The sequence below is a fragment of the Hylaeus anthracinus genome, unplaced genomic scaffold (genome assembly GCF_026225885.1).
Source record: "Hylaeus anthracinus isolate JK02 unplaced genomic scaffold, UHH_iyHylAnth1.0_haploid 0, whole genome shotgun sequence".
NCBI lineage: Eukaryota > Metazoa > Arthropoda > Insecta > Hymenoptera > Colletidae > Hylaeus > Hylaeus anthracinus.
In genome coordinates this window covers 11,130,229-11,191,176 of record NW_026533254.1, presented here as the reverse complement: position 1 = coordinate 11,191,176, position 60,948 = coordinate 11,130,229, and the positions used below count along the sequence as shown (strand labels likewise).

The window sequence follows — 60,948 nt, the reverse complement described above, 5'->3', positions numbered from 1 at the left end:
GCGCGCGTGTGGAGGAGAAAAACATTAATCATCCACCGGTGGGGTCATCATTTTGGACTTTTTCTTCCCATGCGGTAAATTAAATTACGGAGACGTCGGTTGGTTTCGTCCAGTTTCGCGAAGCTTTGATTATTTACGGAATATCGTCTGGCGTCGGCTTCAAAGATATCTGAAGGTCTTAAATGGATAATTTTACTCAATTATGATAGGGACAGGAGTGCATAATTATTCAATCATGCAACACGGTAATCGGGAATTCTATTTTGCACTCTGATCTGATTTTTCGTTTAGCAATTTAATTATACTGTACATTTGGATTCTAGATTTTTAGAGGCTGTGAATTCTATACTTTATGCAAGGTGGTCTATCAGAATATACATTAATAGCTCGACTTTAATGTTGCGCCTTTTACTTGTTTTTTTTTCTATTTTGTTAACGTGCCAAGCTAGTGGAAAATTTGTCTTGCAACAGTGTGTTGTTAAATGCAATAAAATAAACTTGCTCTACTAAATAACAAACAATACATTTCAAACACAAATCCACCCATAAATTCTAATCTCACAAAGAAGAGCTCCTTCGATAATAATTAAGATGAATCGTAGAAGTGAAAAGTATCGCAAAATCTTAAACCTCTCCACAGTTTCGTCAGACAATACTAACGATCGAAATCACGAATAGCGACTCCTCGGTAAAAGTGGTGGTTACTTCTCCGTTATGAAGTAAGTTCTGAAAAGTATTTTTCAGCACAATAGGCTGCTTGAGGATATCTTTAAAGGCGGATAGTTAAAAAGTGCGCCTCGTAGATAAGATGGAAATAGTAATGTGTGCCGCCATAACGGAACTACCCCCAGCCAACTTTACGTATTGATACTGCAACACCGAGGAAAGTAGGGTGTAACCCTTGGGTTCCTCTGCTGGCTTGGTGTCTCTCCTGCTACCCCATCCTTCTTCCTTCCTTGCGGAGGCTCGACTGCTTCCACTCGCGGCCCTTCCCTTCCTCTCACCCTCGATACCCACCCTCTAGACGGCCTTGTGCTCGGTGTTTACGAGGGTCGAAGATTCGCGATGTAACACCTGGGGCTTATGATTCCGGGCATTATTGCCCGAGTAAATTAACGGTGCGATATTGTTCGCCTCACTCGATGTCTTTGGTTATATCTGACAAATTCCTCTTACCCAGCTTTTCGATTTCAGCCACTCCGTCCGCGCTGCATTTTAACGAAGCGTTCGCCTCTCGGGGTTGCGTCGTCTTCCCTGTTCAACTTGCTACTTAAGCTTCGGTGCTTGAAACGTACGGCTGCCTCGGCTCTCCTGGAACAGAATTTTTAGAACGTAACTTGGAAATATGAATTTTTGATGTATGGATACGTTTACTTTGAAAGATGTATTTAGTAAAATTTCCGTTGAAAAATATTGGGAGAATGGCGAATGACATCAAATTTTTAATTTTCGTTCGCATATACCTTTCGCAACAGGATTTTGCATATTATCTCGAACAATACGCACTGCAATTATTAGTTTCTTTTAAATTAATTGCTCGCGGTGATTTCATGTTGACGTTTGCTTTCTGTTGTTTTTCTTTTTTCACGAGTAACTTTTGTGAAACTGAATTCGAATATACATACATCCACGTCATTTACATAGTGATACGAAGGCATGCTGAGTTATTGCGTTTCGAGGTAGGTACGCAGCAGAAAGTAAATGTTGCGTAATCAGTTTTAAACAAAAGAATAAATAAAAACGGCGAAATATCGCCTGCCGTGGGCGATCCGTATCCATAAAACCGTCAACCGAAACAATGTTTCCCAAACAAAACGTGCAAAACTGTTTACGATCTCGGTTCCCTTGCTTTTCTTTCAAACGGAACCCTCGGTTATAATTACGGTAGGATTGAAATATTAACATCTAACAAATACAACCAATTTAACCCTTAAATGACTCAAGTTTCAAATTTTATACCGGACTTCTAAATCGAATTGTACATTTGCAATTGGTTACCATGTTACCATTGCAAATGTACAATTCCAACCTTCATTCCAACAAAAGTTAAAAAAAAAACACAAAAATCAGCTGTTAAAATTGTTCAAATAATAAATACATTGATATTTTTCTAAATTTAATTTTGAAAAATCAGACATCTAAGGGTTAAGGTCTAAAATCTTCTTTTTCCCATGTCTGACACCCATTCGTATCGAAAGACAATTCCTGCTTCAAAATTGTCTTAAAATTCATAATTCTATTACAGAAGTAATCAATTCTTAAACACCGTTGAAGATCACAAACCATATTGTTCCGAACGACTCTAAATTAAACTGTTTGGAAGACTCCCACGCATTAATTACTTTTTCACCGAGCCACCGCTGCAACTATTAATACAAAAATTGACACTAATTACAACACTTCGCAAATTACGTAATCTGCGCGCGCATAGTGTGCACGGACATATAGAAATGGTTCGAACGTAGTCGAAAGCGTTGGCTAGAGAGCGTATCGGTTGTCGTTTCCATGAAATTAATTTCCTGCTCCGAGGATGTTCCTGCTCTCTGGAGGACTGTATATATATATATATACATATATATATGTAGGTAGGTAGGTACCGCAGCGAGCTCTGCAAGCACTCAAGATCGCCGTCTAGTTCGCGGTTGAACCGGTAAAGTCAGTGTCTTACGACTCCAACTTGAACTCCCGGATAAAGGGAGGTAAAAGGTGAAGCATGGAAAGAGAGAAGTACTATAATTGAGTACACTTTATTCGTTTGTAATGCACAGTGGTTGGTCGCCAACTCGGACGCGATATGAAAAGAGACCACGAAACAGGGATTTCTACGAACTCGTTTTATTTCCGAACAAAGAAACTCCCAGTACCTTTGCAATCGCGCCTTGCTGTTCCCCGCAGAAATGACGGAATCTGTTATCCGATTGTGTCGCGCCGTCCTTCTCAAAGGGACTATCGTCGTAACCGTGGCGATATAAAAATGTCAGAATGAGGAAACGTTTCGTTTAGAACAGTTTACTTGGTTTTGATCATCCTTTGTTCTCGAGACTGAGTCTTGATTGACCGAATAAGAACAAATTTTTTAACGGCGCTCACGATTCTCGCGAAAAAATGAACAATGTATTTTCTAAGCTAAGACTGATGTAATATGCTTCGATGAATATCTATGGGATTGACTCTATGTAGTGTATAAAATAAAAAGATTTTCATTATTTTTTCATAATCACGAATAGAATTCGATTGTATTCAGACAAAAAGACTAAAATATCCTTAAAAATAATGTATAAATAATATCCTTAAAAGTAATGTACCAATACTTATTAGCCTATAACTTTCAATCCCCGGAATGTTTTCAAACGCGTTATCCTACGGACTTCAACATTTTCAATGTTCCAGCCCAAAGACTTCACGCTCCCGCCACATTTGCTCCATCGGTTAGTTGGAATATCAAACTTTGACAGAAAGAATTTATCGACGACCCGAATAACTTAATTCTGAGCTGCCGAACATAAGCCCCGCAGCTTAGGAAGATTCCCCTACTCCGCTTCTATTACCGCAGTACAACACCGGCTGATGTTCTGTTGTGTGTACGCTTCTCACACAAACATAATAGGGGAGAACAAAGCCGCGTAAATGGCTTCACTCGTAAACAGTGCTGTCAGTGGTAACTGATTAAGCAGGTTAAGGCAGTTGTCCGGTAAACAGAAGCTTCAACCTTCCATACCTCAGTTCGGACAACAAACTCCTCTTCCTAAAATTGCCAACATTTTTGCGGTGTTGATCTTTGTAAAGCACACGATGGGCGTGCCTTCGAATAAAATAGATAAAAGCCTTGAGAATAAAATATCGACCACTCTAGCAGCTCACATGTCTACATCGGTTATCTGATCAGCGAAAGTCCCGCTTCCGAGGGTCCAAATCCAGTAAATCGATCGATTATCTTCCCAACGGAATTAACATCCCGCTTCCCGTCGAATCTAGGAGCGGTTCCAATAATTTCCACGGATGAAGAAGCGGGTGTTAAGGTGGGAACAGATTCGACGTTATCCAGCAAAGCCGCCATTACGAAGTGCTAGGGGAACCCGTAGGTCTGAGGCTGCTCGATCATTGCTAAAAGAAACTTGGCAGACGGGAGCAGCGTCTTCCTCCTCATTTCATTAAATGCTTCTCGAGCGATTTAGCACAACGAGTATCCGAGGCATTTCTGGATTATTCTGGCGGGGGTGGCTACACTCTCTTAAACTTAAGTGGCTCACTTTTCTCGACTTCCCCGCGAACGTGGCACCTCGGATCCTTCTTCTCTCTGTAAACCATCCGAATCCCTGGCGAACCTCATAGGCTGCCTTCGGTGGGTCTCCTTCGTTCATTAGAAATATTGCGTCGCCATCGCTCACCTGGATGGACGCAATCCTTTCCACTTAATCTTCTGTTACAAGCAACCCCTTTGGATCCTGGACCAAATGAAACGAAAGAATATCGTCCACTGGCCAAGCTTCAGCTGAAGATGAAAGTGAGCCATCTTATTTAAACTTGAAATAATTTTTAATAAGTTTAGGACGTGTATTTTGGTGTTTACTGGCTTCTTCAAGTTGAAGCGAGTGAAGATCGATATGGAGTCTTGGATGCTAATTGAAATTTAGTTAGAAAAGCAGAAATGAAAGTGTCGTTTCTGATAGTTTCGAAGAGCACTAGTTTTTATGGCTATACCAAGAGAATTTTCACCAAATAATAATTCGTTAATTAATAACAAAGACATGAATTAATACTCTCCCCCTATATTTCACATTCAAGACGTCGTTTGAACTTTTAACAAAGACACTGAACCATGAAAAACTTTACCAGTATTCAACGTAACTCCACTCTATTGTTAATACTATTTCACGATAATCTCGCTTCGGTATTGTCTAACTTTCGCGACTCGGAATTGTAGAGTTTTGCGCTGCGCTTCGAATGCTCAATTACCGAAGTTAATAAGATTCCGAGTTTAAAGTTCCTTAGCTTTTCGTCGGACATCTGCTATTTGACGCAAATACTAACACAAGGGCATCGAGTGGGGAAACGTCTGACTAGAAATTCGCGCGAACAGTCGTTACATCTTGCTCGTTGAAAGACGTAAATTTATGCTTCCGGTCCGCGAGGTGCTTAGAGGAGTTCGGAAACTTAAGCAATTTTAACTTCGGTAACGCCATCCCGCTCTGTTATCCTCCCGAGCTAATATTGCCCGCTAACTGACCACGAGTATTTTTCGTTGGTGGAAGTGTTACTGCCAGCCTCTCGGATTTATTTCGGCGCCAACTCAGGAAATTGAAATTAATGCACGTCAGAAAAAAGTGTATTCAGAAATTTCTCTGAATTAAATGATAGATTTCGTGTTTCCAAATAAATGTTCTTTTTTTTTTTATTAATATATACATGAATAAACTTTACGCTTGCATGTATCCATAATGAAAAATTTATTTGGAAACATCAAAACTATTGTTTAATTTACCAAAACATAGAGGGTATGAATACTTATGGGACTGATTGTAGATCGACTTTAATTTAAAAGTAGAATTCTGAACAACGATGATATCGTAATTTATTAAAAGATATTCAAACCTACTCCTCGTATCCGTTCCAAAATTATCCCAGACACTGAAGTTCCAGGACGATTCGAACTCGAAGCTTTAGAATTCATTTGCATTGCTCTTTGGTACGTTGCTAACGAAGTCATCCATCATGATTAGAGGAAGCCCGCAATCAAAACTGGATCTGTAAGCCCCAGCGACTGTTGTCATGGATACACGCTGGTGTCTATCAAAACCTGAGAATTAAAACCCGAGACCCGTACCTTCCCATCGCTGTTCCAGAATCGATATGGACACAGGTGATCCATGTCTAGGATTCAGCTGATTTAACGTTGAAATTAGAGGACGATTGGAATTCGAAGACCTGAAACTCATTTGCAATACTCTTTGGTACGACGTTAACAAAATCATCCGTCATAATTCGAGGAAGCCCGCAATCAAAACTGGATTTGTAAGCCGTGGCAACCGTTGTCGTGAACGTACATCACAATCAACGGAGTCCTATCGCCTCAAGCTCATTACGTCCCGCAGATCGCATCTACAGACTGGAAAAGCACAACCCATTAGGCCTACTAAATAGACACTTCACGAGCAATCTCCCGTCATAGCGGGGCCATTCATGTCGCATTGCATACTCGGCGCAGATATATCGTTGTGCCACTACAGATACGCGCAAATGGGTCCCTGAAGAATGAATGGTGTGAATTACAAGCCCAGGATGGACCTCATCGTAGACGTCCCGTGGGCATCTATAAAGAATTTATATTATTGCGCTGACTGGATTGTTGGGAACTGAGAAGAGTGCAGAAGAAATACGGGATAGAACTTCCTCTATGGAAGCACTGTTAAAATGTAACTTGTAACTGAACTCGATTTGCAACTTTGTTGATTTTTACGTTTTTGAGAATTGTGGTCGGATATTCGGGCCAAAACTGATTATCACGAGCCTGGCCCGTGGTGTACCGTTTGGTTCACTGAGACGTCGAGGCCTCTGGCGAGACCTCGATCATCATAGATTATTCATCAGATCACGACCAAGGGGGATTTCCATTTCCCGTTCTTTAATAGTGATAAAATGTTCTCCATGTGAGTGGACAATGTACGCGCTCCTAACTCAACAAACCTATTCGGCGGCGATATCACGAGGATTAACAGTCAGTCCCATTCTAACTTCGTTTAGTAGCAAATAGCCTCGTCTCAACTTCGCGTAATAATAGTAATCCCACTTAAAACTTGGTTTGATAGCATTAGACCCCGCAGTAACATGATTCTTCATACAGAGTCGTTACCACCGAGCACGCAGAATGCTTCCCTTCGAAGAATCAACGTTTAATCCTCTATGAATAATCGAGGTCTAGGGCACTCGAGCAATTCGAAGGATCGCTCAAAATAATTAGAAAACTCGCGATCAGTGGACGCCTGTGTTTTATCGGTTTAGTGATCAGGATTATGCGAATGGGCCAGGTGTTGACTGAAAGACCGATTAGTTGGCCTCGGGTAGCCTAAGCTCTTTCTGAGATGTTAAGTGAGAACTGATTAACTTAGGGGAATCTGATTGCTCGCGATGGCTTCGGTGATCGACTGCTAATTTAAATCGCACTCCTGGAAACCTAATTGCTTCCAGAGGTTCCGGATTAACGACTGGTTAGAGACTGATTAAAGGCTCGTTACTTTCCAAGTTTCTAACTGATGACTGCTACGTCTGAACGCCAATGATACTTCGATTCTAATTCTATCTATGCTAGCCACGAATTCTCCAGTCTTCGATAGAAGTTTGCACTATGAATTTCATTCAGATCCATTCCTGAAGATTGTTCATAATTAATTCCTTCTTTATGTTTTTGGAAACTCGGCGAACAAAAACGTAGAAAAGATAAATCTTGTTAATTAAAGATAAACCTCACCAGCAACAGCTTCTGTAAAGAACAGTCATGTATTACACTTTATTAGTAGAGTTTTAGAGATTGAGGTATATCAATAAGTAATATCCCTTTCAGACCTGAATTATTCTCTTTTCTCCTACTAATGTAATTTCATTTTTAGGATTAACTTGGACTGAAATCAGTATAGACAAAATTAAAAATAAAATCTTCTTCATCTCCACAAGTGGCATTAGCACTAAACGATAGTGTCGGTAATTGTTCAATTTTGTTTCCTCAATTGTGGACGCCAGGCCTGAAAGGGATATTAACCCGTGTATCCTTTTGATCCAAACGTGAGAGGAATGATAGCTGAACATCTTCGAAGAGTTATCCCCGAGGAGGGTCTTTTACTTTCAGTGAGTGTATCAGACGCCAAGACCCTTAAAAAATGAACCCACGGTTAGTAACTCGATACTCGATGACATGGACCAACCTAGACTGATCCCCTTAACGCGCTCAGGCTCTTAACGTACTGGTGTACAAAAAATATACAGAACCATCTCCGGTTTCTTGGTTCCCGCCATCAGGTCTTGGTTTCGTGGTGTGTGTCAGCAGGTATCAAAATCGCAAGGTCCTAGGCTTAGTTTTGGGGATCTTTTCACCTGAAGATCAGGTGAAATTAGATTGTCCATTCCCTTCATTCAGCCGTAATCGCCAAAGGAGCAGCATGGTCAGCGACTGCGGACACGTTAAAGCAGTAAGATCAAAGGTTTCGTGCATCAGCCCCAAGCGCGAACAATCCTTAAGTCTCAGTCAGGTTTCCCAGAATGGGAGAATTAAACAGTTTGCGAGTACATTCGACGCTGAATTAGATCCCAGCCACGCTTACAAACGACGTCCTCGAATTTCGAATGGATTTTTTGCCGGTACCTCGTGCCGTTGGAAATTAGACTGTTTATTCCCTTATGGCTGTAATTGTCAAAGGAGTAACGCGACGTCTGGATTGAAATAGACCTCGAACCGTCTTCGTATCAAATGCGTACAGTAACTACATGGTTTTGCTGGAGATTGTGTCAAGTAAACAAGAACAATACAGAGTAATACCGACATACTGTTATTAATTATAAACAGCTTGCATTGCTGAATAAGGAGGGTTGGAGAAAGCGGATAAAATTGAAATCGTGTTGAAATGCAGTCGCTGCATGTTCTGGATGTATTATAATACTGCTTTCAGTTGAAGGAAGGAATCGATTATTTATATACAGTACATGTACTATTATAATCTTATACAGTAACATTTATTCTTATTTCTAAAAATTTTATTACTATTTCACAACCGGTTACTCGCGACGAAGGATTCATCGAAGATGAGCGAGTTCCTTTCAAATATGATACAATCGATCACGGAAGGCTTACAAAAGAAATCACGAATCAATTTTAAGCGGCAACCAGAACTTTCATTTCACCAGCGGAAACTGATTTGAAAATTTAATTTTATCTCGAAATGTTTACCCCAGGTCGCGCAACACTCGCGTGCAAAATTATGCGCTGTTGATTTCCGGGGCTCGTTACTGGTTTTATGCGCCATCATTAATCCCTCTGCGGATAATTAACGTTACGCGGCAGATTCGCGTGTGGTGAACCGAAAAAAATAGTAAACTCTATGGAATTCTCAGCGTTTTGCGGTATTTTCATAGAGTGATCAAGAATTACAAACGATTCAATTTACATCGACAGCGGGGGCTTAAGGGGACTTAATTAAATAGAGAATGATTCCGTGATGCCTCGATTGTCAGATACGTTATTATTCAACATTTCCATTAATCGATTCATCAAAAATATATTTAATGACAACGAACTCCGACAGAATGCAATTATGATTTTCGTTTGACTGTTTATAAATACAAGATAAATCGCATAACTCATGGCATACGAATATTTTTGAAGTTAATGTAATAGCATTACTTAAATGAAACAGTTTAAATATTATTAAGACTGCAACCGTTGCATTTTTAAATTTTATATGTAAATATAAGTAGATACAAGAAATAAGTTTATATATACAAGATAAATCGTATAATTCATGATGCGTCAATTTTCTTGAAATTAATGTAATTATATCGCTTAAATTATAAAGTTTAAATGTCATTAAAACTGCAACCGTTACATTTGAAAATATATAGAACCGCCTAACATACACAGAAGCAATTGAAACCATACCAATACCCTCAAAAACAGTCTAAAAACATATCCAGATTAATAACAATTTATTCCTTTGGTAAGGTGTTCTCCAAGAGATTTATTTATAGAGGGACTCCGCGAAAGGGTGAAGTTCAAGAACCGCAGCGCCTACAGCATCAAAGGTTTCGCGCAACAGCCCCGAGCGCGAACAATCCTTAAGTTTCCGGCGCAGTCAGTGCTCGCAGAATGGTAGAATTGAACAGTTCGCAAGTAGATTTGACACTGAATTACATTCCAAACTTCGGGTGCAAACGATTCGCCGCGATTCCGAAGTTTTCCACTGTTTTCGTTTAGAATTCTACGTAGTAACGATACCCCCCACCGGTCGGAAAAGTTGTCATAAATTGCAGACAATTTCCTCCGAGCCTGTGACCATCTCCCCTATCGCTACCCGTGTTACCATTGCGCCACGGTGCTAGGAAAAGAGGCGAGAAGAGAACAGCGAGGAAGATAAACGCCGAGACAAAGACGAACAGAGAAACAACAGCGTTGGTAAACAGAGAGGGACGGAATAAAAATATGAGAGAGAATAATACCGAGTCGGGGGAAGTGGTCACAGCGTAAGAGAAAATTGTCTGCGACTTATGACCCTTCCCGCGACGCCATAACTACGCGGCGTAACTGTACAGTGTTACGCAAGAATGATATCCAGGAAGACTGTCATAAGTTATACACCGTTGTCCCGCGGTTCTTCGATAAATCCTCCTATCCGTGTCTTTTAATGGGGAGATAAATAGAATTCCAGGAATCGGCCGCGAGACAAAGACGAAGCGAAAAGAACCCGCGGTAATCTGACGAGTGATTGTTCGTGTAAGTGATAATGATGATTCCGCGCGATACCATAACTCTCTTCAGGTTGGCTGAGTACTTTATATGGGAGGGTGACATCGATACGCTTTGTGTTTTCTTGCGTCTTTCAGAGAGATGAGTTGTCAGGGATTAATCTTTCAAGGATTAACTGTAGATATTTATGGATGGAAGAGAATAATGCTGATCGTGCCGAGCACGTTTTCTAACAAATACGAGGTATCATTCATGAAGTCTAGCAACTTCTTGTGAATGAAGGCTTGCAAATGCTTGCCTTTGTAGGGATGCGGTCTTGCAGAGTCTGCAAAGGTGTTGCTCAGGTACGCTAGAGGTCTGTTTAAGATGAACACTTTCTGTAACCACCTCGCTTAAGGCTTTCATTGGCGGTTTTCTTTGGAACAGGGACTGAGCACTATAGTTTCTGTGTCCCCTACAAATCCTTCTAACACTTGCCTCATTCCACCACTTCTTCTATTAAAATCACAACCCTTCAAAGCTACTGCATGCACTTCTACACACCGTTGGAGAAATTTTGTAGGATCTTAATCTTAAGTCTGATCTAGCGAATAATTAGGCATTCCTCCTAGTTAGCAACATCACTTTACAGGAACAGCATATAGCTCAAACCTCAAGAGAGTTACCCCTACATCATATTACTTGGACCTAAAACTCGAAGATGGAACGTGGTTAGTTTAACGAGAGGATTCCTCCAGCGATGCTGGCGATATTTAAATAAGCTTGTCGATAATAACAGAGTTTGAAGCGCTAAAGATAATACTCGACATTAGAATTTCTACCTGATTAACCTCTGTGTTTCTGAGCCAGTATTAGTTGGTCGCGAGTATAAGCTGATAAAATCGTCAAAGTTGCTGGAGTGATCGCCCGGCAAGTCTTTTCTCAAGAAGAGGACGTTTCATCGACGAAGTAGAGAACCCGCAAGAGAAGACTGCAAGAAAGAGATTCTCAAGACACAGGAATGAAATCAGGCGGAAGAGCGACGGTTTGTCATGGCCAACTCTATTTCTATGATGGAAAAGGCGACGGTCTTTCCAAATGGGTGAACATCGCGGTGGCGTGACGATTAATACCTGGGACAGATGTCATGAAGATAAACGTGTACGGTTACTTTGAAGGATCATTCTTCGGGACCCTCTCCTTGGAACCCTACCTTTTATAGATTTTTCTTCAGTACCGATTTTTAAACCTGGAGCCTGCAAAATTTCATGTTCCTACAGAAAAGTATATATAGTAGAAATCGTTACATCACACTGGTCATTACGTAATGAACCGGAATGAGGGGTAGCGAGTCTGAACCACAATTTCCTTTGCAGAAATGTCGAATGGTGCTTCGTTTTTGCAAAGGAAATTGTGGTTCAGAATCGTCTCGGCTATCTGTCGGCTAATTCTGGGACACCCTCTATACATATACCGTGCGGTTACTCGCCTCGAGACGAAAGGAGGAAACATAAGATCAAACTCGTGTCGACTGAACGATGCAAGAATACAAATTCTATATATGGAGAACGAAAAGAAGACGAATAGAGTCCGTGACGTTTTATTTTTTCGATGTTGTCCGATTCACGTACACGCTGTTGTAGATTGTGTGCTCTACCTCTAACTCGAAGCTTAACCGCGATAGAGAGTTCCTCCACCTAACTGGGCAAATATGCTAATAGAAATCTGAACAGTCTCCGTAATGAGGAAAATTCAAATCTAGGCCAGAAGGCCATAATTTAGCACGTCCTCGCACCCAACAGAACTCTGCTGGAATCAACAAACTCGCCAATTTGAATACAGTCTATATCCAGCGCGATATGTCTCAATCCTTCACCCCCTGCGACCCATTATTCTGCAATACTAATAGCGTTCGACCGATACAGTGGACGTCTGGCGGAATTACGTCGGAGTCCATACGTTAACTGATGAAAAAGTTTTAATACCCGTCCCGACTCCCGACGGCGCACTATATTTCCATGAACTTATTGTCGAGCCGCGAAACTCCGCTTTTTGCGGGACACGTGTTGCCTGATGTATTCCAGGAGCTCGGAAACTTATTTGCCCCGGAGACTACGCGCCACATTTCATAATGCGTCGGTATATTCCCGGCGGATCCGTAACGTCGCCGGAGAATCAAAATAAAGGCGGTCGCCGGGTTCCCGACCTCGCCAGCCCCATCCACCCACTTTGCATCCCTTGTTCTTTGAGCTTTCCAACGATTCGGTATACATAAATCTGCCATTTCGTTGGCGGGTTCGAATATCCTCCATCTTTGCCAGCCTTTTACTTGAAGCTGGAACTCGAAGATGGAACGTGGTTAGCCTAACGAGAGGATTCGTCTAACGATGCAGGCGATATTTAAATAAGCTTGTGGATAATGATGAAGTTCGAAGTGGCGAAGATGATAAATAGGTTTCAGTGAATGTCTATCCTCTCTTCCTTTAGGTTAGCCGTACATTGATTTTGTTTATAAAAATTCACCTTTCCTAGGAGCTCTCCGTGTTGTGAATCGGTTCGTCCATGACTCTCGACTTTATATAGTAGCTCTTGATGTCAGCAATACTCCACTTCGTCAACGAAACTCTAATAACAAAATATTCTGTGCTTCGTATCCGCTCAGAACCCCCCCTTGGGACATCGTTCTCGCGTACTCTATTCCCAGTATCCTTTCCCCTTGTTTACAGTTCGGTCCATCAATGACGGAGGCTGATCCAAGCCTGAAGGCGGAAAGGGATGGTGGATAGTCTGGATCTGGAACAGCATTATTAAAACTTCAGAAAAAAACCTCCTACCTAACGCGTAAGGGTTAGAACGACGTTATATTAAACTCGGACGGTAGAGAAAATTTTGTTTTTATACATATTTAATTTTCCTTTATTATTTTGTTTTTTTTTACTTTCATTTATAACAGCACTATAATCTGGCCCAGTTACAAGGATCGTCCTGTATAGCGTTTCGCCATGAATATTTCTATTCAGCTCGTAGCGTGCTTGGGTTGCAAATTAGTATTCCTAAATTTGCCACTTCGATGGGAACGGGAAACAAGGGATGACAGTGGATAGTTTGTTTCAGAGAGAGCGTAATCAAAAGCTACGGAAAGTCGTTTCTACCTTAATATTGACGTGTGGTTAGAAATCCATATTGGATTGTGATGTTTCTGCCAGATGCCCCCTCTCATTTCCTGTCCCTTTGATAAGAATTGTTTAATGGTCGTCGCCAGTTTGCATTGGAGCTGGGTCTGCGTTACGATATTGATTAAAATTGTATTGACAGTGCTAAATAAATGTGTCGTTTCGTTCTACGTTATCGGTCGTAATGTAGATTTCAAATGGAAAATGATTTACGAGCGATGGTGGAAGTTCTGTGATTTTCACCGTTTGCGTTTGAGTATACAGGAATGATTACTTCGACGTCGTATTGGTAAAAAAAATGTATGATTTACATATTATTGCTGGAGTAACATTGAGCAATGTATATTTTAATAATTTTTAGGAATATCTGCCTGCCTTTCAAGTTTCGACAGTTTGGGTTCGACAAGCAACTTCAAGAGTCCAAAAGAATTACTTTAAGAGAAACTGAATGAAAATGTACACAAACAAAAACTTGCCACAGTATGTATATGTGTCATTGTACAACTGAATTCTATGAAAATGGATGGATACAGCTGAGGAAATATTTAAAACTTCGAGCACAATAAAATGTATTTTCTTGCAATTCCATTGAAAACTAGAGCAGTATATTTAATTACCGTGAAAAGGATCAGTCAGGTCAAAACGACCTAGTTGTAATTTCGGAGAAATGAGTGAATTATTTACATTTCGGGGGCTTTAGCGGAAATGAAGAATAGTAACCTTCCATTACTCGAGTTCATTCTGAATGATTGGAAGCTTTAGAACGAAAATAATACGTTTTCAGTTACACAGTTGCAAATGGGTCAGTTCGCCCCCTCTAGGCTTCTAGAATTAAAGAGTCATTAGTAAAGGGAAATGATGAAAGTGCGCCTGAGAAAATTAAGTGGGCGAGTAGAAATGAGGCAAGAGAGATGCTAAGAGACACAAAGAGTACTTGGAACTTTTTAAGAGAAAGTAAACGTAATCGCAATCTTTCCAGATGATGTATAGAAATTTTTAAATAATTCAGTTAACTGAATATTAATGCTAACAAAAAAATATTAAAAACATTTTGATAAAATACTAAAATGTTATTTTTTAATATATCGGAGTTTATTTTGTTTTTGAATTTATTTAATTTGAGGGACTGTAATGGATTAACATAATAAATATGAAATTAATTAACATTCAAAATATTATTATTAATTATTACCATTATTATAATTAGACAATTATGAAATAATATAATAAAGATAGACCTGAAAATGATTATTTTAGAATATCAATTTTTCCGATGGTATAATTTACCGACGTTAAACTAACAATTTGTTTGGTCGGCGCAGTTCCGGCTCCGCGTTCCGCGTCCCTAGCAAATCATCGGTTAGTTGCGTTTGGGAAGATGGAAGCGACCATGGTTATTTCGCTTTGTGCCTCTTATTAATCACATTTGCCACGGATCTCACGGTACTGTGCATAAATGTACGATTTAGCACGCGTGTATATTTCCCACAATGTGATACCACATCGGTTCGCGGTTACTCCATATTCACGCACCTAGTGTCGAAATTTGAGTAAAGTTAGCGCTCGCGCGCGCAAGTTCCTCTGCCTACGTATACGTACATGTATGAAGAGAGAACGGAAAGTAATGAAAGTAATTTTATGCTGTGAGTGGACAACTCATTATTAAAATTAACAAACCGTACGTATCGATGATTAATTCGTAACCAGACTGCACGCTTCACGGATTCATGTTTTCTGAAGTATTCATATTTATGGAGTAAATACGTATTGTTAGATGTAATTCGAAAAATGAAAATTTGTATTTTATCATACGTTCTTTCATTTAAATTTATCTTCTTTCTTTGGTGTTCTGTGTAACATGAATAAATGTCTGAATAGTATTCTTTGGTGATATTATGCAATCCTTGAGTACAAACAGATATTTAAAAGGCTAAAATTAATTTTCTAAAAAAGACTTTTGAATACATTTCACACGCATGCATTTATTAGGCAAGAAAATTGCATAAAACAGTAATAAGAATAATTTGAAAGAATGATACGAGAGAAAATAATATTTCGTTTTTGTGTTAATTCCAACAACTGTATCAAAGGGTTGAACGTTACGAGAGGAAGACTCGCAGGTATACTCTGCTCTGTGACTAATTTAATTTTAAATACGTCGAATCGATACGATTTATATTTTTCCTCTATATAAGTACAAAGCGTACTTCCTACAAATTCTGTCTCCATTTAAAACACACGGCCATTCAAATAAATTGAATTAAATGTACGAATTCAATCTAACTCCATTGAGAGAGTATTAGGGTTCTATTATTATTATTGAAAAGTTGGTAGATTAATTACGAACGTTCAAATATGTGGCTGAATTGTTTCAGAATGTAAAAATAAAGAATGCAATAACAGTCTCCATTATAAGCTACCACGCAGTTTCAATACAATACAAAACAATACAAACAAATGACATTATCCTTTGTATAAAAATATAAATTATATATTCGAAGGTAGCATTACGGTTGAAATTAAATTACCGTAAACATCGATAAAATTCAACTCTATAGGAATCTTGCGAAGCACAAAATTAATACATCACATTCCAGTCGTCATTAAAACCTCATTAACGTAAAATAATAAACACAAATAAATCCCCCTGTGTCTGGAAGCTTGATAAAATACTTCTGAGATACATTACGTATACACGAATATTCGTGTCCCTTGAAAATGTTGCTCCGAAAGGAAAACTGCGTTCAAAACTTATTAAAATTTAGATGACGCGTCATTTCTGTTTTTAGCATCCTCGTTACGCGACCCTTTCGATTTTTCAGGTACGCGCGACACTTTTCGCTAATGCACGCATCAACCCTTGGCGTCGAACGCTTTCGTCGCGACTCGCGTTGCCATTTTCGTCGATCGATTAATCGTCGTTGACACGAATCGGTTCGTAATCGACGTAAATCTGCAGCTACGAATAAATAAATCGGCCGTTCCCTCGACGTGGATTTCCCAGCTATCGATTTACGACGACTTCGGCAGCGAAACGTTGCGTCGCGGTTTAAAAGTGATAACGACGGGGAAATTGCATCGATTGCAATTAATTATGATCTAAATTATTTGAACGGAACGTTTACTCCGTGGATTGTGCGTCGCACAGGCGTGTAACCCGACTAAATTCGATTCGGAGCCCGGCGTCCCGTTATAACATCCAATGATATCCGTGCCCAGCTCTTTATTACATCGGACATTAACGATCATTATCGAGTGGCTTTTTTATTCCCGTGTCCACGTTTGATAACACGTGTACGTCGCGATGAAAATTGTATCGAATGAAGCTGGCCAATTAAAATGGGGTCTACGGGAGCGAGGATTCATATCGTGGACAATTTGATGGGGTCCTCTGGTCTACAGACATCGCGAGTAATTTAGTAATATTTTTTAAGAGAATTGAAATGAATATAAAATAAAGGAACTGTTGAATAGAAAATTGATTTCCTGAAAGCAATGAGACTAATTTTGGCAGTGAATATATCTATACATTTAATTTTGTTAAAAGAGATAGAAGAAACAGTTAGCGAGCTTTTTTCGAAAATCAATTGCGTTAAAACATTATGCCAATGATTGATGAAATTCTTCCATTTTATTGATCTGTCTGGAAATCTAGCATTCCTTCACAACGATGATATTATGTCAAGTGACAGCAAGCGGTATAATCGTTAACCGTCGTTAAACTTGGTCTGAAGCTAGGGGAATGAAGTTTCTTAAGTGCAATAAGCACGACAGGCGTGAGAAGCTTTGAACAGGTAACTGGATTTTGACGCTGTGCGTATTAACCATAGATGGCATCTGCTTTATAGCGGAATCCCTCAATTGTTCAACCGTCAACGAGGCTGACGAACTAGACAGGGAATATAAACCTGATCACATCCAGACTTAATAATATTTCAATGCTTCTCCCACGTATTCAGCTATTTATAAGTAACCAGGGAACGATCAATTGAAAAACAAATATAATTCGTGCAACAAATAATTGTAAAATAAAATCGGTTTCATTGCTTGCAAGAAACAATTTCAAATTTCAAAACAATTTCACAATCGGAAGTAATTGGTATAATAAATAATATAATACACGATCGACTATTCGATTCAATTATAAAGATATCTATACACAATATATTGGAAGAAGCCTGCTAAATGGATGGCCTTTTCACCGATACCACCGCCCCTATTAACACAATAAATCAACCCATTCAACTCGTCGTTCAAACTGAAAATCCATTACAATCAAACGGTCTAATCGATGAGTTTATAAACTCCTAGTCGAGATCGGTCCCGTTGTTCCAGCCCATTCAAATGGTTGTCGATTCAAATCCAGTAAACAGCATACATACACTCGCTTAACAAATTTCGTGCAAACAATAACTAGTATTCCGAGTTCCAGGGATGGGGAAAATTGTATTCGAGTAATAGATAACGAGTACAATCGACGTCATAGCAATTTACTTGTGACGTTCGTTCAATTGAACAGTCAAATTTGGCTGCGTATTTTATTCGTTTGAATTATTTGCTCGTTACTCGACGATTTTATCCACGTGAAATGACTGATCTTTTTTAAAATCAACTATAAATTCCATGAAGTGAAATTTAAATAATTGTGATTACTATTTTGTTTATTATTAAAATTTATTTCGTATTAGTTTTGATCATTTTAAACGAACGCACGTTTAACCAAACATTGGAATATTACTTTTAGACATAACAGATCAGGGTGATTTTCTCATTGTTCTGTAAAATACAATTATCGCAACAAAGTTTTCAAATAATTGAAATCAGGCCCATTATTATATTGTTGGACTGTGTAATTTGACTTCGACTAATTTGGTCAACGAACTTTCTCTAAGAAGGAAACGAAGAATTTGATATGTACTGCCCGCTAGAGCTCTCTCAATCAACGTACGAACGAATCTCTCCAATGGAATTAATCGATTCGGTCAGCCATAATCCTCGACAAATCGCTTGCTTTAAGATAATTCTATGAGATGAATCGGATCAGAGTCTGTCGTCCAAGAGAAAGGGTACACGCCGCTAATCCTCGCCAGTGAATAATGCATTCGCTGGCCATTAAACAAATGAAATAACAGTGCACCGTGGATAAACCGACATAAATTATATCAAGATGTCATCTTCTACAATCCGGTTCGACGTTGCTCTACCGTGATCGGGAACGATTTAAAATTCCGTTTCATTCGACTTTCAATGTTTCCTGAAATATCATACGTTCCACTTTTCTGCTGTTCATAATTAATCAAGAGAAACACTTTAAAAAAAAAAAATGCTTATACTGGAAAATTTTTTGCTGACCATACCGAGTGTCTAATATAATTGTTTGTTACATATATTAAAAGTATACATCTGAAAACTTCATAGTTTTTGATTAAAATAAAAAAAAAAGATGGAAATTCTTTGTGGTACTGTACTTTTGAAACAATAAATGAATTTAAAGAATGACTTAAATAGCCCTGTCTCAAATAACGTGTAACCAACAATAAAAACACGCTTATTCGATGAATTTTCAAAATCCATATTATAGACACTGAAAAGTGGTATAAAAAAGTATCGACTCAAATTTTGGCCTGCTCTGTATGATGTAAATATTACGGGTCATAATTAGATAACGTTTACCTGTTTAAAAATAATTATCTTATTGGTGAGGAAAAATTGGTACTATATCGAGAACTAAGCCTTTCTGAGTGACATTAATTACTGTCAACACTTATCGGTCATCACTTGCATTCCAACTTATAAACGCACTGATCCTCAACTTCCACAAATTACACTTAATTAAATCGCACTACCACAAGCCACCAAATTAAAGATTCACGTTTCGAACCAGCCAGGGAGACCCCCGACGCATTTGTCATCGCGCGGGAGCTAACGTAGCCATGCATGCAACGTCCCGCGACAAGAAAATCTGCGAAGACGCGGTGACAGACTCGGAGTCGACGTTCCCAGTGGGTCGTGGCACGTTGCCAGAAAGATTTATGAAAAGAAATACTCGTAAATTATAAACACAGCTCATTCGTGAAACATGATGTCACCGTGGCACGCGGGAGCCGGTTTTGATACACGACGCGCAAACAGAGCGTGCTCCCGCAGCTGCTGCGAATCTGGACGACGTTTAATATCTATCGTCGTGGTCAAACCATAATGCAGAAAAACTCGTTCGCGCTTGACCGGAAATTAGGACGTATCTCTGTTTCGGTCTCTATCTTACCGAGCTCGCGCTGTTAATAGACTTTCACGGGACGTCCGACCAGTTATATCCTACCACCCCCTCTTCAACCCATTCGCTTTTGACCCCATCGTTCCGAGTCGTAAATCAGTTTCGCGTCAGCGTGTAATGTTTTTATTTTTTGCCAAGTGCCTCGTTCAGATTCCGATACCTTGCGCCTGTGTCTCGCGTTTGTTTGTGCTGTTCTTGAGCTGCGAACGCGCGATTTATTCGCGAATGAATAAACAGGTAGTCCAGTAAATTGTAGAGCTTAGGAGGGAGCCGTGATCGCTACGGAAAAAAGAAGAAAGACATGGTCGTGGAGATACTGTCCTTAACGGAGGATCTGCATTTCTGAAGGCTGTATTTTCAATCTGTGTTCTAGGTGAGTCTAGTTAATTGTAATTAACCGTTCGAACGAGTAATCAATTGATTAAAAACGTAATTGGTTTATACGCCACACTGTTGCGATATAATCATCTAGTTCAGCGCATTGTGTATTCATTCGCTTCGTTTCCGAACGAGGTGCTTAGTATAATTGTCCTATTGAAAATAATACAGCGAGTGTCGCCAATGTTCAACGTGAGCATGTTTTGCGGCAAATTATTAAGCAACGCATCGGCGTGTGTTTGCGAACATTCATTGCGCCATTAACGGAATCGATAGTCCCAACGCCATTCTATCCCGTACAAGACTTAACCTAAACTATTAAATGTTTGCTATTGTGTTATGTTCGCGTGGTAAATTTCGACGATGATTTTCACTAAAATATCGACGAAATGTAATGAACGCAGCTTAGAGTAACATTTGTATTAAATCATTGTTTCCTCTAAATAAAAGAATTTTACAATAAAAAATAAAAAAATATCCCCAATAAAATAAATATCCCCTCTGGCTTCTCTATCTTCGATTTCACTCGCTGAAAATCGATTTGTCAAATTCACGTACTGTAGACTGTTGAAATGTGTCCGCTACCACCTGACGCGGTGGCGTAAAAGCTCCTTAAGCTCCGCGAGAGTAAAACGTTGCGGGTTCTTCCGGTTGAACATCAGTTTTCCAAGGATTTTTATTTGCAACTGACGCGAATCGTGAATACAGTTTGAGCGAGTATCGCGCGAAAGTTTAATCAGAACAGATAGGTGCGAGTGACTTTTATTTACGACTTACGAAGATCGCTGATACGGAGTTCCAGACTTTGAGCTGACTCATGGCAAATCTAGAATACTTCGTCCAGAAATCTTGCAAGTTTGCGAAGTTCTCAAAGAACTGCTCCTCGCTTTAAAATTAACCATCATCTATGTAGATGCTAACAAGCCTTGATGAAAATTACATCCAAATGATATAGACTAGCACGAGGGAATGATGTGAGTAAGAATTATGTATTGTAAAAATTTACAGAGAGTACGAACAGTTATGGGACTGACTGTATACTGACGTCTTTGCTGAAAATAATTACAATACTTACAAAATGTATGGAGTAACTCGATATACAATTGTCAGAATTGAGCGTTTCTTTAGTGAGAAAGCTTCGTTTAATGGATAATCCTATTTTAAACTACTAAAGTAACCTAAACCATTAGGTACCATTGCAGAACATGTGTTATTAAATTACTATGAAACATGTCCCTAATCAGGCTACTCGAGTCCCTTGGATGCCAAAGTGAACCATTAAGTTATGAATGTTTTATAAGACTACAAGGTTACCACGGGTCCCTAAGTGGACTAATTTAAGTGTCATGAGTGCACACGTGAATCATTCAATATCACTATCAATCACTCCCAACGAGTTCTTAATTAGACACGTTTTGAGTGTATCGGTGTTTAGCTGAATCTCTGGGGTGACATGAGTGTCAAATTGAACTATTAGCGGGTCATGAATATCTTATTAGATTACAGTTGGATTACAGGCCACTAATTACAGCACGTAAGTATCATGGGAGCTTACTAGCGCCATTAGGATGTCGTGAGTGTCTTATTGGATTACTATAGAATTACAAATCCCTAACTGAACCAATTAAGTGTCATGCATACATAGTTGGACCGTTGGGACCTCTTGAGTGTTTTATTGAGCTGCTACATGGTCACAGATTCCTCGGTGGATCACTTAAGCGTCGTGGATGGATAGTTAAACCATTGTGATGCCTGGAATCTCTATTCGGGGCTGTTTTCAATGAATCGAAAATGTAAAATAAAACCTAGTTATTATCATCTTCAGCGAAAAGAAATAACGAATGAAACTGATAAGTAGACTACAGATTTTATTCATTCATCACACTTTTGCCTACACAAGCTCGTGATTATATACTGTTAAAAAGAAAAAAAGAGATTTTCCCTCCTTGGAAAATCTCACTCGATAAATTATTTTCTTTCTGCCTGATAGCACTCTGTATTCTCGCGAAACGTGCTTTTTTCACGCTCTGTCCTCGACGTTTCCAAGAGTGATAAATGTCAAGCAGGTTTAAGGACCGTCGATTCCAATCGGCAGGAAGTTTCGAAGCGATGCTTGTTCAATGGCATATCAATGGCTCGTACGTTCGTTGTAAAACCTATCCAGAGTTCGGGCACGTTTCCCTCTCTTCCTCTCTCTTTTCGCGTTGACGTTTAATTTTCCTCTAAGCTACGATGACAGATTTACTCCCCGGCTCCGTAGAGAGTAGTCTAGACACAGAAATTTGTGTCTTGCGTGTGATTTTGTTGAATGTTTCCAACGGCGCAGCTACGCGAATACACGATGACTGTTCAACGCGGCGATGAGGGAATTACGTATTACGATAAACAATTCCTAGCAAAGTTTTCGGATATCGGTACCCGCAGACTTACGGCGGAGGTTGGCGCTGATCGTTCCGTGAAACTTCCAAATACGAATAGGGTCTTAGCAAATTTCTGCGATTAAATAATGTAACACTCTATTATTTAGTAAACGAGATCCTTCGATTTCAAAAGATGCGTAAAAAAGTAGACGAGATAAAATGTCCAGTGCAGATATGTTAAAAATGAAATTAACTGTAGGTAGAGGACTCTAAACAGTGGAAAGATAAATTATTTTAAAAAATATATAGTGTTAAATGGATCCTTCCAAGTCGATTACACCAGTATTTAATAATTCTTTCCTGCGATAAAATCCCATTATTTCCTGTAGGAACTATCGAATAATAAAATTCTTCTTGTCAGTCTCATCGCTAATCATTCGTAATTATTCGACTATTTGTTTTTCTTTTTGGAACAGGTGCATCGTTGCGGCGCGTATCGGTGACCATAAATTTCCTCGGATATGCGCGTAAATTAACCGCTAAAGAGACGTTTACGCACTTGTTGCGCTAAGTCCGCCGCGTGCGCGTGCTTTTTTTCCCCCATGATATTAGCGCGTCTTTACGGTCGTCAATTCATCGGATTAAATAAGACAAATTGCGCTCAGTGCACGCCCTGTCGATGAGGATGATTCGTTGGGCAAACGTCATGCCACGGGTGACGTATGAATATGTATCAACGCAAATTCTTCGTCTAGCGGAGGCTCTCCATGAAATACCACGATGGAATTACCTCCATATCCGAATCCGAGTACATGGGTTCGTCTCGAACGAGACCAGTCCAGTCACTTGAGATTTGATTATGGAAATATTTCTATGAAGCTAATTTTTTGCGCGCACTATTATGTAGTTGTCACAGAGATGCGTAGATCACATTCGAAGATTTCGATTAATGCTTTGTTTGTTAGAGATGATTGAGGAAAAGATTATTTAACTTTTTTATGTCAAATTTAACCGTGTATGTATGTGGTGTATTTGTAACTATGCACCTCTTCAACGAAATCACTTATTTATAATCGCGAAAATTCCTATGCCTACGTGAAAGATACATGAACACATGCACGAAGTATGAAATTGTTACGATTAATGATATTCTCAGGAAAAAGAAAAACATCTCGAATGCCACGTAATCTTTAACGTTGTAAGGTACAGGGAGTTGAATTTCACCAACCATAATGGAAATAAATCTAGTTCGCGAAGCTCTCCGCGCAGCAAACTCTAAAATAAGCAAGTTGCACATGGGCGTGCATGTTGAGTGACGTGATTGCTACGCGACGGGAGTTTGTAAAATGAAAATACGGAGCGCATCGGGAGGAGCAGCAAGAAAGTGGAAACCCGCGACGCAATATATCTTTAATCCTCGAGGTTGCGAAGCAATCTTTCCTCTGAAAAATCGAAATGGAGCACCTGTAATTTTACATTATTTTTGGTAACAGTAGCCTCACTCAAATTTTAGAAGACCCGAGGTTCGTTCGTTGTAAATTAATGAAAAAATGTTAAAGATTTGAAAATTCATCGAATTTAATAAGTAAATTTTGAAGATTGTAAAAGCACCTAAATCTACGCTTATCGAGTCTTCTTTTATTGAATTAAAATAGAAATAAAAGGGAAATAAATCTCTGATGCAGTGAACACTCCAACACATTGACCGTCACTCAATGACGACAGAGCTTTTCACTAAAGCACTAAAAAAATTAATTTCTTAAGCGTCGAAGAAAACACACAAATACCACGACAAATGCTAGATTATGCAGTTCCCAATCGCCTAGAGACTAGCACTAAGTGCCTTAAAAATGCACCCCAAACAATAGGTGCTATAAGCGCCCCGATTGCTCAGAAATCCGCAAATGGTGCTAGCTTATTATTAAAAATGTACAATCCACAGGTTCCAGTGCTGGAATCATTCTTCGCATTAATTCTCGGGGGCGGATAAATGAAAATTTGACCGAGCGAAATCTGAACGCGTTCAGCCGTAGGCGCTAGAGCCGTGCGTCGCTTCAATCCATTAATAAGGTCGATCAGCATATTGCGCCTGCCGCGCGAGGAGAGCTTCGTACAATGGTGAGCGTACATCGTCATTGGCACGTGAGCGCGATTCGTCGCATAATCGCCACGTCGTACACAACGTTTGAATATGCAAATCTGCGAACGCGCGCGCATTATACGCGCGGTTCGCTCTAAATTCGGTCGGCGAGTTGTACTGTAATTAATAATCATGGCTGGCGATGTGTACAATGTACGACGATCGACGAACCGACTGCCACCGGAAACTATTAGGCTATTGGATGGTATTAGAAGAAATTCATTCAAAATTTAGAGGTATTTTAAAATTTCGTGCTCCGTTCGAACTCGGTGCTTCGTTGGAATTCTTTTTGTTCGAAAGTGAGAGGAGAAAGGACGTCAACTTTTTCGGTTGTATTTAGTGACTTGTAAGGGTGTCAAGAGAATTTGAAGAATTAAATCCACGGATATTTCAATAATTACCTACGCAATCACCCTTACGGAAAATTCTTACCAGGCGATCGCGTCGCTTCTTCCAGGCCAGCGTTATAAAACCCAAAAAATTGCTCCTAAATTATTCACTTACACCCGTCGCGGTAATTGCTGGACGGGCCTCTAAACGTTCCGGCTCCGCGGTACACGTGTAATGAGCGTGTCTCCCTGGATGAATATAATGTCTCCTCGGAAATTTCTCTCTTGACGGAGAATTACCGTCAAAAGCGGAGGGGGAAATTGCCTCGCTCCCGACGTTTCGGCAGTTTGAGATGTGGTTAGTTTCAATGCTTTTATCTCCGTGCGTTCGCGAATGATGAACTTTATAGAAGAGACCGGAAATACTACTGCGTCGCGTGGGATGTAATATGTTACGCGCATCACAATCCAATTCAATCCTGCATGACCGGCGAACAAAGGGGCGCTGATTCCACGGTCGAGGTTCAATTTCAATCAGTTTTGTTCGAAACTAATCCAACAAGAATTGGACTAGGCAAGCTTTCGCCAGTCGTGCTCTACCAGTGGGATGCAGTGTGATTTAATTGTAAGTTTTGCGTGATACATCTTGTGTCTAAGTCTTGCGTTGTGTTTTGTGTGAACACCATTCAGAAACATTTTCTATACAGAGAATAATAACAAAGTCCAATTAACTATATTCGAATACGAATATAGTTATATATTCCCATTCGAAAAGGGAAATTTTGTATCATTTCGATTATGTTTTCTGATTGTTTAGACGCTTAGTTCCCAACACTGCTGTATCCCCCACACAGGTTCCCCATTAATAATTAATAATATTTCTCAAGCGCTGTACTTCCTGTTGAATTATTCCGAAAACCAACCCTCCCTTCACAGCAACGCTCGCATTCTCTACTAATTATTTGTAGTACACTACGAAATTTCCCTGGTTCCGTTTGAAAGGCCAGAGAGTATACACCGCCAACCTGAACGCAGCTTTGCATCGCGGTTTTATCTACCCCCTTGTCGACCTCTCTGTCCGACGCGTATCCCCGTCCACATTTTTTAATTTTCAAAATGGCTCGCCTCTTCCCTCGAAAGCAGCTTAAATTTCACCTTTTATCTCGTATTTTTGATATTTCATACTCGTGTTGCTCGCGAGAGCGCGGTCGAAAAACTAAATTAGCGCTGAGGTGAGTCTAGACGTTCGATAAGTGCATAACTGTCGAGCGTGTAATAAATAACTCCACGCCGTTTGCCGCTAATCTCCTCTTTAGCGTGGCGCGAGATTGCAAACAAGATTTGACGAAACAACTTCTGAATGCGATAACTTATTTACACTAGAGTTGTCGTATAACATACGAGGCTGCGTCGCTTATCTCCGATGCCCGTGGGATGCGAGCAACCTAGGTTCGACGCTCCCCACTGGCTATCCGGTCGAGAGGACGTGCAAAAAGCTGTGGCCGAACTTTAGATAGACGAAATTCACATCAAAGCGGACAAGAAGTGTTTGATAAACAAAAATTCTCTGCTCCCCGGTTATAAGACGCTGCGTTTAGCGAGGTATCGTTTTTACCAGTGGGACACGTACGATATTTATTATCTTTTATACATGAATTGAGACCATGAGAACCAGAATAGCCTATCCAATAATATTAGGTTGTCCAGAAAGTTCGTGCCAATTTCTAAGGCAACTTCAAAGGCATATAATATATATACATGTATATTATATATACATGTATTTATTGAATTACATAGGTGCCATTTTGTTCCACACTGTTCAACCTTTTAAGGGATGTATACATGTTATTTGTTTTCAACCATTTCGATGTATTCAGACCTGTATCACCTACCAAAAATCGACATGGACTTTCCGGACAACCCAATATATTTATATACAGAGTTTTGTTATTATTTACCTAGTGACGAGTCGTAACAAAAAATGATTATGGCAGGAATTTGAAGATTTTCATTTGAAGGAAACGGTACGAGTGAAAAATAATATACAAACAAACTTCCTTATGTATAAATTAATATGTAGATCGTCTATCGTAAACGATTCATGTGTAAAAGTAAAGAATATTTCAAGTATACTATTAGTAGGGACAAGACATGGAAATGCAGCATGTTCTTTTATCGTGCTTAATCCAGTTGGCAGCTCTTGATGCAGTTAAAGTGCAGTTTCTAATCCTGACCTCAGTGTACCAAACCAACCCTGAATTACACACCTGTCATCCATGTCTGTTACGAATTTACTGATTCGATTCCTCTGGTATATCAACTGGTATGCTGTATGCTAGCAGATTATTCATGTACAGGCAATCAGGCAAGCCTATATACGTCCACCTAATTCTGTATGAAAGCTAAAGTAGGGATACACATTGTCATAGGATTGTTTATATTTACACCAGAGAACCGACAATATTACAACTACGAAAATAGCAACAGCGTAAATAAAACTGTAAATAATAAACAAGTTATACTGTAACTACTACAAGGTCCTAGAGGACACTATAGCTTCATTGTAAATTAATTCATTCAATCATCAATCCTCCGAATTGTTCTAAAACTTTATAAATAGGCAATATTTTTAATTAAAATTCAATTGGCAATTAACCGATTATGAACAAGTATTCCGAAGGTATCGCGACATCCTCTCCAAGGGCGCCTACAGTGCGACTATCCTCAAGAGGGTGTGCAATGGTATCCGTCCTATGTTCGAACTTTGGCAACTCCTACCTCGGTTGTCTCGTAACAACTAATTTCTGTCCCGTTCTGCGGAAGCTCGCGGGTTCATGACGTGTCTGTTTCCTATTGAGAATGACGGGAGCGGAAATTTCAAACTTTGAATAATAAACCGCAATTTCTCCCATCAATATATTGCTTACGACTGGCTGAGTGTTTATAACGACTTAAAAATTCAATCGAATTTCAAATTACAAGTGAATTGAATTCCATGTTTATACCGAACATGTTCACGTGTGAATGAGTTCACTATCTGGAGTTTACCTGTCACATTTAGAATTCCTTAATTTCATAGTTTCGTAAAGTAAAGCGATTCTTTGTTATTAACTTTTGTTATTAAGTAATGCTACAACGTTTAACTTATCATAATATTGAAAATAATTTCTTTTCTCAGTTCTCAACCAAGAGACAGTCTTATCGATTACCAATCCCGATTATTCGTCACGATTATCAATTAATTAATATCGCTGCGAACCAAAAGAATTCGTTCGAAATGGCTGTGGACAGCGTCAAGGATTTTTCACGGCGAGCCCGTGGGTCACAACACCCATTATGAATTCCTGTGCAACCGCGGGGAACTTAATCGCTTGCAACATGCATGCTATCACGTACGTCTCGTTGCTTAAATCCGAACGTGCCGTTTCGCATTCATCCGCGTCCCACTCTTTTCGCTCGGGAAATTATATCGTTAATAACTGCGACTCGATGAAAAGCTTTTCGAGTTCGATCGATCGCCGACCGCGAAATGAACGTTAATTTAAATAATTGCGCGTCGTACGGTGGTCGCAAATACGACCGTTGGAAAGGTAAACGTTGCGTTCTAGAAGCCCGTTGGACAAAAGTCTTCACAGTTCAAGTATTTCATATTAATTACGAATTACCATTGTTATTTGCGAGGCTTCGATGAATGGTCGTACTTTCGACGCGTTTAGCGGCGAATATACATTTCGCTTTCCGCAATTTTATCCACTCAATTTCCAAATGCGATATTATTCGTGGGTTATACTTTCGGGTTAATCGTGTGATTGATGTTTATAGAACATCGTGTTGATTGCATCGAACGATATCATAGTCGAATTATGAATATGTTGTAATGGCAGTTTCGTAAAAATAATTTCAGTTCTGGTACCTGTTTTAATCTGACACTTTAGGGTTGTATAATTTTAAATATTTTATGTCTAAGTACAAAGTTTCTGAACCTACCTTGAGGAAACAATGCAAGACAAAACAAATGCAAATAATACTTCTTAAATTAGCACAAAAATGGTTCCATTATGTAAAAGTACGTTGTATGTTTCGTTAATAAAAAAGTGAAAGGAATTCAGTCCTCGAGTTTGAAATTTTGAACAGTACACCCACTCTTCTAGGCTGTACTACTAGCACTTATACCGTAATTTGCGCTGTCGAGTAGTCTTACAGCTGATTATTCACACACTGAACTTTACATTTCATCGAATTACTCTGAGACCGGTTGTTAGCATTACGCGAAAGCCAGAACTCTCCGTCTACATTAAATATCTGGGGCTGGAACTTCGGAGCCTTAACGTTAAAAGTCCTTTTAAAAGTGTTTACCAAAGTTTCGAAATTCATGCCTCGACGAATGAGGAAAAGTTACGATGACACAGATTAAGTTTCGCAGAGTAAATTTAAAGAACGTCATTTAAGTAGGTACAGCGAGGTATAGTTTCGAACTTGACTAATTCTAACGTAAAGCTCCAATACACGCGGTTCGTTTGAATAATTTTTGCTACAGCTATGACGATTTAAGCACTCTATAAAAAACAAAATATTTATTTTGGTTATCTTCTACAGAAAATGACTCTATAGAAAAGAAAATATTAATTTTGGTTCTCTTCTATTTACATTAGAAACGTTCAATCCTCTAATTGGTTAAATATTGATTTATTTTTCGAACGTTCCTTAAATAACAATCCTAGAGTGTATACAGCGGGAAACGTTAAATGGAAAATGTTTAGTTTCACGAGCAGTAGCAAAACTGGTCATTTTCGAGCATCGCCTTTTGTACAATTGAAAGTCAACGTTCTTTGATTCCAGCCGAGCAATTGTTTCACGACGAATTCTTCCGACTGGCGTTTCTGACGAGTGAAACGCACCGCTGCTCCCTGTCGTGGCGAACCGTTAAGATAAATACCACAGATACAAGAATGGCGCTGGCTAGACGTACAACGTTCATCCGTCCATATTGCGCAGCTATTTCCGGAATTTGCATCTCTGGCTCGGCTCGCTCCGCAGTATTGCTTCGTACACCCACCGAGTATCCGGAAGAACCCTTCGTTTAGCGTGGAAACATATTCTCACATCTCAATATACGTTCAGTTCCCGTTAGCGAGCGCGTTTGTCACGTCGCCCGTCTTCTGTTAAACGTATCTGGCAATAGTTACCAGTTACGTATACGAATGACGATTCGAATTCTATCGTGCGAAATCAGTGCGGACGTTCAATGGTATGCATTGAATAATTAACATTAATTTCTGCGTACACATCGAATTTTTTGAGGTGGAATAGGTATCTTTACTGCTTCCACGATCAAGATCCTATCGCAAGAAATTGCTCGTTCTAATATTCAAAATAGTCCACTCGCGTGTTCTCTACGCCCGATAATTCGATAATAAAAAAGGAAGTTGATCTTTGCATCTTCCTTGCGTCAGATTACATCACTCCTGAAGCCAAGCGTCGGGTTCAAGTACTCCTGTCCACCAAGAAAAATGAACAAATTCTCCAGGGGCTCAATGTTGAACGCCGCACCCTGTATTTTCATCATCCGCCGTTCATCATCGGCAAACAGCAAAATCTCTCACGAGCTCATTCGTTCGCGGCCCCAACGGGGTACATAACGCAACAGCGGCCGACGTTTCGCCGTAGAATAAAGAACGGAGTCCCACTTAAACGGCATGTTTCCACAAGAAAGGAAACTCTAATGTTTACGGTCCTGTTACGTTATAACGTCAAACGACTGGCAAAGTTTCGAGCTTCCTCCGCTCGTCGGAACAACGCCCACAGTCATAATGTGGGAAACCATCAACGGTAGCGCGTACTGGCGCGCTCACGTCCATTCGTTTCGAGCATTTTTCCAACCGACGACTTTCCGTGGGAGTCGTTTGAAACGTGTCTCCTGCTTGCTCCGCGCCGCTCCCGGGAAAAAGGGATCGCTTCTCTTTTATTCGCCTGCTCGCCGATAACGCGGCAGAATGTCAGAGAACGTTTGCGAATATTCCCCTGCTGCCGTCCTCGTTAAGAATATTACACGGGAAACGGTTCGGCGGACGGAGTGGATGTGACCGAGATTATACGGGCATTCCGAATACTCATATCATCGCATTACTCGAATATACGATCGATAAAGTCGGGATAATCGGTAACGGAGTCGAGCACTGTGTCCAATTGCGGGTTGGAAGTCTGACCAGCTGGTTAGAGTCACACTTTCTACAAGCATTTCAAGAAATTATGGTAGTATAATTCCATTTTTCAGCAACGGACGACTTTGTCGTGTGGCGAATGCGGTATTTATTCGTTAAGAGCTCGTTTATGAGTCGATACGAGCTCTTAGCGTAGCTGAGCAATCTCTTTCTATAAGTATACTCTGAGAAACAGAAGCGGTGCAGCCTTTCGTTCCTTAGCAAGTGATGCTTTTCTGTATAGGAAATGCAGTATTTATTTGTGAAAAGCACGCTGGGGAACGGCGAGAGCTCTTAGCGTGGATAGAACGATCCTTTTGCAAGTATAGTTCGAGAAACAGAAGCAGTATAGTTGAATCTTTCGTTCTCTAGGTTCAGATGTGTTCATTTATTGCAAATACATTATACAATCGTTAGGAGCGTTATCAGAAATAGTGCGAGCTCTTAGCGTAGAGCATTTTTTAATGTAGAACTACGACTTGCACATTGATAGTAATATTCCACGTCGCGAAAATGTTAGGTTGTCTGTAAAGTCCACGTCGATTTTTGGTCGAAAACAATATACATCCCTTAAAAGGTGGAAAGGCTGAGGAACAAAATGGTACCTAATGTAATTCAATAAATATATATCAAAATTCAAAATGCGCCTTTGAATTTTCCTTAAAAATTGACACGAACTTTCTGGACAACCCAATAGTATACGATTAATATAGGTTCCCAAGGTTTTACTCGAGAATTCCACTTTAAGAAAACCCTAGAACTTTTCCCAATTTAAAGAACTACGTTCCAAGCCCCCAAAAGTATAAAATATGTCCTTTTAAACAGCACGATGGTTCAGGGCCACTAAAATGCTAACAAGATGATGCTTTAAAATACTATTAATCGAAGTGGATCCTGATGTCCCCGTTACTCGTTCGTTCCTTCATGGTGGATGGCAACCGTTCCTCGGCGTAACAAGTCCCGCGGTATCAAAGTTTTCACGAGTGTCGTTCGTTTATTACGCGAAGTTCACGGGAAGTCTTCGCTTCTTGGAAACGTCTGGGACATACTATTTTCATGCGCTTTTATTGCGACCGCTTGAATTGCTCTCCCAACGCGATATAATTCATGGCGAAGCAGTATCGTTCTTGCTGGAATTCCCGCCATTCGACCCGCACCTCGTCCCCTCCCCTACGGCGTGCGAAAATAATTGATTCCAGCGAGTGAAACTGCACGTTACGGAAACGTGAAACTACGCGTTAATTATGCATCGATTAAACGACACTGGCATTTACCGATGGTAAGATACCTCGTTGGAAGGTATGCTTTACACGATTTTTTCGTAATTTAGTTCTTTATTGGCCAGTTGCAAAGTTTTGTTAATCTCTTCATTTTCCTTTCTTTTCAAAAATTTAATTACCTTCGTGGTGGTACATTTCCTAATTTAGCTAAATTTAATAATATACGTAGTTCTTTATGATCGGTTGTAAAGTTTTATTAATCCACGACCTCTTCGTCTTTCTTAATTACGAAACGATTAAAATGTTCACATCCACAAACGATCTTGAGCTCATGCAGCACCAAATATACCAGACCTAACTTGAACAAAGCCTCGACTTTGAAATAAATCACTTTCCGTATCCTGCCCAACTTAAAGTCCTCTCTTCCGAGCCACACAGCGCAAAATCGCGGAGCGTCGCGAATGCCAGCAGTCAAAGCGTCTGGAACGTCAAATGCAAAAATGAAAGGAACATAATCGACAGGGGCATAAGCTCTGCCGTGCGTCGGTTGAACTTCCTCCTCCGTCGACGAAACGGCATCCTCTCGGCTGTCAACAAATCCGCGGCCGCGTTTCCTCTCGTTTTACCCGATTCCTGAATAAAAAGCCTCGCATAAAGGCGACTTTATTTAACGAACGCAGCAAGTGTGCCCCCATTATCCCGTTTTGTTCCGCTTGGCCCCTTACAATGAAAAGTTCCGCCATAAAAGGAACACGCATCGCGGCAGGTCCTCATTCAGACACCCTTTAAATTTTTAGATAACCACCGAGTGGTTCATAATCCAGCAGCATGTCGTGCCTATCGTACCGGAGCATGGAAGATAAATAGCGCTGGGGGACAATGCCGTCCCCAGGTGCATTACGTTGGTCGTTCTCTTTCACGCGCAGGTGTATTTGGAATTTGCATCTCCAGGACAACCGCCGTGGCTATAGCGACGCTCGGAACCCTTAACAGACTCCTGGGGAGTGCCGGGGTTCGCAGCTACCTCTACGTTCGACAACGCTTTACGCTCGAATCGGAAATGTTTGCCTAGAATACACGCGAAACGATCCTCCATTCAAATTCAGGCCCATTGTTCAATCCACGTCGAATAATCGCGGTTTTTTACATTGCACGCAGGAGAAGGAAGCGTTTATAGTTATTGTGAATCTCGCAACACCTGAACAGCTACAATTAATCGAGTTTAAGGCGATACCTAGCTAGTTATCAATTTTTTATTTAGATTCAATTCTTTTAAGTAGTACCATGCGACATTTGGATGCTACGCTACAGATCTAGTAGTTTCACTGTCTGGTCTCATCTCCATCATCTTCAAACTCGCCCATGTCAAGGATCCTATTCGTACCGTTAAGCTGCAGGCCTAGGTAGTATGCTAAATAAATAGTAAGCAACCATCGTGAATTTAAGTGAACAGTAGTTCTCGTCATCCTTCCGAAGCCTTGCTTCTTCTGAACTCCTGCTAATAATGTAGGGTTAGGCAATCTCTGCCACTCACTACTCTGGTGACTTCCTCAGGGATCTTATCAACCTCGTTGAGGTACACGTTCCGTACTCTAACAAACAGGTGGTGGAAATTATCTGGTTCGCTGACCTACTAGTGTCCAATCGTTGATCCACGTATCAGCGATCACGATCCACTTATCAGTCTCTGATAGCAGAAGATCAATCAATCTCTGAGAGTAATCTCTAAGATTAATCTGGCTCTATCCGAAGCATTCAAATACCGCCAATCGGGTGAACAATCAAGAGCTGGTTACACGATTCAATTGAGAGTAATGATAAGAGCTTGAACACTTCCGACGATTCTTGCTGATCACTGACAAATTGGAGCTCGAGCGAAGACTGATTGCTTCAAAAGATATCGGCTGATTCACGATACCAGGTTAACAGCACTTAACAACTCCGAGAACTAATTTGTCGATGTTTCTTATAGGTTCCGTGACATCCATTCAATTTTCTGATGACGATACGAAGGCACTATTTGTCTTCTGCTCTCTGTAGTGAACGGACCTAATAAGGGAAATCAGCCAAGTGTCTGCAATCGATATTGTCCTACTAGTATGTCACGTTGAGTACTGCTCGGAATACCCGTGAGAAGTATAGCATTTACAACACTATCCTAAATCAGTTTCTTTTTGAGTCCAACTTCTTATTCTTCACCTTGCACATTCTCAAAAATAAATTTGTATCCTACCCTCCAGCAACTAATTTTTATCTATTCATTTCCAATGGCGAGGAAAGCTATAATCATGAACACTGAACGATACCTCGATGTCATCTTCCACCAAGGATATTTCGTGCTTCAATTAAAGGTACGCTGTTTGTGAATTGCAAATTTCTTGGACCAGAATGGTTGATGATTAGCAAACGTGTCGTAGGCCCGCTAACAGCATGCGCTAACAACTCGAACGGATAATAGGCACTCTTGGGACCAGGATATCGTTGACTTCGGTCTCCCGCGTTTTGCCGAAGAGAAAGAGTTCATTCGGTTTTATCCAGGCCATAAACGCGTATTTACCCTGGCGTGGAGGTTTTTTCTTTTCGACTCGGTGGACATTTTTGTTAAAACCTTATCAATTTACTCTGTACCGCGATTGTAACTGCGAGTGAGATTTTTGCGGCAAGGCAAGAAAGAAAATTAAAAGGAGCGTGCGTGTTGACGATGCAAATGTTTACGTAACAAGAAAGGATAAAAATACAGTGACCTGCATCGTACACTTGGCTGGGTTTAATAACAGATATTCGCAGTGAAATGTGGATGTTTCAGAAAAAACAACGTGACTCGGTCAAAGTTGCTGATATTAGTCGAAGCCAATTTTTAAGAAGATTTTGCTTCGGTAGCTTAGAGTTCTTCTAACAACATAGATTAGGTCATCAAAATTGTACAAGTACTCACTGGATGTCATTAGAGAAACTATCATTAGAGAAACGATGTGAAGTGTATTGAAAGAGATTACTGACTAATTATGATATATAATTATGTATACTTTTTCGATATCACTATCACTATTATTCTTAAACGTCATTACTATCCATACATGGAAATATATATTATAGTACGTAGTGTATATAAATAGGACATGTATATGTCTAGTAGGCGAGGAGTAGCGCAGATTGCGGTTATAAGACCTGACCTCAATTACAACACGTTTCTGAAGCCCATGGAACTATTTAAGCCAACTGAACTTGCCATGATGGAGTATGTGAAGAATATAGAAGAAAGTTTCAATGAAAGTAAGAAGACTTTCATAAGAGCAGCACACCAAGTTCGCTAATGAGATGGAAAAAGGAATTAGAAAACTGAAACTGCTTCACCTGTATTTTCTAACTGCTTGCATATAATGAAAAATATGTGGCGGCGGTAAGCTCGAAGAAACCAAGCACGAGCAAGACGATGATCGATCCAATCTTTCAATGATTAAGCTCGTTTTAACATACATATCAAGAAAATATTTCCAAGACGAAGGTCTCAGAAGACATTAAATTCTGATGTAACCGTGCCATTACCTTTAATTTCCATCCTCTCGCCTCTCCGTGCTTCCCTCATCTACAATATTTTAATAAAAATGTCTTTCGTCGGTCTATTTCACTGCTGTTCCTCCGAATATTCATAAAACAGGAGTCTGTTTCGAGATCTTTAACAACACGCCCGTTAATTAAATTTACAACATTTTTCAACGAAATATTTTTCAGAATATCCCGAATACTTTTCAGACTTTCAGATTCTACATTTTCCAAGTTACACGGGAAAATATGAAAACTCCATTGCGGGTATTGTGGTAATATTAAAATCCAACCTTGTATTATTTTTGTTCTTACAAGAGAAACATAGTGATATACTTAATTATATAATTAGAATTGAAATGGCTACTCCGCAAGTTAGGATTAAAATTGATTTAAAATTTCTATTTTAACATGAATCATTCATATTTCGGAATCATTTTCTTCAATTAGTCCTAGCCTAGATTAATTCACTGTTCACTTATTCATTCTATAATATAAATTCAATTTTCTATTCCAAGAATACATAACCGGAATCCACTTCACGTTTATTTATTATTCAAATTTTTCACCTAGATAAGAACGAGGTTAAGATAATGTTTCGCAAAAATCGACATCGTCGATCTACGATAAAAAAAAAAAGATGTTCACTGCATCCAGGTGGATGCACAAAAGGGTTAACAACTCTATTAAACTGTTCATTCAGTGTTTGGTGCTCAAAGTGTTTCGTTTACGAGCAACCGCTTCTTTTATTCAAGTCGCGTTCGAAATGGTTTCACCTTCCATGGAAAGACTTCCGAGTCAGGAAGCGTCCTGCGTTCCCGTAACAGTGTCTAATTCAATTCGGAAGCGCATATGCCAATTGTTCGTCGAGAGGCGCGCTGACATACTGATACCAAGTTGGGAAATGTTCCAGTATCGACCGCTTTACTTACGAAACTGTGTTAATATACACAGTGTTCCATTAATCGTGTGAATTTCCAATACCTCCACTTCGATTAAACAACCATTCACCCATCGAAAATTTAAATAACGATCTTTCGATGATTTTACATTTACGGATAGTACTGTTAAACAAATTCTACGATTAACGATACTACGGCTTTCGAATAAATTCAAGGAAGAAAAATCGACATTGAATTATTTCCCAATCCCCAAGCAGAGTTTGCAATTACATTACCAATAGCAACAGAGGAATTTAAAGTTCTCGTGATAAAGGGGACACCCTCTATACAACCACGAACCACCGCCGGAGGAAACTTCATTACCTCGAAGTTAGACCGCTCTGTGAATTTGGCCCGTGATTGCGACAAACGTAACATTCGGCTAATAGTTTCCTCGACGAGAATACTTTCCCCAGCCCACGTGTTTTCTCTGTACGATCCGGTTTCAGAAACCATTGTACAGTTGAATTGAAATCAATGCTATCCAATCGCAACAATAGAAGTTCCGGGAGAATTTGTTAACGGTTTCACTGCAGGATGATCTTTACTGGAAAGGAGCGCGTCGCTCCAACAGTGAAATTAAAAAGAAAATGTTATCTTATAGTACGAAAGTTGAATACCTAACCGGAACCCACTTCGCGTTTATTTATTATTCAAATTTTTCACCTGGATAAGAACGAGGTCAAGATAATGTTTCGCAAAAATCGACGTCATCGATTAAATTGGAGTATCTTATACTCCACTTTATAAAACGAAACTTTTTTACATCTATAGTTTACTCATCCAACGTTTAGTATCAAAAATAAAAATGAAAACCTTAAAAATCCCCTTTCCTGAAATTCAACTAAATTTTAAAATACAAACCGCAGTAACTTGGGCAAACATTAATCAATACGAATTAATACTAACAAATTGATTCAAACCCTTTTTACGTGAGATAATTTCTCCCCCGCCTAAACCAATGCTTCCAACGAAATGTCGTACAGTTTCTGCTACGAAAGCGAACTTTCCTTCTTCAATAGATCAAATATTGACGGCGTCGAACCTAAAACTTCTCTCCGTCGTTCCCATTCGAGTAATTAAACAAATACAGAACGGGCGCGCTACACAGTCGGCACAGATGACCCAGTTGATTCACCGAGGATAACACACACGTAGAAATTTTTAATTATGCGTGCCGTTCGTTTTAACCAAACCTTTTTGTGCTCCGAAGAGCAAAGAGACGTTGGATTGGAAAATATTTCCCCTTAGAGACCGTCGACACAGAGCGCCTCATTAAAAAAGGGAAGTAATCTGGCGTGCTCAAATGTGTGTCATTAAAACATTGGGAACGTGTTCAGACTTCGCTCACTTATTAATCGCCGTACGGCGAAGAATAATCCTTGCGAGCGTTCGTTGTCCGTACCATTCGCGAATTAGAACCAGACGAAACACAGTTAAGAGGTTTCAGCTTTAATATATATATACTATAGAACGTACGAGAAAATAGAAATAGTTATTACTTCGAATTTACTTTCACTTTAATTAAGTATACCTACTGCGAAACAAAGTAACCGATCGGTACTGGAGTACACTCTATCAGTAAGACTCGATAATGTAGACCACTTGTATCGGTACAGGTTCTACAGGTCTGGTAATGTAGAACACTCTATCGATAAATCCTGCGATCGCTACTATTATCCGTAACAACTCTATTACCAGAGTGCCTAAAGTTTCACCTAAAGCAACATGTACTCCAACACCCTGCGCAGATAGAGCCCTCCTGTTGCAAGGGTTAACACCATTCCCAATATCGATGCGACACATTTTCACACGTGCCGATCGTGTGACACGAGAACGCGAGCCACGAGAGGTGAAAACGAAAAACCGCGGCGAGAAATCAGAATTTACACAGTACACAGGTGTCATTGTATTATTTGCACGGGTGAAATCGTTGCCGCGGTCGAGCAGGGGCGAGAAAATTTCGAACGGTGTCAAAACAATGCGCACAAAATACAAAAAAAAAATAGAATGGGGGAGAGAGAGAGAGAGAGAGAGAGAGAGACGAAGTTCGTTTCTGAAATAATTCTATATACCCCGTGTGCCCCGTGGCGTGTACAAACGAGCGCGTGTTTAACGTGCTCGAACAAAAGAGGCAAACAGGGAGGCCACGGGGGCGGTCTACGAGCGGTTCGTTCCCTCATTTATTCGCGACTCGGTGTGCAAAACGTGGCTGGGGCGACGGGTAAGAATATACAATTATCTCTTAATCGCTGAACACGCGGATCCGTGGCGCGGGCGATGAATCGTCGCCGTTGCTGCTGCTGCACGAAAGTTAAGAAAATAGAATTGATCGCGATGCACACGCTCGCATCCCTCGTTATTCCCAAATAAACCGTGCACGAAAACGCTCCCGTCGTTTCATTGGCGATACACGTCGCGCGAAATTGAATCAATGATACGAAAAGATGCAAGCTGAAATGCTCGATGGAGATTGTGCACGGCAGAGCAGGGGGTCGGGGGTTTGGGGATGGCGGCGGGTACCTTTCGAACTCGACGTTTCGAAACAGTTCGGTAGCTTCGCGCTCCGAGTCGGTTTGATATACTTTCATCGAGATTGTTTGATATATCATTCGGATTCCTATCGCGGTTTGATTTGTTGCGCCTATAGGGAAGAAATATAGTTTTGCGGACCGTGGACAAAGAAATGTTTGCCGTGACAGGTATAATTGAAGGGAGGGCCGGGAGGGGTGTATTGAATCTGAAAGTTCTGGAAGTTCGTTAAATTCGAATGTTCGAGTCGGTAATACAGGGCACTTGATCGATAAAGCTGGGCGTTCTGCTGGTGAGGTGGAGGCGTCCCGTTGATAAATGCTGCTTCGTGAAACGAAGTATTAGTTGAAAAATAAATCATACATTTTTAAACGTAGTTGTACAGATCGTTTCGACGATGAATTCTACAAATCGACACTGGAATTAATAGGACGAAGCTCATTTATTATGAATAAATAAAAGAGTGCAGAGTAATTTTAAAGTAGTTATGGTGAACGAGTAAAAACTTACGTAACCTGTTCAATGGAATGAAAGTTATAAATAAACAGTCACATGATTCGTCATCTATTATTTGAATAAATTTGCACCTGTCTCTTTCACGTTACGACTTTCGATCGTCAGCCGATTAATTAATCACACAAAATTAGTCCGGCCAACCATGACGGATAATCACTCAGCGACAGTTCATCAGGAACGATTCGCGAGAGCCGTTAACGTTTCGCGTTAACGCGTGAGCACGTGCGACACGATATACACATGGCTGCCCGCCGCCGGCTGGCAGGGTGTGAAAAAGCTATTCAGAACTCAGCCAGACTCGCGACACTTTGCGAGAACCTCTTTACGCTACGAGCATTATATTTCCACCGTCTTAGTAGAGCGGCGAGCAAACACGCGACTCCCTCATTTAACGTGCGCTTGTTAATTAGCGCTAGAGGAAGGCGAGAGAGGCGTAACGCAGCGTTTCTTGTAAGTTTAGTCGAGGTAAGCTCGGTTAAGGAGGCACTCTGTTCTGGAACTCGGAAAAAATTGATTTGTTTTCTGTATCTCTGTTGACGTTGCATCTGCTGAGATACAGATCCTTGGCACTGACGGCGACACAGGTACAAATATAGTTTCAACCCGTAGCTGGAACATTTACTGATAACACATGTTCACGTGGTATTTAATAATATCGAGCACAAATATTTATTTGGTAGCAAATGTTATACTTTGGAGCGTTTGGGGGAATGTGCTGAACAATTGTATTATTATATTTATGATAATATCGAAAGTTTCGTCTTAGTATTTAAATATTTCCCAATAAACAGGAGTACCTCGTCAAAATAGAATTTCGATAACCTGGAGAACAGAAATCACAATCCTCGCCATTAAAGGATAAAACACCACCCCTACCATCATTCTGAATAAAAATCAATTTTCAGTGAAAATAAAAATGTTTTCCCACTCTGTAAACAATATATAACCCCATCCTAGAAGAACAATTTTTTCGAACGAGCAGTTCTATTGCAATTAATTTTCAAATCAGAATAATTCACGTGCCCAGCCCGCGTGTTAATCTCTTAACGCGGTGCGCATGAAGCGAGCATTCGAGTCGCGGCTGAAGAATGCTCGCTCGCATTTTAACCGCTCCAGGCGTCACGTATCGATACGTCGCTCACGAAAGGGTCCGATAAGCGATCAAGACGAGGGACGATTCTCTCTCTGGCACCCGTGAACCTGGTCACGCTATCGCGTTCGTCGTTACGCCGCGCGAAATCGAAACGGTCGATGGTACGAAAAATGAAAAAAAAGAAAAATTGGAGGGGGGGGGGTATAGGTGGAAAAAGCACGGGAGAAAATATTGCGTAGATAGCCAAACAACGAGAAACGAAATGTGTAAACTGTTACGGGACAGGAATCAAAATGTAATTGAGTTCTATACCCGGAGGCTCGTGCATCGGAATGAAAGGTGTCAGAGCTCGACGAGCGTAGGTGATAACCAAAGGGGAATCAAACTCGTTCAAAAATTGTATTCGAAATGTTTGTTTCTGGCCACGCTGACGCGCTTTTCTGATTACTGATGGTTTCCGTTCAGGGGACTTTTTAAATTGCTACTCTTGTACGGGGTGGCGCGAACAATTTATTAGTCTTTGGTTTCTTAGTGATAAAAAGAAAATGTGTCGAGAATGTGTTTTGCATATTTTATCGTCGTGGATAAACAAGAGGAATTCTTTAGTTGGTGTCGATAATTATAGAATTCTAGAGTAAACAGTTTGTCATGAACTACATTTACATATTCAGTAAATTGTCGAAAATGTCATTAATGTCGGATACAGACTAACACTGACGAAAGTATATCGTTCCACAGATTCGTAATTCATCTGTTTCAACCGCGCCACCCAGTACCTTCGCGTATTTCTCTAGCTCTCATTACACTGAATGTCTTTCATTCGAAATATTTTTAATAACAACGCTTCCATTAAAAGTCACAAAGAAGTGAAGTATTAAATTGCTAGCAAGAATTTTAATTTCATTCGCGAAACAAGCAACGGAGTAATTACTCTTTTTATCGCGACAGAGTTTTTTTCCTTCGTGCTTTATTAAACGTAAAGCGGAATTCACTAAATGCGCATACAACTTGTGTGAGCGCGAGAAACAGAAACCAATAGGATTATGTCACTGTAATAAAATGTAAATGCCTGCAGAGAAGGAGGTTGGAAATTGATTAAAATCACTATGAACACCAAGGTACTTGGAATTGTTCGTTTACCCAAATTGTTATCGAATAAGAGCCCACTCCATACACTGTCAAATCTATCGTGTGGAAAAAAGAGGCTCGAATGAAAAATTGTGGCAAACATTTTTCACTTATTTTTCGAATAAAGGATTACCTCTTCTATACCAGAAATAACAGGATACCGTGTAGAATCCCGCGATAGGTGGGGATTCTCGCCTTTGATCCGCAAAACGTGGCGCACGTCATGCTTCCCGGGGGTTAGCTGAAAAACTGCGGAATTAACTTGACCACAAATTCCTGAAAAACACGGATCAACCCGCGCAGAGGTATTTAAACCGCGCGAAGCTCCCAAAATCTATGGTATAAACTGTTTGCGCCTTCGACCAGAAATAATGCGAGTAACAATACGATATCGACAATAATACGTTTATTTCTGTCTCCTCGGCTTACCAATATTTCGATTCTTCCAGCGTGACAAAAATTGTTTTATAATGTTGATTGTATCCTTAAAATATATTCTCTTGTCATACTTGTTTTAAAAGACGATCATTTAATTTTTTTTAAATTGTAATATAAAATGTTTTAAAGTAATATCTTCGTTAAATTTTTGTTGATAACATACACTTTTACGATTCATTTTAATTTCCACAAAAAAAAAAACAACATTCGTGGTACTTCTATGTTTTTCGCTCTTACAATTTTATTTTTTACTTAAAACTACAACAGTTACTAAATGTAAAATAAATTTGAGAAATATTTCTATGTAGTTTCCATGATCAAATTTGCTTCCTACAAGAATATAAGAATAGTATTGTCCACCTGTGATCGAATTACAGAGCACCGTCAGGGTGTGAACGCTAACCCAAGTAGAAACAGTGGGACATGGTCAGACACGTCTGCCAAGTCGTATCCAATTTCACTTGTTCCGGGGTAATATATTCAAAATCAATTTCCACGAAAACCAAGCCTTGTTCCAGACATTTTTCCACGGAAAATAATTCCGTACTCAAACATAAATCCTTCTAGTTTGGTAATTTTAGTATCAAGTCAACCGAAATTCAAAAAAAAAAAAAATCGATACACACCACACTTCAACGAACATTTTAGACTTTCCCCTTAGGCTATATTCGAAACATAAAAACAAGATATTACAAAAAGTTGCAAAAGTAATCAGTACAAAGGTACACATGTCAATAACAAGCTCGAATGCTTTCAATTTAAGGAATCGAGACGTGAAACATTTTTTTAAATTCAGTTTCATGTGATACGCATCCTAATTCCTGCGTTTTCAATCGAACTTGAAAATTCGTGCGTTCAATATCTACATTTTCCGTAAATGTTCTGTACCGTGTTCGCCATAACTGTAAAAATGAGATCCATTATTTTCTGAATCGACCGCAGTGTTTGAAGCAGTCGAAGTCGAACCTCTGTTAATTAACACATGCAAGGGATGGCCGCCGACGGAGGCAGCGAGCTATGATCGAGAATAAGAAGCGACGGAGAAAAACCGTCGCTTGTCGTTAATGACGCTCATTATCGCATTTCGCGGGAGTTTTCATTATCACTCCCGAACGTTAATCTAGGTGACGTGTAATCCCTGGAGGATTAACAAGTCACGTTTTCGTGCAATTTTAACGTGGAAAATGGGAAAAACCAGCGTTAATGAATGAGCACGTAGAGCAACTGTCAGTCGACTTATTTTCATCCCTGTTATTTGCTTCGTTAGTATCATTTTCTTTGCATCTACATTGTTATACGTAAAAGTCCGACTGGCTAACAATGCAACTTTCCATGAAGGGAAATATTTCCACTGTACCTAAAATTTCATTGAAAAGGGGCAACCACTAGTGGAAATGTATGAAAATTGATTTTTTTTTTTTCTGTCAAAAGTATAAATTACGCATGCAGAACGAATATTATATTATATATTAATTTTAAACAATTTTAAAATCACTAATTCCTTTCAGTATAAAGAAATTCTCGTTTTTTAAATTTGAAACTGTTTGTTCTTTATTTCATTTAATTTTGTCGTTTTACTTTGATTTCACTCTTCTGGTTCTATTCTGGGTTATTGTCAACGTGGTAAACACGAATAGTGAAAAAAGCCTCTTCCAATGAATACGCTCTGAGCATCTTTAATTAAATTTAATTAGAAATTTTCCGGTGAATACATGACGATTAAATTATTGATGATTTTACAAAACCTTTGAAGCTGTGCATCAAAGTAAACAATACATTCTGAGAATTTCCGCTAAGAATTATCGCTAACGAGATTGTCTTATATATCGTTTCAAAATATTAATTACTTGTTTCGTTGTTTCATAATAAAGTAATCCTATAAAGCGAGTTTATTATTCATTTCTCAGAAAGGTTTCCCGATAAATGCAACCAGAACCAGCATTTTCATCGTATTCCATTGAATAGCAATATCTTTTAGGAAAAACATGTATACGTTGCATCTTGGATGATGATATTCTCCAAACATTAATATCATAACGGAGTAGTACTTCTCGGTAAATTGGTTGGAGTGATCGACGCAGAAACCTCATTTTTCACCGAAATCATTTCGAATAATTCTAACGCGAGTAAATTCGAAAAAATTTTCTCTAAAAATTCCTCCTTAAATATAACCCTACTCCAGGCTACATAAAAATCAATACTCGCACAGCTGAATTCACGATCATAAATAGTCAGTATCACGGAGACTCGAACTAGCAATTGCATTTTCCGAGGCAATCAGCAATAAGTCTGAAACACGTTCGATCGAGAAAAAGGCAAACATTCGTACGGGCTTCGTCCTCAAATATACATATATATCCCGATCCGGCAGATATTCTCCAGACACTAATATCATAATGGAGGGGAAACAAAGCATCGATAACGCCAGGCAACGAGTCAGCTTTGGTTTCCGTCGAGAGTCAATCGCCGCGGGACTGCATTGTTTGCTGTAAAAATTTCAAGGAATACATATGAACGAACCCAACAGCGAACAAACAGAACAGAAGGTCAGACCGGTTCGCTGGCAACGAGATGGCCATGGTAAAATTCGCTGCCGTGATTTTAAACGAACACGATCGACCGCCGCAAACCGAGTGCTTTCGGCCCGTGCCTCCTGCGAGAGTTAAATAGGTGGCTCTTGCAAATTGCGTGCCGTATAAACCGAGCGTAAGGGGTAGCCAGCCGCCAGTCGGGGCTCTAAAGGTCTTTTAATTACTCGTTGCTCGCTGTCACGCGAACCGTCGATCCTCGCCAGCGGTCACGTAATCGACTCCGTCGCAAACCAAATAAGAGATGCCATTAAAGTTCTAAACATCGACCATCGATCCCTGGATCGCTTCAGCAGCGAGTCAAAGTCTGATATTCGAAGAAAATGTTCTCGTGATGGGTTTAATCGGATTGTGTAACGATTGAGCAATTAAGTAGTTGATTAAAATTGTAGATATGCAAATTTGTGGTTTCCTTTGGTATGGAGTCTTGAGCGAAGTGTCCCGTAACTCATTATCTCTAACTCAAAGCGTAACAGTCCAACAATCCAGTAGCTCTAGAGTTCAATAATATGATATCTCAGTGATCCAATATCCTAATATACCAGTAGTCAAATAGGCCAGGTTGTCTAATACTTAAAGGATCTAACAACCCAGTAGTAAAAGCTATGAAGAGTCCAGGGATTAAAAAACAAGACAAAGTGTGAAAGAGTAAAGTGCAAAGAACGGAAAGCAAAGGGAAAACTGCAATGAGTAAAAAGTGAGCAGCAAAATGCGAAGAGGAAATATTGAAGAGTGAACGGAAAGGATTCAAAGGCAAAGACTCTAGACGAAACTATGGATTCAACATCGACTGCATTCAAACGTAGTTTCGACTACTCCCTAAATTCCTTTATTTTATTGTTTAAAGAAGAGCTTCATGTTCATACACCGCCATGTAGCTGGCTCTGCGATATTACTCCTCGAGATTAATTTGTCGTCCCAAATGTCTGACTTAAGCCGGCACACACGTTTCCAATGTTGGTCCACGTAACCAAGTATTGAGATACCACGCTGTTCAAATGGTGGCGATGTTATTCTGCGAACCGCGGAGCAGGCGACCTAATCCTACCGTCTATTTGTCGACTTATTAAGGCAAAGGCTCGTTATGATGACGTGTCAGGCTAGACAGTAAGAATTCAAGTTGAATTCCAACAATGGACGTCTCGCGAGAATTCTACAGCCACGAGTAAAAGGCCAACTGTGTTTGCTAATCCTCACGAATTCATAGGTTGATTTCGAAATTATTGCAAATTCACATTCATATAGTTTTAGATCAAGACTTGAGATTTAAATAAAAGTACAATCAGTCCCACAAGTATCAGTACCTATTTTATTTATTTGTCTATTGAAGAAATTTGTCTAAATTAAATGATAGGTCTGACGTTTCCAAATCAATGTTTCATTATAAATATGTACATGAATAAACTTTACACATGTACATATATATAACGAAAAATTTATTTGGGATCATGACATGTGTCATTTAATTTAGACGAACTTCATCAATGGACATAGGAAGGTACGAATATTTATGGGACTGACAGTATATTTTACACATCTACATATTATGCACATAAGTGCATAAAAATCCGCAGGGTGTCGATCAAACATGTGAATTACTACGGATCCCGGCGAGGTGTTCGATACGACTTTGAAACTGTCGTACATTCACTGCAAATTTCATACCCAAAATAACGAACAATGACATGAGACATGTTCCATTCGACATCGAACTGGTCGCCATCGATAATATTGGATTTAGGATCTTTGAGCTGGCATGTTGCACACGTGCTGTTAGAGGCCACTGACTTGGATAGGGTATACAAAGCAAGTTTATACCAAAGGATCCTAATTAGAGGAAATCTGTTCGCTAATTGGAGTCTGCTACAGTCAGTTCTGGCACATGACCATCTGTTGATTTGGAGAGGGGATGATCCGTCAATGGCTATTCAAGAGAAGGGTCCCCGTTCGAAAAAGCTGATGATCAAAACTTGGTCCCCTACGCACAGATATGCCATTAATTTCCTTAAAGCTTGCGAAACGGTATATACGTACTACAAATACCGTGATAATCAAAGAGGGAACTACACAAATCCTGGGGAATTTATTCCGTCAAAGATCGAGTGCTGTGTTTAGATTCGAAAAAGTTGCTTATCGATCGAATGCTTCGGGCATCCAGATTGCGGTGAGGCGAGACTTTTAAGGGCCACTCGAGCGGCGTTTCGAGTGTAACGACATCACCCATCGAGGGAAAGAAATTGTTTCCAAGAATCTCTGCAACAGTTCGATTATGTCAGGTCGAAAGACTCGATGTTTCCCCGATCAGAAAATAAAATATTCGAGATGCTAAGACAAGGTGGTCGCTTGGATCTCTCGAGTCCGGTCACGATCGCATCGGCGTAACATGTTGGCCACGCAGAACGCATAAAGACGATTTGTCCGTAAGATTTCACGTGCCATCAATGCGCCGGAAGGGATGATCCTTAGGTGTCCCTTCTCCATTTCTTTGTCTCTCAAAAAGGTCAACAACAAATGAGATTACGAGTTGCCGTTCCGAAAGCGTTATTGGAATGCGGGGACCGATGCCCTCGTACGGGAACGGAAGACGTCGTCGGGACGTAATCCAAACTCGATTCTCAACGACTCAGGATATCCTGGATCGAACGTCCGAACAGCCACCAGCCCGGGTCACGAGTAGTCCGAACCGTAAACGGATTGCAATTATTGAAAATCGACGAAACGCTGCGGTCGAGGAAAAATCGAATCGCGTCACGATCCAAAAATTTCAACGAAAAGAGACCCTTCAAGTGAAAGAGGATCGCTCGACGTCGAAAGCATCCTGATGCCGTGTTATGGCGAAGAGTTCCCCATTGGAGAGATCGTTAATGGCTCGATCGTCCAAATTCTGTTATAACGAGGGATAGGGTAATCAGATTTCGATGGTGCACACTGGTTCGTTAGATGGTTTAGTAGGAAATAAATACGATTTAGCACGTAGGAAAATTAAATATTTGGGAATAGAGATTCGCTTTGGACGATTTAGTACAATCCATAGTTTTAGAATCCAAGAGTCCAAAGGTTCAAGATTTCAGAATTCCAGGTCCACGAGACAAGGAAACCGAGGATTCATACATACACGAGAGAAAAGCCTCAAGGACCTAAGAGATCAAGTAATCAAGACCTCAATAGACCGAATGCACAAGAGTCCGAAAGCTCTAATGTTCAATAACCCTAATGGTATGAGGCCCATGCTAAAAATCCCACAAAATCAAACGAGTGATGCAACCGTGGAAATATCGAACGGCTATCAAAAATTTCATCGAGCAAGGAGTCCTCTAGCGAAACGAGGATTATTGGACGTCGAAAACGTTCTGATGGCGTGTAATGGCGCGGGGTTGCTCTCCGAAGCGCCGATCGGCATCGAACTTTCGCCACCCGGGAGAGCTCGTTGCTGGCTCGATCGTCCAGATTGGCTGCGTTCGATGGCCACATAAATTCGTACATTCGGCAACGACGCGGCCACGTTGCTCCGCGCTGCCTGGACCAGCGATTTGCAAGACGTATGGTCGGTTGTTAGCCTCCTAACGAGGGTTTAAGCTCCGGCTGAGCGATGCCACTCGTTAACGCTGGCTGCTACGGCTGTATACTTACTTTCCGGATCCCTGCGCGACGCGGCGGCCATCATTTTTGCTCGCATCCCCTGACGTTGATCGCCATCAATGGAATTACTATCGTGGCTCTTTCCCTTGGTTTTAAATGCGTCGTCTCGGCGCTCTCAAACCTCGCCTGTCCGCGGAAGACCGCGTTGTACGTTATCTCGAGAGCGCTTCAAAATTCAGGAAAAGAAACGAATGTTCGTTTAGCGAACGCTCTCAGCTCTGGTAAGCTGGTACTTTGCGGGTGACGCGACTGAAACGATGACGTTGGGCGCTGGTTGGTGAGTTACGATCGCGCAATGGTTGTATTTCTTGGCTGTAGCTTGTAATGTTGAGTAGTCTTTCAAGAAAGCAAGATTTGTCATGTTTATTTGTCGTCATCTAACAGAAATCGAAAGAGGTTCAAATGTCAAAAGATTGTCCTTTTTGTTCGGTGGTTTCAGTGCATAATATTATCACGAATCATATTGTATGTCCTAGTGGAAGTGAACAGTAAGACTCGTGTATCCTGCCTTAGCTATGCTGGAATTAACCCTTTCATTGCTGTTGGCGTCAATAGGCGCTCAGGAAGTCCATTCACAGTGCGCTATTTGCGTCTACAGTCGCTCTGTGGATCAGTGTATTGTGTGCGGTAAACGCTTACAGATGTTCGGCAAATCAAGGTGATCGACGCGTGAAACAGTCGTCGGTGCACAGCAGCGCTCGGTGCAGTTAGATTTCGTCGTCCATAGTACGCGCTTTGTGTCAAAGACCCGCCAAGAGATTGAGTTAATCAATCGAACAAGCTCCAATTTTTAGTTATTGTACAAAGAATCCAAAAGTACAAGAATCTAACGAATGGAGAATCAAGGAATCCCAGAATCAAGTTCCAAGGCCCTAGTGCCCCAAATTTCTAGAGTCCAAAGGTCCCAATGTTCCAAAGTCCTAGTGTCCAAAAGTCCCGAAGTCTCAAAGCCCTAATGTCCCAAATTCCCAGAGCACCAAGGGTCCCAGTGTCCCAAAGTCCTAGTGTCCAAAAGTCCCGAAGTACCAAAGCTTTAGCGTTTCAAATTCTCAGACTCTCAAAGTCCCAAAGTCCTAGTGTCCCATAGTCTCAAAGTTCCAAAACTCCAGTGCCTCAAATTCCCAAAGTCTCAGACTCCAAGAGACCAAGAGTCCGAGGATCTAGTGATCCAAAGATCCAAGGGACCAAAAATACAATAGCCCGATAGTTCAATAGTCAAGTATCTAATTATTCCAAAGTCCAAGAGTCATAGAACCCAAGCGCTAAAAGTGTTATAATTCTAAAAGTCCAAATAAAATGAAATTGCAGTGGATAAGATATCGTGACTCAAAGCTAGAGAATTTCATAACGTTCCGTCGTCTGAAGTTGCGCATCAGCATATCATTTTTCACGTTTCCTCTTCAAATAAATTAACGTTTAGCGGGATAATTAAGAACCGAGAGACTCGGTGGATTTCAAACTTTAATTTCAGGAACAAAAAGAGTTTCCTATAATATTTCATCTGGTAATGAAACTAGCGAATACAGCCATTGGAGGAATAAAAGAGTAACGCGGGAAAAAATTCATCTCGGTGCCGGTGAGAGAGTCGGTTCGCTTAAGTTTCACGCAACCTTTCGAACTTTTACCTGTATTAATACTTAAAGGCTGTACCTTTTGTTGCGAGCAACTACTTGCTTAAATTTCCCTTCACTTTTAATGCTGTGGAAATTACGTTAATTATGAAGGCTGGCAAAAAAGCGTGTCCGTGTTCTTAATTCCGTTATATTGTTACGCCGGCGAGCGAGTTTCTCTACGGAACTCTTCAGCGACGAAAAAGTAGACGAGGTTTTACTGCTATCAAGTCGTTGCCATGTTTCAATTCGTTTTAGATAAATTTCTGAAGAATAGTTGGCGACTTTTCTGAAACTTTAATGCGCTCGATATTGAAAGATAATCAAAAGAAAGCTCCTTATTAAAGAGGAAAATTGAGGAATAAAGAAGAAAGAGTTTTGATTCTTAATTAAATTTTTTGCAACGGGAAGTAGGAAATGCGTACATGAGAAATGTAAATCCGTATTATTTTAGCGTTTATAGAAATGTTCACTCGAAACCTGGAATTACAATACGAACTGTTAAAAAAGATTCAAGTTTATTTCACCAACAGAAATCTAATAGATCCTGAAGAATAACCTAAAGAAACATGTATTCATCGTTACTAAATCGAAGTATTAGTGAAGCCTTTTCGAAATTCTAGGGTCAGGTTGCAGAAGACCTTGACAAAGCGAAATGAACGTCTTCTATAGTGTTCCATCTCAATATTCTTTTACAGAATAAAGTGTCGTATGCATACTTCTTTATTTCTCCAGGGTGTGGCGCGTTGTTCTTTTTGAGCCCTGACTGTCGACTGTGAGTGGCATACCACGAAAAACCAATAGTTGTGAATCGACTGCGCTGTCAGGTGCGTTTGGATATCTCTGGATAACTCGAGAGACAGTTGGCTTCTGTTCTGATAAAAATGCAACGCTAAGCGAGGAATGAATTTAGGGTTGACTCCTGTTTCCACGATGAAGAGAATAATGCAAACAAACCGAGGGGAGAAACGTGAAAACGGATAGAGAGGGTGAAAGATGGGACAGTTGGTTGTTAGTAATGTTGCTTGGCTAGTCTAAGCAGAGTTTGGAAGACTAAATAAATCACACGCACAATGGTGGTACGAGTTTAGAGTACCGTGCTTTGGACTTCTGCAGACATTGTGCAGAATCGCTGTCTTTGAGGAGTGGGTTGGCAACGTAGTCAATTCTTGGGAGCAATCTACGTTTTTAACATTCTCATGCAAAGCGTCCTCCTCCATCGACGTTCATAAATATGTAATCCTCACCCTCGTGCACAGGGGTACATTTTTCTCCCGACTGTCAGTGCTACATAATCTAATAATAGGTATTAGTACTCAATTTGTAACATTGTTATTCTATCCATTTGTGTTTGAAAATCAACGTAGCGATAGTATGATAGTCTAAAGGAATAATGATGAAGGATACATGTACAGAGGTAGATTTGAAAATTCTGTTTTCCACGCAGAATTATGCTAACTTCTTGCCTAGTCCTCTTGCTTTGATAGCAGAAAACTCACACTCGAAGTTCGGAAGGAACTTTTGGAACATCGGTGCAAATATATTCCAAGTAAAGCAGTTTGGCTTCAGATGCGTTCATGGAAAGGAAGACCCTGCTAAATCGTGCCATATTTTCAGCGATTTGAGGTCCCAGGTAAGTTTCTATGGGCCCAAGAGCACAGGTGACCAAGGGTCGAAAAGTCTAAGAGACCAAGGGTCCAAAAGACCAAAGGTCCAAGAGATCAAGGGTTTAAGAAACGAAGAGAACAATGGTCCAAAAGACCAAGGATTCAACAAACCAAGGGTCCAAGGACCAAAGATTGAATAGTCCAAAAGACTAAGGGTTCAAGAAACTAAGAAACCAAGATTTCGTGAGATTAAGAGATCAAGGACACACGATATAAAAAAACCAAGATCTCAAAAGTCCAAAACTCTTTATCTCAGACTTTAATCTCATTCGCCGTCACATTACCCTCTTTCCGAGTCTTCTTCTCGCGTACTTACGGCATTCCGTTAGCGAAGAATTCCCCATTTCCATAAACACTTTATACATGTCTCTTCGCGTCTTCCTTCTCGCTCGTTTTCACGCCGTTTCATCCTGTTCCAGCTTCGCAGTTATTCGATCGTCGTTCGCCGAAAGTGTATCGCGTCTGAGTAACGAAGTTTGACAGCTCCAACCGTGGCACAAATAATATAAGCTATGTGCGAGGAGCGCGACGGTACGCGAGGGAACGCGAAACTCGGTACTCTCTGTAGTCGTCGAGTAGTCTCAAACGTCAAATATTTGTCAAGCGAACGCGCGCGATTATCCGGTTGCGTATTAAGCCGACTCGGGATTCTTATTTGCTCGGCCATCTTCTTCCATTTCATTTTCCTTGACGCGCTCCTGTCGAGCGCCCGGCACGTGACGGAGCCCGTGCATACCTCGACGTCTTTCGTAGCGTAACTGTTATCCGCTGGTGTGCTATCTCTATCGCAGATGACAGCGATAGAGCCGCATTCAAATGGCGAGTCACGTCAGAAATGAAGATGAATTTCTTGGTTACGAGATTCATTCAAACGCACCCTGGCGAAAATAGAAAGTTACTGGGAGCCTTTGTCGTTGCAAACGGGAAATGATCCGGTACTGTGTACCGAGATTCATAGCTGAGCTGTCTCTGTCGTATGCGATGAAGATAGAGAGGTATTCAAATAGCGGGTCACGTCAGAAATTAAGATTAATTTCACATTGGGTGAACCTAGACACTTAAGCCATTAAAATTGAAAAACAAGGGATCATCGGATTTGTATAAGGCAACCATTTGATGATTCAGCAGACAACCTTCTAAGTTTGAAGAACTGAAGGATTTTCGCATAACGTATCAGACTATGTCTTCTAGATGAATCTCTCGAGACGCAAACTCCTCTAACTAGATCTCCCGTATCAATAAGTATCGAAGTCATCAGATTCTTATAAATACTTGCGAAAGCCTTGTTATTCCAGAAAATTACTTCATCGCGTTTTCTTTGTCGTAATGCAATTTTGACGCGAGAGAAGTGAATTTGCAACGAAGTTCCCCATAATCCCGGAATCTAAAGCTTGAGTATACGTTATTCCAAAGTATTCGATCCCGTCGAGGTAAAATAGCTTGAAGCATGACATTAGCGCCGCGAATCCCTTCCGCCATTATTACATAGTACATAGAAGCCATCTTATTGCACGGAATTGCGACAAGATTGAATATTTCGCGCAATGGAGTGTACTCGACGGCAAAATTGGAGGGGATACCGTCATGGTTGATGTAAAATACGATGTAGAAAATTGAAGATATGTAAAACGTTCCAAATTGGACAACTTTACCCAGTAATTCAAGAAGGAACAAGCTATTCTCATTCGTTGACTTGACGCAGTAACAAAGAGACCGAAATACTACGCGACCCTAATCTTTTGCGCGACAGTGTATAACAGATTCCCTCTGCGCGTTCCGTATTACACTCCAGTCGTTCCAATTCCTTCGCGAAATATATATACATATTTACACGTTACAAGAAGCTCCTGGAGTTGGCGAGAAAGTTCACGCGAAGGTTCCTCGAATCGTTGGCAAAAATCCCCTCGAGATTACCATTAAGTATATTCTCGATGCGGTTTACCAGCCGCCGGAGTTTGGAAACGAAGCGTGGCTCCGACTCTTCGTAAGTATCCTCGAGTACTTTTCAGTCGATGCTCATGCATATGCATAGGCGAATGTTGAATCATTGTTCCGTGCACCCACTGGCACTGGCGCGACACCGTGCAAGCAGAAAAGACATCTGTCTGCAGCCCCTATCGCAGAGTATCTACGATCCCGATATGTCGAAACTATTATATATTCTTCTTGGTATCAGATACTGGTAAAATATTATACTAAGTTTAAGAAAGTTAGATGTTATGCTAGTAATGGTAATGCCTGAATGAATTTCAGTATGGTAGCTAGAGCTTGATATTTAAAAATAATTATTTAGAGTATTCGCTACTTACTAGAGTAAATATTCAGTGATGGATAGATTGAGTGCCAAGGTTTAGAGTGTCAGAAAAAGGGAGAAGGTAAGGTAGAGTACCCTATCGGTAATGCAACGCGTCCCTTCGGTAATACTCGATAATGTAGAATCCTAATTAGTCGACAAACTTACCAACGGAGTGATCTACAATGTCAACGAAGCATCCTACATTACCAATAGGAAGATCTGTCCTATCGACTGTGTGTTCTACACTACCAACTCATAAAAGAAAAGAGAATTTAACTTTGGAAACAAATACCTTGGACATAAATGAACATATAAAGTATTCTTTTCTTGTTATATCGATACGCGTTCCTTTGTGTGCTTTGTGTACCCCTACATGATTTTCAACCAAAACTCGTTTGCTTCGTTTCCTCGAACGAGATTAAACTTAAAAATGCTCTCTATTCATTTTTCCTATTGTTATGGACCCACAAACGTCTCTTTGTTTCGGGCCCCATGAAAATATTATGCGCAACTGGGCGTGCAATACAGCTCGAAGGGAACGCAGCTGAAAACTAAACCGGGCGTAATCACAGCACAACCAGCACCACAGTCAGCACGACGCCACCGCGACCGGTATCCATTTTCTCTCTCTGTCTCCTCCTCGCGTTATATCTTTGCCTTCCCTCGTCCCAGCTCTCTCTATCCGTCTATCCGTCCCCGCAGCCCTTTTTCCGTCTCTCTCTTTCTTTTCATCCAGCGGTACCACCGGCTCCTCGTTGCTCTCGCTCGCACAGCAGCTCCGGTGGCGATCGATTGCGGACCCTCCGGTGCCATGTAGAGTCGTCGAATCGGATTTCAGAACGAGTCACCTGAAATTCTAATTTAAGACACCGAGATCCCGGGACAGATACTTCTTCCCGTTCATCCGCTAGAATACGGGCAGAGTTGTCGTGCTCGACGAACCGTTTCGCTTAATTGAGGACTCCCCCTGTTAAGGGTGGCTTTCATACCTGTAAGTCGACAAATGACCGCGCTGCGACAGGACGAAACGGATGAGCAGTGGGCGATTCGGTCGCTTTGTTCATCGAGCCGTACTACGTCGCTAACCGTGTACCTAAAACAGACAGTTTTACGGTGTAGTAACTATTTAAGGACGTTTGGGTAATATTGGAGTTAAGGAAGGTGTGAACAATGTTGATTAGGTTATTTCGTAGATTGGCTTTCTGTATGTAGTCGAGCATGTCCTAAACTGTATAACTTGATATAGAGGTTCGATTTAGGATGATGTTTTAGAGTTGCTTGTGCTTGAGGAAGTGGAGAACCTTCGGGTGACGAGATGAACTGTGGCTTTGGGATATAATTATCGAAACTTCGGTGTCTTTGGTGTATCTATTTGTAAAAACTCGTCCGCCTAACCTATTAGTCCAGGAAGGCTGGAGGATCTTTTCACGACTAGCCAAACTGTGTCTTCTATATTTACATGAACTTTTTACTGTAACATTTTAAACCATGCCAAGTCTGGAACCTTCGAACGATTTACCAGAGTATTTTGTGGATTAAAACACTGATATATAATTTGTCTAGTATCCCTGAAAACCAGCTCACCCTGCACGAAATGTCTCGCATAATTTCGCAAAATTGAAACCACCAATTATTATTAAGCTGAAGCATGGGTAGGGATCGTCCTTGTTAAAGCTACGAATCTCAAACGATCCGTTCGAAGAGGATTGTGACGAGTATAGCGAGAAAGGATTTCAAAACGACTTACCTGAAATTCTAATTTAAGACACCGAGACCCCGGGACACCATCCCTCTTCCCCTCTCACCCCCGCGAATGCCGACCGAGTTGTCGTGCTCGACGAACCGTTTCGCTTAATTGAGGACTCCCCCTGCTAAGGGTAGCCTTCATACCTGTAAATCGTTGAATTACTGGACTGCTGCGGAACGAAACGGACGAGAATGCGGCGGTCTCGATGGGTCGCTCATCGGATCATGCTTCGTTATTAGTTATCTATTCGATACTGGAGCTCCCGCGGAGAAATAACTACGTCAGAGAATTCGGCGAAATATGGATACTAAAGGAGGAATACGGACAATGTTCCTCGAACTATGTAGTAGCCTATCTTCTGCATGCACTTATCGAGACGTGGACTCTGGAAAGGTATGTTAGGATGTCTTGAAATTCTTAGAAGGTTATGTTAGAATGCCTTCTTGGTTCTGAAAACCCGAAGAATATTCAAATGACTTAGCAGTCCCTGTTTATTAAAGGAACCAGTAAACGTGTTATCTCGTTGCAACGCTAGTGTGCATTTAAAGTTTACATGCGGCATTCATAATTAGGTAGAGTAATCCTGGGAAGCGTGAGGAGTTAAGTGTACTTTCTGAGATAAGACGAAAGAGACTTGTCTACTTGTTTCGCGAAGTCTTGCCTGAAAATTTTCTACAGACGCGACGATGAAGTTCACTTGTTTTTAATGCAATGATAAAATCCTTTATTATAAATGAAGTTATTCTATTACTGGAGAATACAACACTGTGCAAACAGCAAACACACGTCTGCAAGCGATGGCAATCAAAGGATATCATGTTTGTACGTTCACATTATAAGCTTGATACTGGTAATACGATAAATCCAATGATGGTTCCATTAGTACCGATACGTATCAAGTCCCCAGCATCTCAATATAGTGTCAAACAGATATTGCGCCTAATGGATGATGTGGAGATGGAAGAGGAACCGGAAAAGCAGAGAGGGAGTGGAGTGCACTTCCCCATGAACATACCAGTGGAATCGTTAACGAAACTTGCATCATACATTATAAGTATGTATCATCTTCTAAATGTGTATATTATTGTTATTTTATATATTTTTCCATTTATGCATACTGTCATAGACTTCGTCTTATTTTCATTTGCCGTGAAACCATAAAGTTTCATTATTATTTAAACATACCTCGCAATTAAAATCTCGTGAATTATTATTCAAACAGTATATTTTTCACTTTTGACTTCAAGTGCAGTTTTACATAACGACTCTCTTTTCAAACTCTTCTACGAACTTCGACAACTGAAAATCTTCTTTCTACCTCCTCAACGAACATAAAAAGCTAAGGAACCACCAACGCAATAAAGTTTCAAATACACACGGCCGAAACGAAACAAAGCAGTCGCTAATGTCAGCTAATCACACCTAGCTCCCTGCTTAACAACGAACACGATTCGATCGCGTGAAAGCGACCGGATTCTAACCACCGCGCCCTTCAATTCCGGCGTAATCGCAAGTTACACAATATTTCCCACGGTGTCCGCGCGAACACAGCGATTCGAAGCTCTCGACCGTGAAGCGTATTAGGTGGCGTCGATACGCTGACGTCCACTCGACGATCTTTCGTCCACTCGTCGAACACGGACCCTTTCACGCGATTTTGACCGACGCGCCTCCCCCTGGACCGGAAAATTATCCGTTGCCTGTAAAAGTTTCCATCTCGTGCAACGTTCGAGCTCCGTTATAATTAGCGTCAGGGCCTGGCCGGGAAATCCGCGCGGAGCGAGCGAAGACTCTTGAACGAGACACGGCGCTCATTCGGCTGGGACGACCAGGGAAAACCGATCTGGAGTGGGTCCGGATGTGTTTGTGTTCATGATGTTCTGAGAGGCGTCGGTGCGAGTCCTTTTACGGATGGAAGTGTTCGTGCATGCAGAATCCGGGCCAGCGTTCGAGCAGGCTGAAGTGTTCCACCGCTTAAATTCGGAAGAAATGTTTGCGCTCGTTGCGCCAGCTGCGTCATATCTGGCGCGCTCGCGTATATGGGCATCCCGTGAGCCAGTGTCGGTGTGTTTGCACGCGCGTTGGCTCGCATTTTTCAAACGAAGCCCGCGGCGTCCTGGCATCGACTCAATCGTCAAATTAGCCCGATTCCAGATGGCCCGCAGCTAGCCCCTTGCCACGTGCTCTTTATCACCGTTGCCTCTTGCATTCGTTTCGCGTCCACCCCTTCTCTCGCAACCCCCAGGCAACACAGACGGCCTGAATTGTCCCGCTGTGACTCGCTGCTCGCCCGTACAGTGGTAATGTTGCCCTCTGATTTTCCTTTGGCCACCAACCCGTGAGTCCTCTGACCCGGTCCACGTCTTCTGTGCGACCCTCGCTAATGGCTTTTCTCTGCCGTTGACCACCGGAGCTGAATAGTCTCTGACTTGCCGCCCTGAACAATTTCAAGCTTCGAAAGGACGTCGTTAAGGAGCTTGTCCGTATTTACCCCTTTCCTCGCGTGCCGTCTTTCTAATTGGTTCCCGGTGCCCGGCTGTAACGACGTATTTACGGCGTTATGAAACGGAGACGCTGTTTACGCGATGTCCATGGTCGTCTGGACTGAAAAGTACAGGGGGAGTTAAATTACCAGCTGAGACGGTTAATAAGAAATCGCGTAATTCGGTGGCACTTCGGTATATTCTACGAAACTGTTTTGTGTCACGAAGTAGTTACAGTCGGGTGGTTTGAAGCTCACTGACCATGTTTGTGGGTGATGTACTGGATTCGCTGCGGATTCGTAACGTCTGCGACTGATGTATACAGAATCCACGATGATTATAGCCGATGTACGGCGTTCGCAAATGATGTACAATGTATGCAAGTGATGCATAACGTATGTTGGTTGTACACAGTTTTTCCAAACTATGCCAGAACCCACGTTGTTAGCACGCGTCCTTTACCTACATCTCCTCATGGTTCCATCCTTATATCTTTTATTTCCACCCCATCCAATACACGACAACCCACTGCTGCAGCTGTGCAATACTTTCTTTTCTTCCACCTGCTCCTCAAGTTGATTAATGCCATGGTTTTTCTTCACCAGAGCAACCATTCACGTGATCATTTTCATCCAATTCGCAAGGTAGTACAACGTGATCAAGTTACTTTCTACGTGATACTTGCACTCGGATTAGTTCTAACCCAACCTTTCATTTGCTCTAATTCAGTACCACCAATTACACAAATGAATAAGTATAGATTCAAGTTACCAAAGGCAAATAAAATTTTAATTAACTCACGATCATCAGAAATGATGAAAGCTCGCTCTTCTATATTAATACAACTGCAACGCGATAACTAACATCGACTCATACCGTTGAAATTTACAATCCACGTTACCTCCCTCGATGAAGTTAATTTAGTGCCCTGAAGACGCGCTTTGAGCGATTAATTATTACTTGGCACTCGAGGAATACGTTTTCTATCGATTTTCGGATCGACTCGCGACGTATGGAGTTCGCTGCTGTCACTCTTTTTCTTTTTTTTCCTCGCTCCACCTCTCGTAGGTCCAATAAATAATGCTCGGCGACGTGAAAGCATTCGCACACTTATCGAACATCCTCGGTGCAATTTAATTACAACGTCGCGGTAGAAACAGTATTATCTCCATTGCTAACGACCCGGAGGCTCGTTATTTATGTGTAAATTTATGCGTAAATTTGCACGGCTCCAGAAAGAAAATTGCAACGACCCAGAGCAACAATTATTTCGCGGAACGAAATATCGCTTCAGCGAACTTTCATCGGCAAAGGGACAGAAGTATTTCGCGCGCTGCCGTTGTGAATAATTTACGCGTACCGATAAAGTGAATTTAAACAATGAAGAGAGCGCGTGACCGAGTGAAACGCAACTCTTGCGAAGTTTCACCTACAAAGTGGCAAAAGGTACTCGCGATGACAGGAATTATTCATGAAAAATATCTGAATAATCAAGCAACAATTACGCGTAAAATATTTTGCAAATGTTTCTACATCTCTGCAGATAGAAGTGGAGACGATACTTTGCGTGAATGTAAACCATGTAATAGTATGAGAAGAATTTGTTCACGGCAGACTTTGTTTACGGGAAAATTGAATTTATAATTCCGAGGCAGTACGTGTTCCAGTGTAGCAAATTAGATGCGAAAGGATAAAAAGTGGTATGCGAGCTTTGTCCACCTCGTTCGTTTGTTTGGATGCCAAATAAATTTATATCTTTTCACAGTATACAAAGTGTCGAACTGAACGAGGAGTGCCAGTTTTTTAAATGAAATTAAGGAAGGCTTAAATAAGGTTGTCTCAACTTCGAGATGAATATCATCATCAACTTCGTTGATATTCACAGTAGTTTGCTCTCTGGCTTTCTGAAATTTGCTTCATCGTCTGGTAGAAGTCCGCGTACGAATAATTTACGAACGTTTCTCGACTTGAACAGGTGGAATAATATTTTCGCATGCGTACGTCGTGTCAAAGAACTTATGACGTGAACTGAAAATAATATTTGATATCCAATGCCGTCGGTTATCCGCGCAATTACCACAATAAGACAGCCTAAATCGTAACTGCATTTGTAGGAAAATTTATTGTCTGCAATTTGGACTATTCTATGAATTGTTTATTGTAAACGTTTGAAATTAATAAAAAATATATCATTTTTATCCTTGTTCCAAGCTATAGTTATACTTAT

At 40.7% G+C, this 60,948-nt stretch overlaps 1 long non-coding RNA gene across 5 annotated transcripts; it reads right to left on the bottom strand.

Moving 5' to 3' along the window:
• Positions 1-302: 302 nt before the first annotated feature.
• LOC128896365 (uncharacterized) lies at positions 303-26,212 on the bottom strand. Of its 5 annotated transcripts, none has more exons than XR_008461973.1 (3): positions 26,106-26,212; positions 12,950-13,219; positions 303-1,311 (listed from the first exon to the last, which is right to left on the bottom strand). It is a non-coding gene; the product is annotated as an uncharacterized LOC128896365 (long non-coding RNA). The 5 variants fall into 5 exon arrangements; XR_008461971.1 differs by lacking the exon at positions 26,106-26,212 and adding an exon at positions 19,362-19,997 and having other exon boundaries at positions 12,950-13,213; XR_008461970.1 differs by lacking the exon at positions 26,106-26,212 and having other exon boundaries at positions 303-1,080; positions 1,177-1,311; positions 12,950-13,956.
• Positions 26,213-60,948: the final 34,736 nt, after the last annotated feature.